General features: G+C 33.2%; 4 protein-coding genes across 4 annotated transcripts; 2 read left to right on the forward strand and 2 right to left on the reverse strand.

Annotated features, from left to right (window-relative positions):
* Positions 1 to 32,114: 32,114 nt before the first annotated feature.
* On the reverse strand, positions 32,115 to 33,095 carry LOC141718313 (uncharacterized). The gene has a single exon (XM_074520697.1). The coding sequence runs from the start codon at positions 33,093 to 33,095 to the stop codon at positions 32,115 to 32,117; it is 981 nt and encodes a 326-aa protein (XP_074376798.1).
* Positions 33,096 to 34,148: 1,053 nt separating this feature from the next.
* LOC141718314 (uncharacterized) lies at positions 34,149 to 36,003 on the reverse strand. The gene is made up of 4 exons (XM_074520698.1): positions 35,805 to 36,003; positions 35,253 to 35,711; positions 34,907 to 35,159; positions 34,149 to 34,764 (listed from the first exon to the last, which is right to left on the reverse strand). Exons 1-4 carry the CDS (start codon positions 36,001 to 36,003, stop codon positions 34,149 to 34,151), a joined length of 1,527 nt encoding a protein of 508 aa, XP_074376799.1.
* A 5,508-nt stretch (positions 36,004 to 41,511) lies between these two features.
* On the forward strand, positions 41,512 to 42,938 carry LOC141717729 (putative F-box protein At1g33530). The gene has a single exon (XM_074519917.1). The coding sequence runs from the start codon at positions 41,621 to 41,623 to the stop codon at positions 42,734 to 42,736; it is 1,116 nt and encodes a 371-aa protein (XP_074376018.1). The 5' UTR covers positions 41,512 to 41,620; the 3' UTR covers positions 42,737 to 42,938.
* An 11,224-nt stretch (positions 42,939 to 54,162) lies between these two features.
* Positions 54,163 to 55,257, forward strand: LOC141718315 (putative F-box protein At5g52610). The gene has a single exon (XM_074520699.1). The coding sequence runs from the start codon at positions 54,163 to 54,165 to the stop codon at positions 55,255 to 55,257; it is 1,095 nt and encodes a 364-aa protein (XP_074376800.1).
* Positions 55,258 to 72,089: the final 16,832 nt, after the last annotated feature.

Below are 72,089 nucleotides of genomic sequence, written 5' to 3' on the forward strand. Positions count from 1 at the left end.
AGCAAGTTAGTGATGGAATATTCATTAGTCAAACTAAAAAAAAAATTATCTTTTAAAGAAGTTTGATCTAATGGATTGCACATCTGCAAAAACTCCCATGGCTACTGCAACTAAGCTTGAATTAAACACTACTGAAAAGTCTGTGGATATTTCAAGTTATAGGGGCATGGTTGGCTCACTTCTGTACTTAACAGCTAGTAGGCCAGATATAATGTTTGCTACATGTTTATGTGCTAGATTTCAGGCTGATCCTAGAGAATCTCACTTAATAGCTATTAAGAGAATTTTCAGATATCTCAAGGGAACACCAAAACTTGGCATTTGGTACCCTAGAGATTCTGGTTTTGATCTAACTGGTTATTCAGATGCAGATTATGCAGGTTGTAGAATTGATAGAAAAAGTACAACAGGAACCTGTCAATTTCTAGGAAACAAGCTTGTGTCCTGGTTCAGTAAAAAGCAAAATTCAGTTTCTCTACAGCTGAAGCTGAATATATTGCTGCTGGTAGTTGCTGTGCACAGATTTATGGATGAAAAATCAATTGCTAGACTATGGTTTGCAAGTTGAGAGGATTCCTATTTTCTGTGATAACACAAGTGCAATTGCCATCACTGAAAATCCAGTACAACATTCAAGGACAAAGCACATAGATATCAAGTACCACTTCATAAGGGAACATGTAATGAATGGTACTGTGGAACTACATTTTGTTCCAAGTGAGAAGCATTGCAGATATCTTTACCAAGCCACTGGATGAATCCACCTTTTCAAGGTTGGTAAGTGAGTTAGGTATGCTTAATTATTCTTAAATCTATATGAGATAATTTGCAAGTTGAATGCAGCCAGAAATTTAATTGATTTTTCAGTCTTGGATGAAATTTTGGCTAAGTCAAAATTTACATCTCGACGGATGATCTTATCCATCGAGTTTGATCATCCGTCGGTATACTATTTGCTAATAAAAATCAATTATTTTTCTGGAATATTTTATGACTCGACGGATAACAGTATCCTCATCCGTCGAATTGTCTTAATCTCAGCCGTTAATTCCTGAACATTATCCATCGAGTATACTTACAGTTTGTAAGCATAACACGACGGATAATGGGTGGAATTTTTACAGTTTATTTTTAAACGGCTATTTTAGGCAATTTTATTGGTTACTTTATTTTACTTTATTATTTTTAGCAGTTATTTTTTAGTATAAAAGCTTATTTCATTTCAATTGCTTTTCTTTTATCATTCTCAAATCAACTGCTCAAATTTCTTTCTCTTTCAAAGCACTTACTCTTTCTCTTCAAGCTCTCATTCTCTAACAATGGCGCCCGTTGTCAAGATTATGTCTCAAACTGGGAGAAGAACAATTTCACTGCATTAGTAAACAAGGGTATTCAGCAATCTGGTGACTATCACAAGATGATGGACTTTGTGAAGAATTGCAAGCTTAGCTATGCCATGCTGGAATCACCCACAATCTTTTGTGAAGTTGTTGAAGAGATGTGGACCACTGCTACATACAACTCAACAGATAAGACATCACACTCACCATTAAAGGTAAAGAATTTGTATCAATAGTGATGTTATAAAAGCATGTTTCAAGATTCCTGATAACACTGTGACCTCACCACACACTGACACTGATATAATCAATATGCTTAATTCCATGAACTATGCTCTTTCTACTTCTAAGTTAAGTGACATTAGGAGATGGGCCTTAGGAAAGAATGGAGTTTTATGTGTGATGTAGTGACAAAGGTCTTTTCAGGTAAAGTCAGTAATTTTGATTCAGTCAATATCTCCATGCTTAACATGCTCTACATGCTAGTTACAGATAAATTCTATAATTTCAGTGAGCTTGTTTTGTTTGAGTTAGGTTTTAAACTAGGAGAGTTAAATAAGAGAGGTAAGAATGTGTATTATGCTAGATTCTTTATGATGTTAGATAACCATCTCTCTGAGGGTATTGTGCTTGAGAACCCTAACAACAAATTAGATTGTTGGGTTCAAGAGAGAAGGCTCATTGCAGATTTGAACAGGGCCAATCATCACAAGGAGGTGCCACTGTGTCTATTTCCCTGTAATGGAAGCACCTCAGGTAAGTGAGGTAAGTTCATCTATCCCTACCACTATTTCCACCTCACTAATTTCTTTGAGTTCTAGTATGGCTATGGCAACTGTGTCAATGACCACAACAGTTGCCTACCCAAGCCACCAAACCTACAAATATTTCAACATCCAAATCAAAGAAAGCCCCCTCTGGTATCTCTCAAAAGATGCCAGTTACAAAATCCACCAAAACCAAAGAAGGGAGTGTGAAGGTGGGTAATACAGGTGAGGGAAGGGGTTAACATAAAAGAAACCCTAAGGATAAGGATGGAAAGTTGAGTGGTTCCCAGCCTAGCCACACTGCAGTTTCCCAACAAACTGCAGTGCTTAAAAGGATAAAAGCCATTTCCAGCTGCATCCTCCCAAAAGGATGTAGTTATTGACATAGCTCTCAACCAAGAACACAGGCCAAAGGGTTAGGGACACAAGCTCACCCCAAACTTATTGCCAGAAAGAAGAAATCTAAAACCCTTGGGGATGCACATGGTACACACACTGTGCAAACTGGTGCTAAAGACACAGTCACTGCACCTTCACAATTCAGTTTGATGTGACTCCAATAAATGTGGAGTCACAGCCAAAATCTCTAGTAATAGAAACACTTCAAACACCAAACTCACCCACAAACTCACTGGATGTGGATATGATAAACACATCAATTCCTGATTCCCTTCTTTAACTTTGTTGGGGAAGCCAAAATCTAGTGCAAGTGAGCATCATCTTTAGATGATTTGTTGGCTCACTTGCCCATTCTTTCAGGAACTGTTGAATCATCTGTGTCCAAAATATCTTCAATCATCACAGAGTCCACAATAGTTTCCATTCCTAGTTCATTCATTTATACTCTCTCGATGGATATTGCTTATCCGTCGAGCAGTGATTGTATCCCGACGGATAAGCTTAACAGCAGTTATCCGTCGGATAGCAAAAACCCACTCACCCGACGGATATCACTCATCCATCGAGTATCTCTGCATAGCTTCAAACTTCATTTATTTCAAGTGCAGAAGAATTAGTGGTTGTACAGTCACTATTAGGATGGAGAGAGAAGAGTGTTTGAGTGAGAGTCTGGGTTGTTCCCAGGAAAAAGGACAGGAAATGAATGAAATTATGCAATCCATTTCTTCAGGATTGGCAAAAGAAAGTGAGAGGAGTCCACTTAGAAGGTGAAGGTGAGGGTGGGGAGCCAGGGTGAGACTCTGATGCAACAAAAGAGAGAAAACGAGAGAAATGCAGGTACTTGAGCTATAAGGATGGATGTCATTGCTAGTGAGTTAATGAATGTCCAAGATGCAGACAAGGAGGGACTATCTCAGCAACCTAAAGCTGTTATAGATTCCACCTCCCTTGATGCTGAGGCATTTACTAACCCTGTTCCAGCTTATCAACTTCTAGCTGAATAGGGCAATGACAATACAAAAAAGATGCTCAATCTGGTGCATACCACACAGTCTATGATAAGAGCTAAGGATGCCATCACAGCTTTGCCCTCTACAGCTGGTGATGTGGATTATGAGACTGGTGGCTCAGCTGATTTCTTTGGTGATGAAAGTGGGGATAGTGAAGATGAAGCAATGGACATAGGGGGAGAAGTAGGTTCCAGTTCAAGATCAGGTATGCCCTCATGGGAATTTTTAAAGCATTGTGATGAGCACTACTTCAAGACAACCTTGATCCAACTAATCAATCAGACAAATACTGCTCTTCAAACCACTTCAAATGCCAGCACCAAGAAGCCCCTTCAAGCACATCTATCCTCTCTGCAACTTCAACAAATTCAAGGTTTCCAACATGCTAGGGATGTAAACACCATCAAGGGTGATATTGAGGAGATGAAGAAGGCCATTTCAGATAAAATGGACTCTAAGCTTCCGGAAGCTACAATGTTTGACATTAAGAGGTAATTAAGGAAAAATTCCGATCTTGCAACCAAGATAGATGCATTGGATACAAGAATGTCAGCCATGGAAGCATCTTAACAACCATTCATCTTCATCAAGCCCAACAGACAGATTTACTTCAAAAACTGGTGGCTGCTCAAACCCCCTCCTCTGCTCAACTTGATGATAACAAAAAGGGGGAGAAAGGACCAATTGAGGGGGAGAAGCTTTAAATTCAAATCAGTAAAGTAATTGTGCGTTCAATTACTATCTCAAAGCCACCAGTTACAAACAGTATAGATCTGATAAATGAAGTAGCAGCCAACATTAGAGCAGCTGAAATGAAGCAGTTGAAGCCAACCAACTGGGAGAAGATTGATGAGGATATACAAAAGAAGTTTGGACTAGTCAAGGGCCCAGTAAAGTCAGCCATCCATCACTCTCAAGTCAAGCAAATTTCTGCGAATGAGATGAGCATGGACTATCTGGAAAGGGGACAGTCATCCTGCATCAAATCTCCAAAGGCTGAAATAATTCTGAAACCAAGGGTGAATTATTCAAAATTATCGTTGAAGAACCCTTTGGATACTGTGTATGAGACACCTAAGCCTGATGAAAAGAAGCTTCTGTCAAGGTCAATTATTTTCTACAAATATATGTTGGATTTTAATCACAGCGGAAGCATGGTAAAACACTTTTACACATATAAAATCCAAATAAAAGCATATAAATCGTGATTAAAACATATGAATCGATTACTAACCTTTAATAGCGATCCAAAAGCAACGATCGGAGATCCTTAGCAGCTGCTCCTCAAACGTGAAGCACTCCACCGGTATCCACCAAGAAAACGATGCTAAGGAGGAGGAGGAGGTGTAAGGAGGAGGAGGAGGTGGAGAGAATTAGGTTTTTCTAAAATTTTGGGTTAGAATAAAAATAGGATTTATAATAGTATATTTATAGGCAAAATTTTCAGCTGAAATTTTCCCATAATATATTATTATTATTAACCCTTTATTATTCACATTAATAATTAAAACACCTTTTAATTATTAATCCTTTTTCTAAACACTTTAGAAATAATTCTCTCTCTTGATTTAATTTCCAAAAATTAAATTCTTAATTAATAATATTAAGAACTTTTCTTAATTAATTTATAATCAATTAAATCTCATTTAATCAATTATTAAATTTGCCAATTAATTATTTATTTCATAAATAAATAATTATCAGCCATTATTAATTAATTCCTCCACCATTAAATCATTCTCTTTGATGGTGTGACCCTGGAGGTTCAATATTAAGCCGGTAGTAGAAATAAATAATAATAAAACTATTTTATCATTATTTATATAATTCTCTAATTTATTAAATATGATTAATTAATTAATCATATTTATTCTACATCGTGAGGGATACTTCTCAGCATATCGTGACTATCCGGATAATACGAATTCACTGCTTAGAATACCAAGAACCTATTCAGTGAATAGTTACCGTACAATTAACTCCTTCTACCCTCCTATGTCCTGATTAAATACAAGGCATGGATCTTGTGTTAAGCCTATCTAATTTAATCATTTGCTTTCCCATTTACTATGCTTAGTTCTATGTAAATTAGAAACTACTTTCTAATTTCATTCACTCTGGCCAGAGATTCCTGAACTAGCATAAGTGGATCAGCCTTGAACATTCTCTTCCTTCACTGGAAGGGGTAGATCCTTTATTGATCATTTACTATCTTCGTGTACAAATTCCTATACCCAGTAGAGCCCTAATAATTGTCCCTGGAGACTAAGAACTAAACCAAAGCATAGTTCAGTGTACACAAGATGACTATGATGACCTCAAGTCTAAGGATACTTGTACAACTATCACTATATGAACAACTGCTGACACGTGAGTGAACTCCATCAGTTGTTCAGCTGTGCGAGTCATGTTCAATGAACTTATTCTATAATAAGCACCTACATACTAGCTATAGTGTCACCACACAAATATCTATGAGAACAGACATCCTTCATAATGAAGCAAGCATAGTATGTACCGATCTTTGCGGATTATTAATTACCAGTTAGTAATCCTATGACCAGGAACTATTTAAGTTTAGAGTTATCATCTTTTAGGTTCACTATTATGATCTCATCATAATCCATAAAAAGCTTTACTCTAAACTATGGTATATCTTATTTAAACACTTAAATAGATAGAGCCCGTAATAAAAACAAAACAAGTCTTTTATTAATATCAATGAAATCAAAACAGGTTACATAAAAGTTATTCCTAAATCCTCATACATGATTGGACTTAGGACATATCTCTTTTAAGATACAGCTGATTCAGCTTCCAAAAAGAGAATTGCTAAAATTTTCAGGAATGGGAAAGAAATTTGTGTGGTGGCTGGACATCCTCAATTTGCTCAAGCAAAGAGAGAAGAAAAGGCTAGATTGAAGCAGGAAAAGAAGCAAGCTGCTCTAGATGCTAAAAAGGCTAAACAAAAGAAAGAGCAAATTGCTATCTTGGCCAAGCTACATGCTGTAAATTCATCACAACAAATTCCTGTTCAGCCATATGAAAACATTGAATCTCAAGATCCAAAAAAGCAAGTTGATCAACAGAAGAAGTCTCCAAGAATCAAGGAATTGGCTAAAAGAACTAAAAGGAAACTGAACATTATTGATAAGGAATTGGAGAATCAGTTTCCCAAGGAATCCACTCTAACTACAACTCAAGCATCAAAACCCTCTGTGGTATTTGAAGATATCAAGGTGGTGGATCCTTACAGGAACATTCATGGTGAACCTATTGTGCCTAAGGATGAGCCAATAGAATGGGAGAACATACCAATTCCTAACTTTAATTTACCAATCCTCAGCAAGCCAAAAAGAACAAAGTCAAGAGCAGTCAAGAAAGTGAAGTTGTCACCTCTCAAATCCAAATCTCTAGTTAAAGCACAATCTAAAGTCAACAAAGGAGATCATATGTACTTGTGTGACATCAAGGAGTTTTCTGATCTAAATTTCTATCTAGATGAACTAGAAGAAGTGAGAGGATACAGAAACCTACCTGAAAGGTCAGTGTTCAAGTACAAGGGAGGAAAAGTGATTTAGTGGCCACTTCACAGGATCCTTCAAGAAAGCCAAGCTGTACTGATTAAAGTTTATTAATCTTTCAAGAAGAACTTTGGGTTCAATGTTACTGTAAGAAGATTGGTTCTAAAGAAGATTGAAGAACTAAGGAGTGTTAGAGCTAGAGATGCACTCCCAAAGACTCTAATCATCCCTTACACAGGGAGAATAGTGCATCTAAGGCCCTACTGGCTAATGGAGTTCATGGATGACAAAGGAGTGAGAAAATTTTTTAGATTAGAAGACCAATTGAGCATTTCTAGCAATGAGACTCTCTTGGAAATACAAGAAAATCTAAATCTCTCAGAATCTGATGAACTGGAATTCCACAGGCAGCTCCAAAATCAGATTGAAGAAAATAACAGGAAGCTTGGAAAAAGATCCAGACCTTCAAGGAACTAGATAAATCTGCTCAGGCTAGAAGAGCACCTTGAAAATGACTGTGAGCAAAACTTTGTACATTTTGTTAATTGAAGCACTTTTCAGTATTATCTACTGTCTTTTAAAGTTGTATTTTTAGGGTGTTTTGTTATCATCAAGTATCTCTTAATTTATGGCTACAATTCCAGTAGACATAAATTGGGGTAGATTGTTGTGTATATGTTGTGTACTTGATGATTTCATGAACAAAACACCTTGATAGATTTTACTTAGTGAAAATGTAGCACTCGACGGATAAGAATTGTAGTCCCGATGGATAACTCATTTTAGTCCCGACGGATGATGACTTATTATCCATCGAGTGAGTAGCTTATGTAAAAATAAATCTGTTGCACATTTCTGCATACACATTGTTTAGAATCTGTAGTAGTACTTAAGTCATGTTGACTTTAACTAGATATGCAGAATAGGTTGATTAATTGTACATAAATGATGTCTTGTAATTCTGCATAAATGAAATGGAGTCAAGTGCCTGATTGCTACCCGACGGATAAACAACAATGAATTCGACGGATGATCAACAACCCGACGGATGATCAATAACTCGACGGATGATTATAAACCCGACGGATAAAGAATTCAAATATTCGTTGACAGTGATAACACAGTCACATGCGTCGAGTGTATGTAAATGGAATGTGGTAGCCTATTCAACTGGGTTTTCGAGAACAAAGAAGCATTGCCATTTCCATGCTATTATGAAGATATTGAAATATGCTGGAATAGAGTAATGAAGTAGCATTGTATTAGACTTGATAGTTTTTGTTTTATTATCCCGTCTTATTACTTTGTAATCTTGGTGATATATAAACCAAGAAGCAGCAATAGAATTGTAACTAAGAAACTAAGCAACCAAGAGAGAAACATTTGTAAGCTGTATTCTTAGCATTTCTCTCGTTCTTAGTTGCTATCATTTTATAAGCAGCTGTGAGCTTTTTGCACACAGAGTTCTCTCGATATATATTATATATCTCTGGTGGAATCATTCAAATCCACCAGAAAGTTTTTAAAGACTCTTGTTTTTAATTACTTGTATTTTGATTCATTTCAAGTAACTATTCCGCATTCTGCTAAGCAAATCACACTTATATATATATATTTGATTTATAACATTTTTACTCAAGAAAAAGTTTCAAGAATTCCATTCAACCCCCCTTCTGTAATTCTTGTTACATTGTTAAGGGACTAACACAGGTACGTGACCAATGGCCTTTCATTTCACATCTATAGCATTCACTTTCAACAATCCATTTTCTTTTATCAATATTTTTCTCCAACTTTTGGTTGAGATTAGATTTATCATGCTTGAAAGAAGGATAATTTTGGATTTAAAGTCCTTGACCACGCTTTTCACGTCCACGACCACGTCCACGGCTACTGATACGACCATGTCCACGGCTACTGATACGACCACGCCCACCACCTCGTCCACGTCCATATTTATATGTTGCCGCATTCACTTAAGGGAATGGGCTAGATATAGTTGGACGAGACTCATGATTCTTCATCAAAAGCTTATTATTTTATTTAGCAACAAGGAGGCATGAAATCAATTCAGAACATTTGTTAAAACCTTTTTCGCGATACTGTTGCTGGAGAAGTACATTCGAGGCATGAAAAGTTGAGTAAGTTCTTTCTAACATGTCCGCGTCACTGATATTTTTTCCGCATAATTTTAGTTGAGAACTTATTTTAAAAAGTGCGTAGTTATATTCATTGGCGATTTTAAAATCTTGAAGTCTCAAATGCATCCAATCATATCGAGCTTTTGGAAGAATCGGAGTCTTTTGATGTTCATATCTATCTTTTAAATTTTTTCACAATTCAAGTGCATTTTTCACCGTAAGATATTCACTTTTAAGTCCTTCGTGGAGATGAGGGTGAAGAAAAATCATAGCATTTGCGCGGTTTGATTCAGATTCTTGATTTCCATCTTTTATGATATCTCCGAGGTCTTGTGCAACTAGATGGATTTCGATATCTAAAATCCATGATAAATAATTCTTTATGTTGATATCAAGAGCCTCAAATTCAAGTTTCGTGAAATTTGACATATTTGAAGCTATAAAATCATGTTTACATTATTTGAGTAAACTTATAAAATAATAATAATAATAATAATAATAATAATAATAATAATAATAATAATAATAATAATAATAATAATAATAATAATAAGATCCCATCTAATGCAAAGCAGATTCAATTATTATAAAGCAAAGATAAAACAATTAACATATTATTTACATAGGAATATATTATAAAGTTTAGGCAAACTAGATTAATGCTAGATTAATAAATGTCCAGGGAACACAAATGATTAATATTATAACGACACATACGAGCACGTTTATAAGAAATTTTGTCACATTAAATAAACACTTAACTTGAGCTCATTTATCATATCTATATAACCAGTGCAAATACTAAACTCTTCACTAAAACAAAGTAAAATAATATCAGCACGTGAAAGGAAGAAGTGTAAAAAATAAATAGTTATAAGGACTCCTCAGTGGTATGCTATCAAATGGAATGCATGATTTTTCTCTCCCTCGTGCAAACTCACACCATAGTGGAATAAAGGTATGCAAAGTAAAAAAAATGAGTTTATTAACTTTGAATTTAAAATACTACTTACCAGTGATAAAATATGGATCTTGTAATATTCAGAAACTTGCACACTTCAAGAATAGGAAAACCCCAACTGGAGAAACTTGTAATATTCAGAAACTTGCACACTTCAAGAATAGGAAAACCCCAACTTAAGAAACTTGATCGTGCTGATAATGTGCTAGAGTAGATTATAATCTTTATGATATATTAGAGAGATAAATATATATTAGAGAGACATTAAAATAGAGAAAGAAGGGAAATTGTATTGGATTCAAGTGTCTATAAGCTCAAATTAGCCACCTATTTATAGGTAATGTAAAAGGCATTTGAAAGACCAAAAGTATATGATTACAACAATATGAAAGATTAAGAGAGAAGGATATTAAAGATCAAGAATGTCTATAAGCATCTAGGACATCCATTCATAATAAATTTAACTATTTTAAATAAATTAATTAACAGGAAATATTCTATTCTAACACATGTCAACCTTAATTAATAAAAACACATGTCAACCCCTCGAATTGAAAAAATTACTCAAAATAGCTTTTAAGAATTAATGGACTTAGAGCATCTCCAACAGGCTCTTATCTTAATTCACTCTTTATAAATAATATAAATAATCAGCTCTTAATGATTCAGTGTGTGTTCATCTCCAACAATACTCTTTATATTGACTCCTAAATTCATTTTTTATTATTAAAAATATTTTGAAACCATAAGAATGTAAGGGAAGTGGAGAGAGAAAGAGAATGTATTTATGAATATATATATATTATAATATTAGTTAAAAGTGAAACTTGGGTCTTAAAATTGAGCAGAGAGGAGAGACTCTTAGTGATTTGAAGGGCCACTAAGAGCCTGTTGGAGCAACATTTTTCTTCTCCCTCTTCAAATTTTGAGTTAAGAGCTAGAATAGAGAGTTTGTTGGAGATACTCTTAGATCCCAACCTCTAAGAACCACATTAAATTTCACCCCACATGTCTATTTGTTTCTTATCTAAATAAATTTATGATTAGAAAAACAAATTTTAAATTTTTAAGAGAGTAATCTTTTTGGGATATTATCGTAGGGTTTGTTTAGTGTGTGCTGATGGGAACATGCTAAAAAGTGTGATTGATGAATTGTAAATATTTTATTGGTGGGGATTTTTGTACATGCAGGGGGTCCATTATTATTAATAAGCTCTTCACCTATATTTTGTGGACACCTCATCAAACACTAACTCTTAGCATATGCTCATGACCACATACTAGAAAAATCTTTATCGTAATGCTAATCGCTTAGAGTAGAAATGATTTTTACAAATTTCGGATCTACAATCTTGTCACCTGTTCAATTTGAACTTAAAGCATTCCCAATGTATAAGAATCATTAGCTAAAAAAGTATCAAACATATCAAAATTAATTACTATAAATATTAAGTAAAAAATTGTCCTCTCTAATATTATTTTCCCATTAGCTATAATTTTAGGCAATCTATCTATGTTGGCAATATTTGTCGAACCCATATAGACCTGCAGTGAAATTACACATCATCTCTTACCATAACTAAGGATTTTTTCCCGCGCTACGCGTTCTAAATATATTTAATTTTTTAAAAAATATTAAATAATATAGAGAGAAATATTTACGTAACTTTTCGGTTAATGAAAAAAATATGCGCGGATATACTTTTTCACGTATGTTAGAAAAATATATGTCGTGTTGTCATATTTTTTGTTTTAAAACATAATTAACTAATTTTAATTTTTGTTTGTAATAAAATCAGCGCATGTTTCACATTTTTTCATATGATATAGATTAATTTTAAGGTATATTACAATTTTAATAAGGAAATGATTTAAGAATAATTTATTTAATTAATAATAAAATAAAATAATTTCAACTTGTGTTTTTTAATTTGTGTTGATTAATTTATAAAATGTGATAATTATTAATTTATACTCATATAAAGATTCAAATTAAAATATAATTTGTTCTTATATTATTTTAATGATAAAACGTAAGATTTAATTTAATAATCTTTATAAAGTTTCGATAGCATGTATATTTTAATATTTTATTTAAAAGAATTTAGATTTATATTTTAAGATTAGGTAATTCATACCCAACATATCTTTAACAAAGTGTTGAATTTAGGCACAATACTGTTAACGGCAAACAAACATAGAACGTGATAATTATAAATTTATAAAATGTGATAATTATTAATTTATAAGCATATAAGGATTAAAATTAAAATATATTTTGTTCTGATATGATTTTAATGATAAAACGTAAAATTTAATTTAATAATCTTTGGATCGTTGGGGGTTCATATTGATGTTGATTGCATATTTTAGTTCGGAGTCATATAGACAATGATTTGAATTCAAATTGATATAATTAGTTCACCGCTGGATGCCTATACTTCCGTATAGCAGATTGATAAGATTTCCAAAAGTAGATTATTCACGAATTTTTGAACAATTCTTCATGAACTGTTTTGGATTGAGTTTTAAATTTCAATGTTCAGGAACTTAAGAGAAAGCACGACTCGTGGAATGTTGACTGGGATATGGGTAAATATGTCAGACAATGTTTTTAATTGCTTGTTGGATGCTTATTTAAAAACTTAGGTATACATGATTGATAAATGTTAAATGTAGGTAGAGGACGAAAACCGTTATACAGTTTTGTTTCTGCAAATGTGGAGAAAGATGAGGATGGAACATTTGTAATTTTTTAACTGATTGTATTTGAATGTTATTAAGAAGTTGAATTTATATTGTACCTCACTGCATTATCTATCAAAAATTGCAGAGGGTTCTGTCTAGTTTTATTGATAAATTGAGGAGTAAACTTCATTCCCAATTACACATAAAGTGCAAGACAATTGTTTGGAATGCGGAATATGATAAGTATCGAAAAAAATCTGCGGCCTTCAAGAATTTAAGAGATTTTATGATTTAAAGATGTATTATGTTGTTGTTTTTGATTATTATGGGTATGACAACTTTACTATCCAGTGTTTCAACCATATGGCTGTTTCGATTACACATCCATCAGTTGAGCCAATGTTTTTCTTCAACAAAGAGAACTATAACAATTGGATTATGGATGAGTTTATATATTGTCGTAATCATGATGTTACTGAGAGGTACCTTGCTTGTATTCACTACAATGCTGTAAGACTTGATTGTGAACAATCCTTGATGGTGATCAGACAATACTCAAGTATGGAGGACTTGGATAATATGGTAACAACTCTCTCTATCTATAAATTTATTATTTACCTCATATGTATAAACATTTGGTTTACTTATCTTAAATCTAATATTCAATGTGCTCAATTGAACAGGAACTGCCTACTCATTTGGAAAATTTGTATAAGCGATGGAAAGGAATGTCCAAGATCTGTTTGAAGCATGGCTGCAGAAAATGGGATGTACTCATCCATTGGGTTGGAGAAAAGTGCTGGTTTGGGAAAGGATGGTCTGGAGTTCTGAAGGAGTTGGATATCTGTGTAGGTGATGTAATAGCTATGAATATGGCTCATGAGCTACCAGAGATTGTTCTACTTTTTATTTTTAATGAGAAAGATGTGGAAGCTGAGAAAAAAGAAGGTATCTCACAATTCTTTTGATTTTGCTATGAGGGTGCAACAATTTATTTGAAAGATCAGTCTTTTAATATCTGGAAGATTCAAATATATTTAGTAATAAATTTAAATTTGATAATTAATGAACAGGGGATAGAAATGGAAGAAGATCATTTTATAAGATTTTTTTCGAGGGTCCTTTGAAGCTTGGATATATTGTGAGTAACCTATTATTTTTTACCCATATTCTTGTATGTTATTAGTAAATGCTCAATAATTCTTTTATGTTTTAACATTGTAACAGACAATCCCAAGGTTTTTAGGCCAGGAGACTGAAAAGCATCTCCTTGGTGTTGAACATATTATAATTAATGGGATTCTGTGGGATGTGAGATACGATGCTAAATTAAGAATACTTTATGAGCTAGAACAACTGATTAAGTATTTTGGTCTGGTGGGGAATGATATGATATTATTCAGTTTCGGTGGGAATGGTGAGTTTTGTGGAAGGATTTTTATGTGTGAAGGAACGGAAATTACACGTTCCACAGCAGAAAGTAATCGGAGGAGAAAGCCTAGTGCCAATTTTTTTCTTTTTGAAGATAATGTTACAGATTCACCTCCTGGAATTGGTAAGCCATATGTTTTGTTTCCTTATTTACTTTGCAGGGTCCTTTTACATAAGCAGTGGTCTTGAAATTAACATTGTCTTATATCCGTACTTAGAACAAAATGTTAAAATTGTGGATCTGTCAATTGAGATGGAGGTGGAAGGATATGATAACCTTGCACAGGACAATGCTGGAATACAGAATATGCAGTTGATGGAAAACAACAATCCACATGATGCGCAAGTTGGAATGAATCTCCAGTTTTCTAAATTATTGGCTGGAAGTCTCTTGAACTCTAAATTTCATGGAGCGGTAAATAATAATATATAGGAGTATAATATAACTATTTCGAATACCTTGTTGTATTATGTTCAGGAACAGACTTATCAAATTATGCTAATATATTCAACTATTGTACAGCACATTCCTAGAACTATAAGATTCCGAGATCAAATGTGGAAAAGCGGAGACATGGTGAAGTTCAGAACTGGCCAAGGAGTTTGGGACATAAAAATAGTGCTAAACGGGACAGTTGCCAGATTTTCGCGTGGATGGAGCAAATTTGTCAAAGATCTTGACTTAAAGGAGATGACAATCTGCGCTTCACATTACAGCAAGATAGTGTTGTTCCAAATTTTAACATTGAAGTCAATCCTCCCAATTAGTAATTATCCTCCATATATTTCTTAGAATCTGAACCTGCTACTTAACAGTATCAATGTAGTTTGGAGATTGAATTTTGTTATTGTGATGCTGTTGGAATACTCCTTATATCAATTTGAACGTGTTCCATGTGCTTATGCTTTAAATTATATTGAATTATATTGTAATTTTGTATTTTCATATGCAACTTAAGTTTTGAGGCTGGTGATGAAACCTTGAACCAAAATCCTTAATATTAAAATGGGAGTGTCGTTTTATTGTCAATAGCATACTAATATATTGTTTTTACATATTTTCAAGTTGATGACTAATACGCACATGGTAAACTCTACCTTTTTCATTTTCATACTTATCTATAAATTTGGTTTGCTCTCATAAACCTCTGTATGTTTGTAATGATTTGCATATTGTAATGTACAAACTTTTTTTTTGAAAATCATAATCTCTTGAAATTTGATCTCAAGAGATTGCTACATCTTTTTTAAAATTTTCTTTAGTTGGCACATATATTTTTTAGGTAAATCATAGTAGCTATAAAGTTAGAAATATGAATTTAACGTTAAGTACATCACGGACATTGTCAAACTACAACATATGGATATTCTTTTTGCAAATGCATCAAATTTGTCTGTGAGAATATATGATTACTACATATAAAGTGAAAATTCATCCCTCTTAATGTTCTATCTAATTTGAAAAATATATTGGCAGACATGTTCAAGAAGTACAAAAATGTGATTAATGTTAAAACATCCACTCCAATTCATGATGTCATGCTACTAAAGATTAAAATGGATAGTATTTAAATTTAATTTCCATGATAAAATTAATCCAACCATAATAGATAATTGTCAAAAATAGTAGGATGTATATAATAGGTTGCATATTCACATGTTAATTACATTCCTAACTCTGAAAAACTTTGATGCATACACTTAGCCGCATTTATAGGCTGATGCACGAGTAAGCAAGATAAATATCTTCTTTTGTTTAATGGATATAAGTCATTTAGTTGTCCAACTCTCCAAGCATATCATCTTTTGTTTATTCCAGATCCTCTCTTGTAAATCAGCCATTTTTCATCCCTGAAGTGTATCCGCACTTAAGTTATGATATTAGTTCTGACTCCTTAAGTTCTGATAACTTCCTGTCTTCAGTAAATTCTGATTTCCAGTTAAGTTCTGATATTCTGATAATAAGTTCTGAAACTAAACAAATCAGATTAGACATGACATCACAAATCAGAACTTAACTGGAAATCAAAACTTACAGAAGACAGGAAGTTATCAGAACTTAAGGCATCAGAACTTATATCAGAACTTAAGTGCGGATAGACTTCAGGGATATCAGAACGTTGCACTCATAGGCTGATATATAATTAATCCAAAACAATGTAATGATCTTGATTCTCTTCCTCTTGCAGTAGAAGTGACGATCTCCAAACATGAGGAAAAGAATGAGTATGTGAATATACACAGTATGCACCAACACATGTAAAATGGTTTTATGTAAACCTTTTTAAAAGTATCTTCTCAAAATGAGGACCTAATCAGCACATTCCTTAAGGACACATCAAAAATTAAGAGTAACATGACAGTTGAAAACAGGAAAAAAATTCAAATTGTTAACTACCATTCGATTGTTACAGATCATGGTAACTGTTAAATTTATCAGAAAATAACTGCCAAAAACTACCAGCAATACTCATATGTATATATACCTTTGGGTGTTTTTAAAATTTAGATGTATATTACAGATTACAAAATGGCTTCAAGAAGTGAGAAGAGGAAGAGATGGTCAGGCATAAAGAATGTCGCGGAGCAAGAGTTGCAAAATTTGGCTATAGCGTGCGCAAAATTCAATAATGACATGGAAGAAACAAAGATTTTCTACTCAGAGATGTATGCTACAATGGAAAATAGGCAATCTGAATTGTTTGCTCGTTCTATTGGCCTTAAAGAACAATTCAAGTAATATTCAAATGTTTATCTGTTTTTATGATTTATATTGCTTTATATTACAAATTTAATGGACTCAGTTTCGATCTTTCACAGCGAAATAGAGAGTACTCTGAAAAATGGATCAAGGAAAAAATGTGGAGAATCATCACAAAGTAGTACTGAAATTCCACATTCTTATACAGTGGATTCACGCAGATTCCTAGGTGATACGTCCACATCTCTACATGGTCATGAGAACAAATTCAAACAGAACACTGAAGAAATGGTAAGTGCATTTAAAAAGTTTGGTGATGGATGGAAAGAACATCTTAATACTTTGAATGCTCGTGCTGATATGTTGAGTGAAGAAAGTGGAAAGCTTCGCATATTATTAGATGATTATGCTCGAAATATATAAATTATGTTGTAGTCGATATGCTGTGATGATGTATTCTACTTCCTCTACTTGGAGGATAGTAATAAACGTTTTTATGCAATAATTACAACTATGATTGATTGCTTATGTTGGATTACTGTCATGTTGTGTTTACTGTAGATGTTTAAAAATATATATATACATTGAACAACAATTAAAAATGCAGTTTATTCTATATACAAATATGTCTTCCTTACATGATAGACATATATCACATTCACATACATTGAAAGAATTTCAAACTTGCACAACATGACCATCAATTGGTGGTTCGGGATCATTAACTTCAAAGTCCTGAAATCTTGTTTGCTCTGGCCCAATACCTAAATCCATGTTTAGGAAATTCTGTATATCTGCAACAGGCCTATCAAATGTTCGAAGGTCATGAGATTCCCGTCTTCCAAGTGTTGCCAAACGACGTGTAACTGCATTCCTATTAGGATGAACCAAATTAAGTTCATAACGGATGTTCTTATCACTAAGCCTTGAAAGAATAAGTCTAAAAGTCTGTCTGGAATGTGGTGTAATCCCTTCTTCTTTGTAATATTTGCATTCTCGGTATGCTTGTATATTGTCGGTTTCAATGATAACCCGTTTGTAAGAATCCTGGAATGCACGACGCATACCTAATAAAATAGCCCATAATGCACTATTCAAATTTGTGAGTCCTGGAATTATGCCATAAGTAAGTCTGAGAAGATGACCTCCTGCATCTCTTACAATAACACCAATACCATTTCTATTATCGCCTTCAGGAGCATTCTGGATATACTCACTATGGACATTGATCTTCACCCAACCATTAGGAGGAAATTGCCATACACGCTCAACATGTTCCATTCTACCTAAATGTATAAAACAAAAGTTAACTATTTATGGGTTTAATTTGATTATATGAGATATTATTAAATGATTGTTTGTAGTATATAAAGAAAAGAATTCAATAGATGTGTCTGCTCCAAATAGTTGAAGAGTTTTAGTTATCTAAAAAAAAGAATAGAAGAGTTGAGGAGATTTGTCTATTCCAAAAAGTTGTGGGATTTAGATCGCAATAGTCATCATAATTATGTGCCCTAAAGATAATTATTATGTTGAAAAAATTATAGAAATAATAGTATTTTCTTCACACATGATCTAATCAATTCAACGTTTAATATTCCATTAGAAAAACAATTCTAAAATACATTGTTCATAGGAAATTCAACTACATATGATGAAAGCTAAGGTAAATTCAGATACATATACAGTTACATTGAAACTTTTCTATTAAAAGCTTAATAGAATAATATCTATTATTAGTACTAATAAAAGTTTATCAATTAGCTGTTTTTATTAGAAATAAAACAAAACATGTTTTAATAGTTTATGAATTAGTAATTATGATTGAATTTCTTTTTCAGGAATTAAATAACTTTCTTCAATATAAAGTAAATAATTAGTTTAGCACAAACTTTATTTATCAAAATTTCAAACATGCAGTTGTTTATGTGATTGTAAATTGTGATCAGAAAATATGTAAATTGAAACAACTATATATAATTATCAAAGTAATGAATTCAAGCAAAATAATGGCAATGTTCAAAAAAAACTTACATTATAACTGATGTCGCGGCTCATAGTTCAGATCTCTGGTTTCAAAATCTATGTAACATATTACAACAACACAGCATTGCTGTTAGTTTACCATGTGCACCATCGGTTTAAGTTCTAACCACGCCTTGAACTCGGAAGTAACTTTCTTACCAACACTATACTGCTTCACTATGTCAATTGAGGCAAGTTATTTAGAATTAGTTAGTAAACTTCTTCATGAGTCGAACACATTCACCTGCAAGACACGGAAACAAATTAAAACAGTCATGCGACTGAAAAACATTATTGGGAAAAATTAAAACCAAATGAAACTCTTATATTTGGTTCATCTGAAAATGTGTTAGACAGAGGGTAAGGCATAGGTCTAATTCCATTGAAAATGACTACAAATCTGAATTATTTTCTTCACCTTTTACAACCTAAATTAAGAGAGCTTCTTTATTGAAAGCACCTTCTAAAGTTAGTTTTGAGGATAGCTGTCAATTAAGTACCCTTTTAAGACACCTTTCAGGAAGAACCAAATCAACCTTTGTAACCTATAATTTTAAACAATGCATACATTGATAATATTGTCATTATTTGACAAATTTATGAAAGATGTATTAACTCCAAAACCAACTATAAGCTATGAATGCACAACACATCAAGAATCTTGTAAACAAAATAAGGTTATAAAAGATGGCACATGTAGAATCATGGATTCAAATTCCAGTTACATAAGAACAATTGAAGTTTACACAAATACATTACTTAAATTTAATAATTCATAGCATAAAGTAAAATCTTGAAAAGCATCAGTTGAAGAGTGCATTTGTGACATTTTGAGTTCCAAATATGAGCCATCTTCAAACCCTCTGGCCATAAGTCGCCTTCTTCCTGATAGTTTCCTTGGACAGCTCTAGTGCAAAGTGAATTCCACAAGTCTATCTCAAACGGAGGTCCATCTTCCAGGTGGAACGGTTTAACACACCTTGCATTTGGACATAATTTGTTTGCTGGTAGCAGAACATCATTTCCAGTAATGTTACCGTGCATGTCAGAGAGCAAAGTAATAATCTCTTTCACTCTTCCTCTCATGTCAGTATTGGTGACTATCATATACATTTCAGCAACAGTACCATCTAATTCAGCTGGTCTAAATAATGCCTTAGAGAAAATGTAAGCAAATCTGGATGGGAAATATTTAGAAGATAGTACTGATAAAACCTCAAGATTAAAATCAACATTATTCCTCTGCAACAGTCTGAGAGATGAGTTAAAAAAGCTTGCCTGATGAACATCGTGTCTAACACAATAAGAAACGAAGCCGTAGAACTGGTCACGTGTAACTTCCATCTGATGCTGATGAAAGTCATATAACTTATCCCAGTCAAGAGCTTCAAGGACATACTTGATATGTTTCTTTGGTTGTTTACGCTCCCATACCAACAAAAGCTTCACGAACAAACTGAAGCTTTCTGTCTTAAAAATGAGGTGAGAAAAAATAAGTATGATCAACTCTAGTGAAACATTAAAAATAGTTGGATCAGCCATTTGAGAAAGCTTTGATGGAAAATGTAGTTAACTGTTACTTTTGAGTTTAAGAGAAAGGGAATGCGTATGGACTTAATTAACAATGATGATCTGCAGTTGTTTTGGACAAAATATTGTTATCTTTTCATCTTCCTTTTATGTTCAATAAGATTTATTTATCCCGAGGAATAAAATATAAATATATTGATTTTATGTAATTATTCCTAAAAACATATTTTGCTTATAAAAGATCGTATAAATCATTGAAGAATATAAACTAAAAATAATCATATAATAAATTAATCTAAAGATGGAAGAAAGTAATTACATACAATATTTGTCTTTCAATATTTATTCTACAAATTACTTATTCCCGTAATATTAATATTTATCAATATTTTCGTAACAAAAATAAAATAAAATAATATTAAATCTTGGCGTCATCATAATTCAATTTCCAAATTTAAATTTCACTAAACAAAAAATCTTAACTTATTTTTTTGAACGGTCAACTAATTACATGACATAGTAATATAAATTTATTTGTAAAAAATCATCTTGAAGATACTAATTATTTGTATCTTCTCTGGGAATTACGTTTTTTTCAACATATATTTTGATTTAATCTAACTTTATTAAAAATTGTATTTTAAATATTTGTGAAAAAAGATAAAATCAATGTTTATCATGATAATATCTCCAAAAGCAGTTCTCCTTACACCTATTGCTAAAACTGTATTCGAAGACTCGTTATAGTTTGTAGAGCATTAATTACATCCATCATGCTGTTTTATTGTATCTAGACATATAATCAATAACAAAAAGTGCTACAACCAAGATATAGCTCATTGTCTTTGTACTACCCTAGGTAGTTAGAAAACTTTTATCTTTTAAGTTTACTGAATTTTTTTAGATTTCGTTAATGTATGAAATTCAAAATATACATTATATTTAATCATCAATTACTGACATTTAATTTTAATTTTTTAGTTCTCAAGATTTAACCAATCTGGAAAGAGTATCCTACTTCTTGTGTCGTAACATATTATTTTCTCAAGTTTTGAGAAGACAATGTGAATAAAGTTAGCGCAGTAAACCCGACTTATAGTATAATTTAATTGATAATTTGAAAAGACATAAAGTAAAGTCTATATATAGTTCAATATTTTGCATGAATTGTTTTTAAAATAAAAAAAAATACAAAATCATCCTTATATAGAAATATAATATATTAATGTAATTTACAGAATGGGCCTTTTAATATAAGGAGAAAGAGAGAAGAAAAACAAAACAAACAAAAAAGCCCAAAAATAAAGCCGACTTTGAGATTTTATTATCCCAAAAAAATACAACATACCTGTCTTAAAAAAAACCCAGATAACGCAAATTGACGTTAATTTGGGATTCTCAACTTCCGTTAAGCAAGAAGTCTAACTTCCTTTCACAGAGAAGGCAATAGCATTCTCGGTACAATCAACTCATTGTCTACAATGGAGGTATGAATCAATTTTGATTTTATAGTTATATTGCTTACATACAGTTTATATATATATATATATACATGGAATGGAGCTATGAATCAGTTGTTGGTATACGGTTATATTGCTTGATTCATAGAGTTTTATGTATATATATCTTAAATTAATATATTAATGCTGCATAGAATTTAAGAACATGTTTTGTTTGGATTCATGTAATATAATATTTTTGTATCTTATGCATGTAGTGTTCTTGTGAAATTTCTGCTCTGTATCTCATCCATCTTGGTTTTAAGTAAATTTCATGATTTATATTTATTGGAATAAATTTATTATGTAATTACAGATTAAGAGAGCATCAGATTCTACAACGAAGAATGTAGCAGATTTAGGTAAGAATTTGACCTTTAGTCATTATCCTGTTTTATTTAGGTACATTAACATAATACTAATTGTACAGACAATGAAGATAGTATATGTAGCTTTCTGGAAGCAAATGTGGAAGTTTCTGAATTCGGGCAAATTGTAAGTGTAGATTTTACAGCGTTCATTTATATAGTTTTAATCTCTTTATAATCTTTTGAAATTTTGATTTAATGGTACTTCATCAGAGAGTGCCACCGAATTTTAAAGGTTTTTGTGGTAGAAGAATTCCAGATCACTTGAAGATATACTGTAAAACACATATATGGCATGCTCGATATGATTCAGAAGTCGGTAAAATATGCGGTCTTGCTCGTTTCATGGAGTACTATGGCATTAAGATATATAACTTTGTTCTATTTGATTATTATGGGGACAGAGTTTTTAATGTGAAGATATATAAGGAAGCCACAGTTGAAATAAACTACCAGACAATACATCCAAATGAGTGGAAGAAGAATAAACCTGAATGGAAACATGATGAATTCGTTGTCCTATATGGAAACATTGAGTTTCTAAAATCTATTGCTCGGTTAGTTTACGATGCAATTCTAAACAAAAGTGAATCTTACCGTATCTGCATAAATAACACAGACTTGCAAGAACATGCGCTAGATCTGGTATGATAGATTTTGGAATTATTTTCATATCAACTAAAATTCATACTTTCATATCAGTTGGTATAAGGTGTATAATTGTCCAATTATTTGTATATATATCAGACACTGAGCCAGGAACGGAGAATTTTTACAAAAACTTGAAAAATGGGAACTCGGTCAGTCTGAGGTTTACTACTAAGGAATGGAAATGCGAGGTAGAGAGGATTGGAGGACATTGCAAATTTGGGAAAGGATGGGCTGATTTTGTATCAGACACATGACTTGGAGTTGGAGATTATATTGTCTTGTATAGAATGCATAATGATATTTATAATGTGAACAACGTGAATGTTTGCATCTATAAACATGAAGTTTATGGTAAAGATCTTGATAGAGGTACTGTCATAAGTTAAATTTTTTGATTTCTACATATAAATTATTTATGAATTAAGGAAATTGTACATCTGTGGAAAGTCATTAAATATTTTTTTGGGGGCAGGAAACTTGTTGGCGGAAACATCATTCTTGAAAATTGTGTCTAAAGATACTCTGGCATGTGGAGGATTTGTGATTAATTTCCGTTGTGATCAAATTGAAGAGCATATATAATTATATGTTTGTGCATCCGTACATGTTTGTGCTTTTATGTGTAATTCGTAAAAATAACATTATTTATTGTTTCTTTCCAAGATTGTACCAAGTTTGGTGCGGTACAAATACAGTCAAAAGCTCCAGACGATAGAGAAAATCCGGGTTGGAGGGCATGAATCTTTCGTTTCATACAACTCGTCAAGTGGATATTTTTACTGCCTTGGATATGTGCTAGTGATATTTTATTTGCGTGAAAGAGATACACTTGTATTTACTATGGATGATAGCAATATCATTTCATCTAGGATTTTTCAGGAAGATGGATTTGAGGTTGATTACTTAAAAAGGCGTATTAGAGGAAAAGAGATGATAGGAAGAGATTGGTTTCTACAGATTCATTTAGATTCTGATGAAGGTTTGATACATATCAATGTGGCAAAATCTGATGAAGGTTAAAGTTATAATTATTGTACTGATGTTTCTATATTACAATTTTATAGATATGGAGGTGGAACATGAATTTGTTGGTTGCGAAAGAGGAGAAAGTATGTTAATGGAAGAAGACAATGTCATCGATCAATTGCAGGAATTTTGTAATTCATTGCTAGTAAGAAAGGATGGAAATATTACAAAAAAAATCAGAGATTGAAGAAGAGACATAAGATGGTATGTGATAATATGTTTAATAGAATAGAGTTATTTGTTCTTTTAAAAAATATATGTAAAAGTATTATGCTCCTATAATTATTAGGTGGATAATAATCAAACCAAGCTTCCAGGATTTATCGTTATTCTTAAATCAGATAACTATGCACAAAATGTAGTGGTACATTTTTCATTTAATGTTGTACACATTTCATATCTTAAATTTGGGTGGAATTTTAAGGTTGCTGCGAATATGGATCAAATTAATTGGTGTTTAAAATTTAATTGATTTATACAGAAACTACTAGAGAAGTTGGCCACAACATTTGCAAGTGTGTTACCAAAAAATGTCTGGCTTCGGTTCCCAAGTGGTCGTGAAATTCATGTCAAGTATTCAGTGGAGGAAAACAGTTTTTTAACCTTACATGGTTCCTGAAAGAAGTTAGACGGTATTCGGCTACAATTCTGATTTTCATGCATGAGGGCCTCGGACAATTTATGGTATGTGCACTAAATCCTGATGTAATTGAAGTGGATTTATAATTCTGCAAGAGTTGTTTCCCAATCGCATTTAACTTGTAGAGGTAATTGCACATTTTTACAAAGCTTTTACGTATTTGTTTTAGGATACATAAATTTAAATTTCATTATTCATTATGACTGAACTTGGATACCAACAATTAATTTACAGATATAATAACTGGGATTGGTTGCAAATTCATGATATTCGGTATTGGTGGTGCAATAGACTCTGGAGTAATAGTAAGCTTTTAATTAAGCAATTCTCACTTTCCCACACTATGATCTGTATCTCTTTCTCTATTAATAGTAATTTTGTCATTTATCGATACTTATTATGCTTGTGACAGGCCATACCAGAAATATTTCACAACTCTTTGAAAGTTATTCCTGCAAAAGTACAATTGATCTTGCAGAATGGAAAGATATACAATTGTCATTACTCTGAATCCATAGGGAAGATTTCTGATATACTGGCGCTAGTAAATGATAAAATGTTTGAGAGGAAGGATTTCATGTTGCTTACCTACAGAGGATCTGGGAAGTTTGAAACTATCATTTTTGATAGTTCAAAAAATGAAAAACCTATGGTCAGCTGTTCTTCAAGAAATGGTACTACTTTAAATACTACATACCATTTTATTGGTCTGGTGATTAATGAAGCTATGCAGTCAAACGGTAATAATGGAAACACGGGTGACCACGATAATAATATTAATACCTTTTGCTACTTCTCTGTAGATATTCATGAACAGCTTCCAGGTGGATTTGAGGAATTAGAAGAAATTATTCATATAAATATTACAGTTGACACTGATCATGCTGCAGAGTTCCTGAAGAAGGAATTCAGCAAGTAGAAGACAACTTGGATATGGATGTTGAAGACGTAACTGATAATGTTGCAGACAATAATATAAGTGATCAGGAAAATGATCAACTCCTGGGAATGGAGTTCACCGCCACCATGACTGCTTCAAATGTGAATAACACATGTCACGGAGCGGTATTGTTACATTACTCGATCAATTTACATAGACTTTTTTTGCAAATACAATATAAATTTTACTCATTTTGTGGTTAATTGATATAACAAAGACATATCATCTTTCAGTATATCCCAGCAGCTGTACAGCCGAATGGTAGGACATGGATAAGTGGCGAAATTGTAACTTTTAGGATGGGGCTTTTAACCTGGAATGTTAAGATAGTGTTTTCTACTGGATTACCTCGATTCTCTGCTGGATGGAACCAATTTGCGACTGATAATGAGCTACAAATAGACGATAACTTGGTATTTACTTTTCAGCAAGAAGATTTAATATTCGATATAGTTATCGAATAGTTTGTTTAATCTACACTACATTTCATATTGGATCAATGTGATCAATATATTTATGCTCTGGTACATGATGTATAATATTATGGTTTGTTATCCTTGAAATTTAGGTTTTGTAGCTATTTAGATTATTGGATGTGATCTGATTTTAAAACACTTTCCAAATTTAATATGATGTATTTATATTATGGATCTTATTGGCTGAACAATGGAAAAGCTCTCTTGTTGCAATGACATTATTCTTAAGGTTGATTGAGGACTTAGTAATTATGTATTTGCAATCAATATTGTATATTTTTAATATAGATAACTTGTACAATTTCTACGCCTACAGAAAAGTAAAAATAGTAATCTTAGTACTGGATTACTTAGATAAATGTGTGACAGTATTTAGAATATGGTAAATATTTCGTGCTTGTATTAAATATCATAATATCTTAGTCCGAACAGAGAAGTATTACAGTTAAATATTGCATAAGATAACTGCGGCGTAATTCAACCAAAAGATTTAAATAGATAATTTAAAAATCCAAAAATATGAGAAACATACACGTTGAATAACAAATTATAATATTTGTGGTAGAACAATTTACACGCTTATTCCGAATATCGATAAAAACTTTATTTAGTTAAATATCATAAACTAATAAATATAATAAAATGCTCCAGCTGCAATATCTCTGTAACGCATTAGTTGTCGACATTCACTAACCTACATGACAAAAGGAAAGCAAAGTTAGAGCATGAATAGTAAATTATATACTAATTTATAGGTGAGTTCATTTGATGTGCATACCTCTGTCTCAAAGTGACGACATCCGGATAGTCAATATTAATGAAGATATTTGTTGAGGGCAAATTACCTATGCGAATTATACCTTTTTCAAATAGAAAAAATAGAATACTTTAGGAATGTCTCAAATGGAATTTGAGAGTCAGACTGTTGATTTTTTCAAAAACAATTAGTACATGCAGGAAAGCAAGAATTTAACCTTGGTAAACATTGATGCGGACAGATGCAAGGATGACAATTTTCCTTTCTGTTCCTATATCCTGGTATAAAGAATCTATATTTGGTGGGAAATTACCCACAAAATAAATACGGTGCGATGTCCTGAAATCAAAGTAAAGACGTGGTAATCTAAACAGTTATGATTGTACAAATCTGCATTATAAGGGCCAGAATACGGAATATCTTACTCTCCATCACTTAGTCTGAAGCGGATCATATCCCTTGAACCAAATCTGCTCAGGATTGTTCGCTTTGGTTCCAAGTCTTCGACAACACCGATAACATCTATTTTGACATTGTAAATTACTAACGTTTATAACTTTAGACACATTGGTTGTCGACGTTTAAATTTCAATACATGTGGAGTAAACAGGCATCTCATCATAATTTGAATTCAAAAGAGCGTCGGAAATAGCAGGCAGGGGAGTAAATTCAAACTTGTGCCGCGGAATCATTAGAGTATCCACTGGAACTACATCCACAATAGTGATGGGTAGGAACCGTATGCAGTTTGTGTTACGCACAGGCCTGTACAAACCAGTTGCAGGCATGATACCTATGTTCCTTATACGGTATAAGGTTCCTGGAATCAAAAGTCCGACAAATTGATTCCAAATAGCAGGTGAAACAACTGCAACCATGTGCGTATTCTGTAATATAAAGAGAGTATATGCATGAATAATGAATATAAAAAATAGAAACGTGGTGAACTCAATTACTTGCAATAGATTAAAAGCAATCACACCTCACAGTCGAGTAAAATAAGATTGTGCCTCGAGACCTCTCCATGACCATTCAGGGACCTCCACATTCTTGTCACCCTAACTTTCAACATCCATGCAATTTGAGTGGCATTCAAATCGGACAAATGTTGATGGTCATCCATACCTGGCTGAAAGATGATAAATATTTATTGGATTAATGTATTATGTATAGTATTTTTTGTTGAAATTGAAGAGAAATATGTGTACAAACCTGTATGTTCTTCAACAATTTTAGTGTAGAACAACTATAAAAGTTACTGAATATATAGTACCGTCTAAGTAGAATAGGATCGATTTTGAATATGGGAAAGATACTCAATAACACCAATTTTAAAGGAAGATATTGTCATCTTGATTGTAGGCAGTTAGGATAATTTTTATAGGTTGTGGTATACTGTGCAAATCACAAACAATACGCATATTATATAATAATCCTAAACAAAGCAATGTGTGAATCAGGATTGCCGTAATTAAGGTATTGATTTATGTCAAAATTACGGAGCATATTTTGAGGATATTAACAGGAAATATCGTGGAAACTTGTATGATGAGATGGAAAGTAGTTATATTTGGTAAATTTCAATATTTAGTATTGCGGGGAATTTAAAACATATAGTCTGACACTTTATTTTGAATTTAAGGCTGCTCATCATGAATGTTTCGAGTCAAATTTAAGAAATTGTCTTCTCTTGAAAAAATGATATTTTCGCTATACAATTTGAAATTAAACATTTCTTTCCATTATAAAATCTTATGTCCATAAAGGACATTAATTGTCAAATTAAATGGTGTACGACAGGGTCCGTGATAAATAAGCACTAATTTTTAGTAAAAGTTGTGCTTCAACCATGCTTCATTAAACGTAGATGATCAAGGTAATATTTAAATATTGTAAACCAAACTTTTATTTATGTGTGATGACGTTGATCACAGTTATGAAAACAGGGTAAAAACATTGTTAAGCAGTCAAAATTGCAAATAATGTCATGTGGACAAAATGTAAAAAATCATTCAGCCATAAGCAAGATGAAAGCTCTGGAAAGCACTCAAAGTTGAAGCATGCTATCAACCTTCCTGCAACCAAAATTGACGTATTCATTAATTAAATTAGGTGGACATAGTTTTAGAGTGATGAATAAGGACAATTCCTAGTCAGCGAAAAGTACTTTGGTATATAAGTAAATAGGATGTCTAACATAGGATGCTATCATATTGTCAGTACCTTCTTAATTTTTTTGGTAACAGATTTAGCAGAGCCTGGAGTACCATTACCGTCATCACCTTCAGAGTACTATACATGCAAAGACGTTTTAATAAGAAAGTCTGCAAATATTAGTATTCAGCATGGAATAATAAAAAGAACTCAAATGTAACATAACCGCATTATAATCTCACTTCAAAACCCATGTTGATGGAATAATCTTCGGACAAAATTGGAGATTCAGAAGGAGTTGGAGTGTTCATCATTGGTTCATATAAATCATCAGCATAAAAGATGTTGTTATCCTCAACAACGTTTGATTTTATCAGACCAAGCTCAACTGAAATTAGTCTTTTGACTAATGATTTAATCACTTCTGGAAAGGCTTTGGAGGAATCCTGAACACCGTTGTAGAAAATAAGAATGCATATGTGGTATAACATGGTGACGCTGGAGCTGTTTTATTTCAACAGTTATTTACCTTATCGTAATCAGAAACCACCTTTGCAGCACTTGTTCCAAGAACTCTTCTAGAAACTCGATCATTCAAAACAATATTACAGGCAAATGTCTCATCCTCGGCAAGTACCATGATACGGAACCTTGAGAAAATAGTTAGCTATTTTTTAAAGGCTTTAATTAACAGTATCTAGCCTACAAATATTTCCAATAAAGTAAAATAGTTAGGTTACCTCTTCGGAGACACGGGAATGTTTCGAGGACATTGGGTACATTTGAATACTGTTCCAATGCGCTCAACCTCGTGGAGACATTTGTTACAGCTATAAACCCACCAATTTGTTTCCTCATCAACCTTAATGATCTTAAAGGTGCAACAAATTCTTTTCTGGGGTACGATGAAAATGTAATATTTAACAACAAAAGCAACAATATAAAAAATACCATTTCTGAATATAATATAAATGTAATACCTTGAGATGATCGTATGTCAGATTCTCATTAAGGTCTTTGAGTGACAACTTTTCAAATAATGTGGGAACCACTTCAATTTGTTTGGCCTGGAACAATTTGTCTCTTTTCATTATATATCCTTCCTCAAGCAACCTAACCATATTGAAGAAATTAATAAACAGAGCAAAACATTGATAAGTTAATTTTAACTCTATATTTACTTGTTACCTCTGCCTCATATCATTCACAGATTCATCATCTAGATTTTTATATATAGATGAGTAGATGGTAATGTACCAATCTGAACGAAACCTGTATATGGGAATAAAGTTAATTGTTTAATCAGCAAGAATATAACTGTGTAATAGATTTGTTTACATAAGTATTTACTCATAAATGTAGTCACTTTTGTACTTGTTATAATAGCAATGATCGTTTTTTGGGATTTCCAGCCATATCGTTGTTGAAAGACACAGCAAGATCACCCCAAATAGTAACTTTGTGGGCATTACTACAAAAAAGTTTTAAATATCATATATGTTAATAATCTATTAGCAATATGCGGTGTATATGCGTAATTACACTACTGATCAAATATATATGAACATTACTTTGAATCGCATATTCTAAACTTCACAATGTCCCTATCTCGGTATCGGGTATGAAGCTTGTTCAAACCTTCATACTCCTCCACAACTCCAATAATATCTGTTTAACATAAAATTTATTTACACAATATTAAAGTAGGCTGTCTTATAATTGTAGGAGAATTGTTCCATATGAGTTAATTACGATAATATCGAGTTAAAAGAGCGCGTTACCAGACCTATTGCAAATTCAGGCTGCTGTTGAGGAAGACATTTATTTGCTTCTGCGAACAAATCTCCCAGGTCTAAAAACTCAAACTTTTGTGAAGGGATCATGCCATCATCATCAGCAGTCCTCACAGTAGTGGAGCCTGTAAATCTGATGCAGAGGGTTGACTGAACAGGCTTCAAGTTTCCAACAGGATCTTTAACTGCAAACTGGTCAAAAACATAGACACCGCCTTTCACAATTTTCGTGCTGAATCCATTCCAAATGTAATGATAGGCAAAGGCATGAACGTGGTTATCCTACATTTAGATAATTTAAATGACATAAATATATAATACTGGAAAAAAGGATTGACAGCAAATAATGCAAAGATGAATAAATTTAAAACATACATCATCATCAAGGAGAATAAGATTGTAGCCTTTCAATGAGTTAGTCTCTAAAGTCATGTTAGCCCACATCCTGGTAACCCTGGCCTTAATTTTCCAGTTAGTGTTTGCCTTGTCGAGATTGGATAGACGATCAAATGATTCCATTGAAAAATATCACTATCAGAATAGCACGGAAAAAGTTCATTAAAATATTTAATAACAAATCAGCAGGTAAGATATTTATAGATGTTAATATTCTAAGAACTGTATAAATCGCTTAAAGAATTGAAGATCTTACAAAATGGTTGAACTCTTGAGAGAAAAAAGGATGATGCTTTGCAAATGACAAAACTCCTGTAAAAATGTTGAAAATATATTTAAACAGCAAGGCATTAGGGAGATGCCAACAATTTAGCTCGAAATTGATAGTGCAAATCTATTCCTTTAATTGAGAATTAGAGTAATATCCCGGTTTAATTTGCTGATAATTCTTAAGGTAAGTGTTTGATGTGATTATGACAACTAACCAACCTTATCATTTGGGTTTTTGCCAACAGAAAAAGGGAAAACTGAAATCCAATTCCTAATAAAATATGTACAGTATATAAACAATTAAGAAAATCTTCCTAATCAAACAGATTATACATATTTTTAATAGACAAAATAATTGGAGATTTAATGTATATATTAAGTTCATAGAAGGATGCAGTAAAAAAAAGTGTAACATTTTGGATGTTGAACTCACACCATTGATATATCAAAAAAAATAAATCCAGAGTTCATAAAGAAATATAGAAAGATGTTACAGGAAGTTCTTAATATATCATGTCAATTGTCTACACTTGGAAGATTGTAAAACACATCCTCAAAAACTACATTATTTGTGATATATGTGCTAATACCATCACAACTATCTATGAGAATATGGAGGCCTTCAGGTCAGGTCACTCTGGATATAGCAACATAGATGTGTCCATGCGAGAAAGCTGCTTTAGGAAGGTAAAGCCCAACCGTATCAAGTGATTGTCCCTGACTTTTGTTAATCGTCATGGCATAACATATTTGAATCGGAAACTGAACGCGTTTAAATTCAAACGGCCAGTTCCTGTCACTTGGAATCATCTCAATTCTAGGTATTAGATGTTTCGTTCCAACATGAGAGCCACACAAAATCTCACATTCAATACTTTTCTTCCTACAGGATTTCACAATCATTCTTGTACCATTGCATAATCCCATGATCTGGTTTAAGTTTCTCATAAGCATGACGGCAACTCCTACCTTTAATTTTAACTCATGCTTAGGAATGCAAGGCATATTGATAGAGTTTAGATACTCAACTGGAAAAGCGGATCTGAAATCATTATCATCATCACCTGCATCATCAATTGAATCCTGACTCAGATAAGTATAAACCATGCCAGGATTTTTTTCAAGTATCATTGTATTAATCTCATCCACCACAATATTGGTAGGTGTGAGTATGGCCCTTGATCTGAGGTATTCATGTGAAGAGATATTTTGTATAAAATCTGGGTACGTCACTTCAAAAAGCTTATGGATTGGATTTCCGGACGTATGAACGATATATTGATCAGGAATCTTTATTAACATTTCACCAGTGTCTGGACTTGGAGAAATATTGGTTTCTTTGCCATCGCCGACAGCAAGCTGCCACTTGCTAAAGTCCGCAATGGTTTTGTTCTCCAAATCACTATTTCCTGCATTAAGCCACATGTTTTGCTTCAATAAAAATACTTCACAGGATTCCCAAAGCTTGGATTTATTGAAGGTAGAGCAGACAACTTCAGCCCTTGACGCTTTTGGAATGACAGGAAGTATCTGCCTAAAATCTCCACCAAAAACATTGGTTATACCACCAAATGGCTTTTTAGCTCTGCTTTTATCAATAGCAGACATAATATCTCTCAAGGATCGATCAACGCATTTAAAAGCATGATGATGTTGCATAGGAGCCTCGTCCCAAATTATTTAATCAGTTCGCTGAAGTAGCTCAGAAATATCTGTCCCGTGTCTTAAACCGGCAGAACAATTTTTACCAAGCTTGAGTGGAATGTGAAAGTTGGAGTGTGCGGTTCTTCCACCAGGAAGCAATACAACAGCTATACCACATGAGGCAACAGGAAGCACAATCTTATTCTCTGATCGTAATCGACAACACAGTGTCTGCCACAAGAAAGTTTTTCAACATCCTCCACTTCCGTAAACAAAGAAAACACCACCTTTTTTCTGTATGATATTGTCAAGAATGGAATCATAGACTATCTTTTGTTCATCATTGAGAAGACTATGATTTATTGTGTGGATTCTCTTCATTTCTTCTATATCATAGGATGTTTCCTCAAGAATTAGTCTATTCTCAGAGTTGGAAAAAAAAGCATCCCCAGGATATGGCATATCTGGGAAGTTTCTAAGGCTTTTACGAATATCATTCAACAATTTCTCTATCTCTGCAATAAAATTAATAAAACTTGATAACATTAATCCAAACATGGAACATGTAATGTGTACAAAGCATTATTAACAGCTCATACCTGCAAGAGCGTAATTCTGGATCTCAATATCTGATAGACAAAGGTTTGGATTCCCAGTTAGATGTCGCCTCACAAGAAGAATATCATTCGACATGCATACCCAATGAGCTTCCCAAAGGCTACGCGGATGAGAGACTGGACTGTATACTAACATGTTGACAAACATGGCACGTAATTGTGGAGGCATGGATGTATGCGCATTTTCACCTATAGCTTCGTGTCATTGCTGGTCGTTCTGGAGAATACCTAGCGCGGCACAGGCTTCGTGAAAGGAGTTATAAACATGGTCGTTGACTGTCTTCAAATCATCAAAACATACAGCACCTTTAATCCTGAGCAGGAGCATGCGAAGATATAATAGTTCACCGCTAGATGAATGTACTTCAGCAAGCCTACCGATGACATCACCTCTTTTCCTCTATTTCCGGATACCAGGTTGTGGATGCCATGTAAACTTGCTTGGAAATTCTGAATAGGTTAAATTTGGGGCCTCTGCATATGTTTTATTTGCATCAAACCATGCTTCTAATTTGCTTTTCTTTGTTCCAGCATTGTCGAAAACTTCCTGTAGATTTTCTGAGCCTTTAAACGACACATGCTTGTCATTAGGTAGATGTACTGGCAATCGTTCAACGGAAGGCCACCGGGAATGGATGTCAAAACCAAATATCCTCCATGATGCTTCAGATGCACAAACATATCTTCCATCTAAGTATTGCTTGACTTCATCAAGCGGTCGTTTCTCAGGAGTGATTGTGGTTATGCACCTTTTTTTGTTGTTTGTTTTTTTCCTCAGACACATGGTGGCGGTATCATGTCCTTTTAAACAATATTTGAACAGATATTTCAATGATCTGGAGCTGTTACAAATCTCCAAATTTGTGTGACATTGAAATCTTATTAGAAGATCTCGATTGTGGGGGACAACATAACGATTATCCAGGTCAATTCCCTTTTTCTTCACAGCAATTCCAGTTTTCCTCCTCTTATAGATGGGAAAGCCACAGTCATCAAAGTATGTGTGAGAATTATATCTGTTAAAAAGGAAAGAACGATTTTTCAATTTAATTAAAATAAATCTAAAAGGAATGTTTTACTAAAAGGTGAAATATTAAATGTTGCATTCTTCCAGCAGTCTTTGGAAAATTAAATTAATGTAAAAGATCTCAGAATTACCTTTTAGTAAAATGTTTAATACAACGACCTTTAACCATACACGGAGAATTGACACAGTCAGTGCCACATGGTCCGTGGATCATGTAATTATTGACAGCTTCGTAAACAACTGGATCAATACTTGGGTCAGGAATTTCTGCATAAACCATTTTCTCTATTTGTTCAGTTGTTTTGGGACGATCGTTTGGATGCAACCATATTAGCATGTGAGCATGTGGCAATCCACGCTTTTGAAACTCTATGACGTGCATTACTGTAATATGAAATTGATGAAAATAATTAAATGTCATATTAAATTTAAATCATAAGCAATTTGTTAGAGGAAGAAATCCTGAAAATAGCATACCTCCAATACAACGTCCAAAGCAGTTCTTATTTTTGATTTGATTAAGAAGTTGGTCAACTTTCATTTTAAATACCCTTGCAACGACGTCGGGTGCGTCAACAACATCAACACCAGGTAGAAATTTTAACATCCTCTGAATTTCAGGCCATTTTGTGTTAGTGGTCATCGTAAGGAACACTGATGGGTGTCCAAGTGTTTGACAAATTGCCATTGCGTCCTTGAAATACTGGTTCATGTATCTTTTACTACCAGTGAAGGAGGCTGGTAAAATTGTTGCCTTGCCGACATTTTCAGGATTTCTGTCACCCTTGTTTAGTGCATCTCGTATGTTGTGGTACATATCAGAACGAATTATGGTCTGGTGACCTCTGATCCAGTCAAGTATGTATTGCTCAATCGCAGTAAATGCGTCAACAACATATTGCTGCCATAAACGTCCTCCGAGATGTGGAGTCAAACCTGAATATACATAAGACAATTACGGAGAAATTTAGAACAATATAATTAATTCATATAAAAGTGTTCAGATTTAGGAGTTGATTTTGAACATACCTTCCGAAGGCCATATCATGAGTTTATAATTGTAATATTCTTTCATCGTGATGAACTCTCTCTCCCCCTTTTCATCCGGATATTCATCTTCGGTATTTTGACGTTGTTTCTGATTTTTTTGATTTGGTCTGTTTAAAGGGATTTGACGGTAATATCCGATGTCTCCATGAGGAAAAAGAATAGGATACTGAAGCTGCATAAACCGTGGATCTGTTTCAAAAATTCTCTCCAATCCATTGGTTCTCGAATGAATTATCGTATCCCTACATCATTTAGCATACTCGTCAGTGACAATCAACCCGGCAACTTCATTCGATGGACCAATATGGTTAGGTCGACCAGATGCGGAAGACGAAAATATTAGAACCAATCTAAATTCATCATCTGGATTCTGACTAATTCTTTCACGTGCCATACGAAAACCTTTGACCAAACGATTTTGTTTATCCAACATTTCTAACAATGACTCAACGATTTCTTCATCCACGACATCGCGTCCTCCCTTAACGGTGTTTATTCTGTTATGTACTTCATCTTCAGTTTCATATATGTAGAGTTGGCAGAATTTGGGGTTCTCACCATCAAGTGGTACAAAGCTTCCAATACTGTGGTAATTTACACCTTTTACCTTGAAACAGTAAGGAGCACCGCCACGATTGATACTACGATCAACTTGACCTCCGGTGGAAGACATGGCAAACATACAGTTGTACATTCTAATATTCTCCTTGAAATGCCTAAAACGGGATCCACCAGAAAGGAGTGAAGAGAGAGGCTCGGGAGGTTGCTTTTCTTTCTCAAGAATTATCTGACCATTTTTACAACAAAGAGAGAAAGTTGGAGGCTTTTTGGTCACTTTTTTATTGTTTCTTTCATGATTCCACATGATGGACTGACACTTTGAACAAATTCTATCAGGATCACCGACATCGAGGTACTCACTCCACTTAGTAACTGTATTGTCAAAATCATGTACATCAACATCGTCACAATCACCTACAAAATTTGAAATATTATGACTGTGGAACATCAAAGTAATTAAGAATGAAACTGAATATCAGTTCATACCGGTAGATATACAATCACTATCACTGTTGTCACAATCTTCAACATTGTTAAATTCTCCTAATAAGTTCTTAGAACCTGAACTTTCTCCTCGCTCATAATAACTTTTTACGGAAGATGTATCATACGTTGAAGAACCTGGACTAATTTTTCCACAGGTTTTTTTGGATTGTTGTTTTACAGCGATATTACTGCTGGAATATAAAGTTACTTGTGGTCGTTTAAATATAGTGGATGCGGGCAGTGCAAAAGTGACAGTACTATCTGCACTTTGAGAATTTTTTGGAGCTGCAATATTCCGTTGTTCTCCTGCTACAACAACAACATTGTTAATAAGATCAACTACTACTATCTTTATTTGCATAAATAGTAAGCATCTCTAATATACAATTTTGATTTTGAAATGCACCTTCAAATCCCATGGGTCGTAATTTCTGAATGCATGGAGTATGAGTAGTTGCGTATGTTTCTCCATTTATCTGTACACCTACATGGTTGAACCAGAATTTATCAAATTGTGCGATGAATTTAACAATTTGAAAATTGTATTCTATCAATATAGCAATAAGACAACCATAGACAACTGTAATAAAAAATAACGTTGGCTAACTTTTGACCTGATATTTGAGAACAGTATGAACGTGAAGTGTTTCCAGGTCGGGTGTATGGAGAATTATCGAGTAATTCTCTGTCATGCAGACTCTTTCCGCACAGCCTATTTTTTCTTTTACCTGGAGAAGAACATAACCAATTCAGCCAATATAATATAAAATTAAACACAAATTTTTCCAGCTATAAGTGAGGTAAAATGTGCCTGATGTTTGAGAAGCATGTGAAGGTGACGCAATTCCCACAGGCTTGTGCACAATGCTTTCGCTAAAAGTTGGATCATCCGTCAGTGTACTCAGGAATATTTTGTGTTCCTTAAAACTGCAGTTCTTTCGACGCACCCTCATTTGGTTTTTTTTCCTGCAATTTCCAGTAAAGACATTTATATTATCAAACAGGATTCTTTAGTACAAAAAAAAACTGACCACACTTATTATTGCTTACCAGGTTGTTTCAGGTTTGGTTTTGCATTTGGTTTAGTATTGAGGCAATATCCGTCAGTACCTAATTTCTCAAAACTGGGTTGGAAATTAATGTCAACCTGAACTTCATGGAGAGTTGACATTAACATCTGTCCGGTGGCTAATCTATCCTTATCACTGGATTGGTAATTACCGACTCTTGAAACTGCATATCCAAAAGGTATATTAAAATTTAAAATATTGTAGCTATAAATTTAAACTTGGGAAATTACCAGCCTTTGTCGTGTCAAGAGTGCGCAAAGACTGTTTGCCTAAATCTTCCAAACACAATGGAAAATCTCCGGAGATTTGTTGCTTACATAGTTCGACGTTAATATCTTGCAGCTCTGTGTGTTTAAGATACCTATTTTCAATTCCACTGAATGCTGAACATGGTATTGTATAAACACAACATTAGTATTACATTAAGAAGCAAATAAAAATATGTCAAAGTGGATCGCAGTATACGACAGACATTGACTATGTTCACTACTTGATCGGCTGAGAGATGATATACTTGACGGAATTATTGGACTCTGATTATCCTTGCGACTATCTGACAATGTATGTCCAATCAAAATTATTGGATAAGATCCGGGTTTAACTAAAGCAAATAATAGAGAAGAACTTATTTTCAATTCCACTGAATGTTGATCATGGTATTGTGTAAATACAACATTAGTATTACATTAAGAAGCAAACAAAAACCATCCAAAGTGGCCGAACCTGCAGAATGTGAATTCTGAGTAAATTCGATATTCTTTGATAATTCAGTCAAAGGAGACAGCTTTGCAGAATTACCTGCATCAATGAAAGGGGAATACAAAGTTAATTTAAAATACCAGGCCTATCTGCATACATGACTGTCCTGCAATTCAAGTTACCGTTAATTGTTTTTAGAGGATTACGGTTAAGATATTCTCTATTATTAGTCCTCAAAGACTGATTGAACGGCTGCGGTTTGGTACCTGTAACAATCACAAATAAACAACATTAACTATACATCAAAATTGTTAGAATGTCCGGCTTTGGCCATGATTATCCTTGCGACTATCTGACAATGCATGTCCAATCAAAATTATTGGATAAGATCCGGGTTTAACTAAAGCAAATAATAGAGAATAACTTATTTTCAATTCTACTGAATGTTGATCATGATATTGTGTAAACACAACATTAGTATTACATTAAGAAGCAAACAAAAACCATTCAAAGTGGCCGAACCTGCAGACTGTAAATTCTGACTAAATTCGATATTCTTTGATAATTCAGTCAAAGGAGACAGCTTTGCAGAATTACCTGCATCCATGAAAGGGGAATACAAAGTTAACTTAAAATATCAGGCCTATCTACATACATGACTGTCCTGCAATTCAAGTTACCGTTAATTGTTTTTAGAGGATTACGGTTAAGATATTCTGCATTATTATTACTCAAAGACTGATTGAACGGATGCGGTTTGGTACCTGTAACAATCACAAATAAACAACATTAACTATACATTAAAATTGTTAGAATGTCCTGCTTTGGCCATGTTCAATAGTTGATCAGCTGAGAGAGGCTTAACCTGAAAAAATTAGTGGATTCTGATTCTCTTTGCTACTATCTGAATTTGCATTTCCACGCATATTTATTGGATCAGATCCGGGTTTAACTGAAGCAAAGAATAAAGATAGCCTTATTAACGTCTGCATAATAACTTTTAGATTCAAACTACGTCAGTAAAATGAAGAAACTTTACATGAATCATTGCAGGAGGAAATCATCTGGTAATTATCTGCACTCTGAGAATTAGTCATGTCTGTAAGAATGGAATCTACATTCCGGCCACGGACGCGACGTTTTTTTTCTGATTGGACAAAAACTGAAAAATCATTACCAAATACAAAACAAAAAGTGTAACAATGAGACATGTTCATCAGATTTCATACCTTGATTACCTGAGGTGTGCGATGCATTCAAAATATTTTCAGTATTACGACCACGAACACGTTTGGATCCTACCATTAGTGATTAACGTACATAAGGTATAATCATGTGAATCAAATGACAAAATAACAGATGATAATCAAACAGCTATTTAGAAACTGGTGATAAGCAATACCTTGAAATTCCATGATTATGATATCGTTTCAGCGCCAAGATTCAGTTTTCAGATCCAATGGTCATCCATTGCAGCGTCTAATTCGCGAGAGAAAGAGAGGCCGAGCGAGAGAGAGAGGGAGAGAGAGAGAGAGTGTGAGAGAGAAAGAGAGAGTATGGAGGAAGAGTGAAAGAGTGATGTAACAGAATGAGCAAATCATGCATGATTTGTTTTTTTTGAAATTATTTTCCATAGATAGGCTGATTTTGAAATTCAAAAATAGGTAATTAGTTATTAAGATGGGTCAATTGAAACTAATTGGATAGTCCATGGATATGGCAAAATATATAGGATTTTGGTCATGGGTAAATTAGGGAATAGTCATTAAGATATATAGATAGACGAGTAAGAAAAATATAATATAATAATAGTTGAAGATAGGGTATTCACTTCTAAAAGTGATGAAGTATTCGAAGCTTCTAGTGTTATAGAGGGGGACATAGAGTTTGTTGGAGAGAAATTTTATTTCCGTTTCTTCAGAATTTGACTTAAGAGCATATATAAGTATAGTATTATAGTTACTCTAAAAATATTATAATTGCATGATATATAAACAAATTCTAGAAAAGCTCGCACGGGTTATTACGCTAGTATATAATAGATGTGCAGCCTCACTTTTCGCACACCATTTTAGGAGGCATCGGTTAACAAAGTATTTTTTTCGATGTACAATTAAGTCTAAAAATATAAATAAAATTCAAATTTTATTTATCTAAACTCGCCAATAATAAATTAATAAATTAATATTTTGTATGGTAGAAATGAATAAAAATGAAATTTGAAATATAATATATATCGATTATTCATCTTTCCAATTTCCGTCCATTTCATTATTAACAACATTAACCAGAGGTAAACAAAAAATGGATTCATGTAACATTTTTTTCACTATTTTCATTCTAACAATTTTGCACTCACTTAAAAATTTTCTCCAAACTACATTATTACACACTAATTTTAATCATTCACGAGACTTAGTATTCAGTTGTGTTATGTACCGACCCGAACCAAAATAATTTAGTTCGGTCATATTTTAAGCGAGGAAACCGTTTTTTTAACAAAAAATTGTGTTAAAATAAAGTAACAATTTATCAATTTATCTCTACTACTCTACCAACATAAACAATTAGAGAGTTTTAATATATATTCAAATTAAAAACAAATTTTCAGACGACAATCAATGTCATACCAATATAAAATTTAAAATATCACTGATACAGGAATTTCTGATAGAATATATAATTGAAAATTATAATTATAATTATAATTATTAAAAATATATGTAAAATATATATAATATAAAAATATAATTTTTATAACTCGGTCTGTTCAGATGAAATATTTTTATTTTGCTCTAATTAATCCCGATTACTAAACAAAACCCGAATTAGAATGTTCGATTTTAGTTTAATTTTGCTCAAACGCTGCTCGTCTCATTTCATTTCATTTCTTTTCTCTCTACCTGACCAAATATAACATAACCAAACACGAAGATAAACACTATAACAGAGATCCCGCAAACCCTAACACCCATTACGATGAGTTCCGATTGTACTACTCCTTTCTTTGATATGTTAACACAAGATCTCATTTCTGAAATTCTTGTTAGACTTCCAGTTAAGCAATTACTCCGTTGCAAATCAGTGTCCAAGCCCTGGTTATCCCTAATTTCAAACCCTAATTTCATCAAATCGCACCTCAACCACACTTCACATGGACATGGAGCTAATCAAATTCTGTTCCTCGACAGAAGGGGAACTTCGATGTATCTGCTCCATCTGGATTCGTGTGAAATTGATTTCTCACTAGGTGATTTCTCCTTTTCGCGACCCCTTTTTAGGACTGCTGGTTGTTGTAATGGCATTGTTTGTTTTTATCATGCCCGTACTGTTAGTAGACTTAAAACAAATCCTTATATCCATCTTTGGAATCCCGCGACTAGACAGGCTAAGCTAATTCCTCCGTATAACATACATTTCGATGATTCCTTTAGCCTTTCTATAGGCTTTGGTTTTGATTCCATCGGTAATGATTATAAGGTTGTTGCTTTGCTAGCTACTTTCAATAAGCCTTGTACTGCTGAGGTCTATTCTGCCAATACTAATGTTTGGCGAAGGGTAGAGCCTAATCCAGAAGATCTACCTGCTAATGGCAGGATTGATGTTTCCGTTAATGGTTATTTGTGTTGTCAAGGAACGAATGGCTGTATGATGGCTTTTGATTTAAATAAGGAAGTGTTTAAGTGTCGTATTAAGTTACCTGAAGGCTCTTTTCTTATTCGCATTAAGGACTTTGATGATTGTATTGCTGTCACCCACTCCAAGGAAAACGATTTGACTAATTTATTTAATTTGTGGAAGTTGGATGATGAGGCATGCCTCCGTGATAGTAGAGTCGAGGCTTCGTGGACTCTTATGCTTAGTATTGATGTTGGTCGTCCAGTTGAATTTGTTTTTGGCTATTTCAAAAGTGGCGATTTGCTGCTATATATTCAAGAAGAGGACACCTTGCTTTTGTATAATTCTGACAATAAAGAGCCCAGAAATGTCCCAGTTTCACTTGAATACATTCGAACTTTTAAGTATAATGAGAGCTTGGTTTCAATCACCGGATTCAAGCAAGTCAATTGGCAGGCTTGGGAAGATGATAGTTAGGAAAGTAACATTGCTTCTTGTTTCCTGGTGATGTTCAATGTTGACACTATGTCTATTATTATATTTCCTTTTGTAAGATAGCTATGGTCTTATGGATAGTTATGATCACATCTCTCAACTGTCCTGACCTGCATAGGTGCTTGCAAAGAGTCACCGCTATGATCTATGATCTGGTTCCAATTCAAACAAATGCATTATTATCTCTCCTTGTTCAACGTTCCATTCTTAGGACAATTTACTAGATTTTTATTGTTTATGTGTGCCTATATAAAGCATTTTTAATGTTATTGTTTTAGTATGCCTATATAAGCATCTTTAATATTGTATGGTAACATGATGTTTATAATAAAATCCTACTCGTACTCTTTTCTCTATTTTATCGTGATATCGAGAGTTAGAATTAGGTCAATTCAATCTAGTTAGGTTAATAAAAATTTGCATGTTTTCACATGTTAGATTGAAGCATGAATTCCAAATTATATTTTCCTTGTATACCTCTTTAAATTGGATAGAACTTTTCTTCTTTTTTCCGAACCAGTTACGATGATTTTTCATTTTTTTTAGTTTAGATTTTGATTTTCATTGTAGTTTCGGTCCTGTATTGTTTTAGTATGACTGTTTCCTTCTCTATTTCTCTTCTGCCTTTCAAAGGGATTGGTCCTTCGCTCTATTATAGAAATCGGTCGATTTTTCAAAAATCACCGATAAATCACTAATAATTCGATAAATCGTCAATAAATCATCAAATTTGTCAAATTTACCAGATAAATCAGTAATCAATACTAGTTTCGATTTCTGAAATTTATAATCATGATCCTTGATAGCATTATTTTCTTTACTCAATTTAACGCTCACGACATTGTTACTGCTTTCTCTCTTCTTCGCCATTCAAGTTTTGGTGTAGTGGTTGTGCTCTTATAGGCCCTTACGCGAGGTCAAGAGTTCGATGTTATCGATTAGAAAAAAAAGGATTGGTCGGGAAATTGTTTTCTTTCATTTACTTTTTTTTTGTTTCATGAGTAACCTGCAGCCGCTACCCTTCGGGTACGTACCCGCATTTAAACGACAGACTCTGACTCATGAGTCATAATCATAAATTCTCCTCCCGTGGAATTTGAACATGTGATCAAGAGTATAGTTATTCCTTCTTTTAACCAATTGAGCCAACTCTTGCGGACTGTTTTCTTTCCTTTACTCTTTATTAGTTTAAAATAATATAGCTTAGAGCACCTTTAAGGGAGCTATATATATATCAGTAAAAAATAGATATTATAAAATTTGTTGAACAAATAATATTTTAATAGTAATAGTTATAATGATTAGTTATATTTCAAAAATAGATTTTTTTATTATTTTCAAAATTCAAAGAATATTATTTTAAGAGTTGTTAACGAGTTTATTAATAAAAAAATTATTTTTTATTTAATATAATGAAAATAAAAAATATCTTTAATAAAAACATATTTAATAATATTATTACAATATTTTAAATATGATAAAAATTAGGTAACAAATATTAAATTTTATTTATTATAAAACATTTAATTAATTTTCATTCATCATATCATTTTATAGTAGGCTTTCATATATGAAATGTATATAAAATTAATCATATAAGTAATTAATAAAATTAGGTTCACAATAAAATATTTTTATAGTTTTTTTGATAAAATATTTTCACACTTAACATTACAAAAATTAAAATATAAAACAAATGTAATTATATATTAATAATATATATTAATCGTTCTCTAGGATTTTTACATTTTTTGGTAAAACTTTAAATAATTCTAAATAGGGCTTTAAATTGATTCGGCCTATACAGTATCTCGGCTTATATCCGGTTCGAAAATACGATACATGTCTCATATCCACTTTAAATATGATCCAAATATGGCATAAAAAATATACCCGAACAAAATACGATCCCGGATACGAGCACTTATGTACCCGCTCATATTATGTCTCATATTTTTTTATAAAATGATCATACCCGGATATGCGGATATGATCCTTGGTTCGTATTTGGTTAAAATCTGAATATGATTATAATTTTAATTCATTCCATTTCTACGTAAATATCAATTTATAATTTATTAATATCTTATGTAAATGTAGTTTATTACTCCCTCCATCCTTTTCATTTCTTTATAGTTGCTTTTTTGGAATGTCTCATTCATTTCTTTAAATTTCAAAATTTACCAAAAATAGTTAACGGGTTCCCCCTTTTTTCACTTTTCCTCCATTTTCACACTACTTTTACCTCACTATCTCCCTTTTATACATTAACAATTATTGGGTCTCACCACTTCATCCACTTTTATTTCTCTTTTTCATTACTTTATATATATATATATATATTTTAATTTTCGTGCCCAATCCTTTTGATAACAAATCAAAAGGACGGAGGGAGTACTAAATAGTAAATATGAGTTACCCACCTTAAAATGGAAAAATTGTTATAGTATGTACTTAATAGATCATATATATAAGTTTTTAATTTGTGATTATTTAGTATTTTTACAATATTACATCTATTTTAGAAAAAATGATCATTACATAACATAAATTAAAATTATTTTATAATATTGGTGGATCATATTTGACTCGGATCCGAAGGATCACAAATTACCCGGTTAGAAAAAGGAAAATACGATACTAGCTCATATCCGGTTTGGATCCGGACTTTCAATATTCGGGATCGATTTGTATCCGAATAAAACGATACTAGATCCAAATATGGACACTACAAAAATAAAATGATTCGAGACTTGAACAAAGGGGTACCGGTATCGCCCGAATCATTTTACACCCCTAATTTTAAACACCAAAACCCTAATTATATCTAGCGGAAAAGTATACAACAACTAGGAAATTAAATAGATTAATAGTTAATTTTAGAGGAAAATGACGTGTCTTGACTCCCATTCAATATACCTGTTGTGCTTGTTTCATTAGGTCTGTTCGCTTTTTTTATATTTTTAAGAAAACTTGATAATTAGTGGTTTTGTTTTTTACTTTTTTGCAGTTTGTTGGCTTGTACTATAATTATTTTGCACGGAGATGGCTAAATCAATAATTGTGCCATTTTGATGGCTAAATGCACAATTATTGAGCATTTTGGGGGCTCTGCATCCCTTCCGTTAGTCTGTAATTAACTCCATTAGTCAATTATCATTTTAATATTAAAAGTACAAGGATATTCTGGTAAATACAATGTAAAAATAACATATACCCCCATTCCCTCCATTTTCCCACACCGGTTGGACTTCATCCTCACCAGAAAATGGGATTAAACCCTAATCCATTGCTGCTGTCCGAAATCGACGAAGATGGGTTGGTACAGACGGAGCCCTGAAGAACATGACTTATACAAGCCTCGTGAATGTCCTCAATACACAGGTATTACTTCGTTACCTATGTATATTATTTATATGTATGTCTATGTAATGTATCGAGATCATGGTTTGTTCGTATTAGAGTGTATATAGTTTTAATAATGTTAGAGAATCATGTTTATATGAGTTTTATAATATTTAGAGTTTGTTTTAGTTGTTTCAGTGTTTATATACTTCAATTTTAGGGTTTTCGATTCCACTTTAGGTATAATGTTGTTATTTGTCTTCGATATTTAATTAATATCTGGATATAGTGAAAGCCCCAATTTTGATGTTCAATTTAAGTATTATTCTGCATGATGTAATGTTAGTTATATTGTGGCAGCCCCTGAGTATTTTACCATTAAACTTAACTATGGAGGTGAAATGAAGAGTGGTCCAAACAGTTATGTTGGTGATAGTATTGCGTATTTTGATGACTGTAGTGTAGATGAAATCAGTATGTTAGATCTTGAACAAATGTTGAATGAGTTAGGGGAATGTGGAGGTTATCATAAATATTGGTATAGGTTTCCAGGGACTGATATGGAGAGGGGTGTGTTTATGTTGGATAATGATGAAGTGATGATGTTAATGTGTACAATGAATACCCACCAATATGTTCAAATGTTTGATGTTGTCATCCCACCATTAACTAGTTCCCAACCTGAACTAAACACACCAAATGTAAATTTTGAGTATATTGTGGAACCACAAAGAGAGGGAACCCCTATAGTTGAGAATGAAAATCTGTTTAGCCAAGAGGAGATAAATTTTAGGGAGTTTGAATTTGCTTGTAGTACACAAGCAGAAATTAGACAGGAGGAGGAAGCTAGAGAATTATTTGGAGATGAATTTGGTGATGAATTTGCTGATGAATCAGATGGTGAGAGTGATGAAATGTAATATCCTGAATCAGAGGATAGTGATGAAGGAAGTTTTCACTCTGACAACTCCAACAAAGATGACAGTGATGATGAACTGGTTTTTGATGAAAATGTTGATGATTTAGGTGCTAGTGACAAGAAATTCCATGCTGAAAAAGGTCATCAAGGAGATCAGTTTGACAATGACCTAGATGGGGTTGATAGTGAGCATTCCAGTGTTTATGCATGTAGTGATGATGAAAGAATGGCTGGGAATACAACTGATGAAGATGAGTCTAAAGGGTACCCTGTGTACAATGATGAGGCAGATGTTAGTCCAGTTTTTGAGTTGTCCATGTGTTTCAGATATGCAAAAACTTTCAGAGAGGCAGTTAAAAGACATGCAATCATGGAAAGGAGGCCTATAGTGGCATCAAGGAACTTTGGAAGGAAAGTACAATATACTTGTGAACTTCCATGCCCCTGAAAGATTTATGCTTCACCAGCTGGAAAGACTTCAACTTACTAGATAAAGACATTCAATCCAAAACATACATGTATGCCTACTTTTCACCAGAAGCAAATTAACAGTGCTTGGATTGCAAAATACTATGAGAAGGAGATCAGAATGAATCCCTCCTGGCCAGTCAATGTCTTCCATCAAAAAATTGTCAATGATCTAAAATTTCATATTAGCAAGCATGTTGTATATAGGGCAAAGGCAAGGGCCCTCATGAAGATAAATGGAACACATTCTGAGCAATACAATCAGGTCTGGAAATATGGTCATGAATTGAAGAGAGTGCTTCCTGAGACAACAATGAAAATATTAACTGAGAATCCAGAACCAGGTGTTGAAAGGGGCAGGTTTATGAGAATGTATGTGTGTTTAGGTCCACTTAAAATGGCATTTTCTGAAAGTTGCAGGAAGATAGTGGGCCTTGATGGATGCCACCTCAAGGGACCCTATGGTGGTCAACTCTTGGCAGCTGTTGGCATTGATGCAAATGAGGGAATGTATCCAGTGGCATGGGCTGTGGTGGAGGCTGAGAATACAGACTCATTGACTTGGTTTTTGTAGTTTCTTTGCCAAGACATTAAGATCCTAATTGATAGGGAATGGACATTTATTTCTGAGAGGCAGAAGGTACAACATTTTTTTTTATTTTTTTGTTATTTATCTTTGGCACTATAATTTTGTTATTTATTTTGCTTTCTCCAAATATTGTAGGGTTTGATCAATGCTTTGGAGACCGTGGTTCTCCAAGCTGAACACAGATTTTGTGTTATGCACCTATTCCAAAATATGCACAAGAAACACAAGGGCATAACACTCAGACATTTGTTATGGAAAGCAACTATGGCTTCCATAATTTGGGAGTTTATTTTGTACATGAATGAGATGAAGGAGGTAATATTTTAACTTGTTTGTCATCTTTATTTTAACATATTCCATATCTAAATGTGTTGTTATTTTTGTTAGATTTCACCTAAGTGTTATGACTGGATAATGCAAAAGCCAAGAGAATAGTGGTCAAGGTCAGCTTTTAGAACAACTTCTTCTAGTGATATGTTTGTAAACAATCACTGTGAGGTGTTCAACTCAAGCATTAGTAAATTTAGGGATCTCCCCATATTAACCATATTCAGACAAATACATATTGCAATCATGAGAAGGATTCAGATCAGAAGAGATAAAATGAAGGATAGGGAACTTGTTATATGCCCTAGTGCACAGAAAAAGTTGAACAAGTAAGTCCTCAACTAACATAAATTGTTGAATTTCTGCGCTAGTCCTCAACTAACATCAATTGTTGGATTTCTACAGGGCTGTACAGTGGGCTGGAAACTGTGTGGTGAACTGGTCAGGTGGGAGTACTTACAGTGTAACCACTACTGATGGAGGCCATGAACTAGTAGTTGACTTGGTGAAGAAGACATGCACATGCAGGAAATGGGAATTAACTGAAATTCCTTGTTATCATGCATGTGCATGTATAGCACTAAGGAATGAAACATGGGACCACTACATTAGTGAGTGGTACAAAAAAGAAATGTATATTAAGGTACATTTTTTATTCTTGTATGGTAAATGTACATGTATGCCCTCTATATGGACTAATTAATTTGTTTGTGTGTGCAGCTATACAATACAACTCTTGACCCAATTGTTGGTCCAGACTTTTGGGAGGACACACCTGAGCCCAAGCCTTTACCACCGAATGTGAAAATTCTAACTGGTAGGCCCAAGAAAAAAAGGAACACCACTAATGATGTTCCAAATGACCCAACAAAAATGAGCAGGAAGAATACAGTTGTGCACTGCACTTATTGTAAAGCCCAATGACATAACTGGAGGAGTTGTGCAGCTAGGGTAAGGGCCACAACTACTTCTATTTATTGCTTCTAGTGATGACATTGTATTTATTATGGACAATTTTGCAGAAAAATGATGACAAGAATAAGGCTGAAGCAGAGGGTAAAGAATTCACTGAGGGAAAGACAAAAGTCAAGTGTAAGAATTGTGGTAAAGAGGGACACAATTCCAGGACTTGTAAAGTGCCAGTAAGTATTTTACTACCTTCTTTGCACTTCTTAAACATCATGCCTGTATATTTAGTTTTTCTGTTTTGTCCAGAAACAAGTGCCAAATTGGCATAGGGTTGAAACTGAGCAGCCTCATGAAGTTTTCCATGATGAAAGCACTGAGGCCCAATAGGCCCAGGGGGGAGGTCCTTCTAATTCCAGGCCAAATAGAGCTAAAAGGTCTGCACAAGGTCAGGAAAGAAGTCCTATGGGACATACAAAGGGCAGGGGTTTTACTACTTTGAAAGGTTTGAAGGCTTCAAAGAGAGTTAAAAAAACACAAGTTCGGGCAGAACAAAGTGCCAAGAAGAAGCCCTGGAAGCCTTGAATTACAACTACTATTTATTTTGCTACTACTTTAGGCCAACTACTTTTGAAGTCTCATTAAACTAGTTCAAATGGTTGTAACCATATTTATTTTGGAACTATTCAGTTGGTTGTAACCAAAGCAAGTTGTGATGAACTACAATTATTATGTTAATTGGATGTTGGCAAGTATTGCCCTAGTATTTTGGTATTTTGCTGATGCATCAAATGTAATGACAGTGTTACTTTAACTTGCTTGCAATGAATGATTTTGGCAAATATTTGATACTTTTATTCATTCCACTGCATAATTGGCATCAAATGTAATTACATTTTGCAAAACACTACTTCATAAAATACAATACATAATCATAAAAACCAACTTCATAAAATACAATACAACTGAATTTAAAATTGCAAATTTTATTCTAGCATGCCCAGGTCCACATGACCATTCTAGTTCAACCACAATAAAACAATACAGAATAGTAGAAACCAACAAAAATATTTCCATTTCTTTGCTTCTTTCTTCCATTTTGCTGCATCATCAACAAGTTTAGCCCTCTCCAAATCAAAGCTTCCTTCTTCTTCTTCATTGTTACGAACTCTTCTTAATAAACCATTAATCATAACTTGGCTTCGATTACAAAAGGGGGCATCAATCCACATGAAGTACCCGCATCCATTACACCCATCAACACAACCCAAAAATCTTCTTCCTGCATTCAATTGAGTCCAAGCACACCTCTCTACCACCCATTTTCCACAAGAACACATCGGAGCCATGTTTTGATGTTCAAAAGTTAGGTTGTTTATGCTCAGATGTAAGCAGGAGGAGATTATATACACAAATCATACACAATTAGCCGTTATAAATATTATCTGCCAAAAATACCCTTGCAGCCGTTACACTTAAACTGTGAAACTGCCAAAAATACCCTTGCAGTCGTTACACTTTAACTGTGAAACTAACGGAAGGGACACGGAGCCCCCAAAACGCTCAATAATTGTGCATTTAGCCATCAAAATGGCACAATTATTGATTTAGCCATCTCCGGGCAAAATAATTATAGTACAAGCCAACAAACTGCAAAAAGTCTTTGTTTTTTTTATTTTACAAACTCTTTTTATTTTTTGTTTTGAATGTCACACAATGGGGTTGTTTGGCAAATCTGATAAGTCAGCTTAATCACTTATAAGCCCGCAACAACTTATCGACGAGTGTTTGTCGATCCTACTTATAAGTTGAATTTAAACTTATAAGCTGATAAGTTGAATGTTAGTAACAACGTAATTTTTCTAAACTTATTTTTGATTTGTTTTTTATTAATTTTAGTTTTAAAAAATATTTTTTAAATGTTATTCTAACTTAAAATATAAGAATTAAGATAATTATATTTAAAAATTATTGATTTTAGTCCATATAAGTAAAAAGAATTCTAAATTATATGTAAAATTATTCAAACACTTATATAACTTATAAACATTCATCAACTTATCACTTATAAGTCAATTATTCAATTTAAGTCATAAGTTACTTATTTTAAGATTTCTCAAATACGCACAATAATTGAGATGTGTCAAATCAAATTGATTAGAACAAATAAATAAAATCTTAAAAATTATTATTTGTTGGATATGAGGTTTGAATCATACCAATATATTAAAATTATAATTTGTTGTTAAAATATTAGGACTAACAACAACATATCTATCTATACTATATTATTATAAGTAAAGTAGGGGATAACTTGGTTGGTTGGTTCAGACCTTCCTAAGTTAAGTAACATAATTATTAACCCTTTCCAAAATATGAAAACAAACTAAACTTCTCAATCCCAGACTCTCCATCCAACTCAAACTCTCCATACGCACCTCCGCGCAAAGTAGATTCCTCGTAATACTAGCATATAACCCGTGACATTTATAATTTTATTATTTTAATATTAAAAAAAATAAAATACGAAAAAGATAGTTATATATTATTGAGATTAATGAAGTTAAAATATTTACGTATTATTTTGTATGTATTTTATTATCAAAGGATTTAAAATTTATATAGTTAAATTTTTAAAAAGTCCTCCCAGTCCAGCTTATAGGTCGCTTCACGGACTGATTATAATATTTGTGATTTTATTATTTTAATATTTTATAAAAGTTAATTATAAAAAATAACAATGATATATTATTGAGATTAATATAGTAAATTTTAATCGGATCATCAATATTTGCGTATTATTTTGTATGAATTATATTATTGAAAAATTTAAGATTTAGATATATAGTTAAAATCTTAATAAGTTCTAGTATACTATTACGCGAAGTTGCAGGGTTTATCTGATAAGCAGGTTAAAAAAAGGACTAACAACAAATCAAAATAGAATAAAGGCCCAAATTGTCACTATTTGAGTTAATAATGCCAAAATTGTCACTTTTGGGGAAAAAGACCCAAAATATCATCTCATAACGTCATATAATGTTCCGTTTTTTTAATACATGCAAAACGGAACATCGTCTTCCGTTTTTAGTTTTTTATTTTTTTTAAAAAAATATAGACGCTATATCGTGTAACGTTTTGCCTCTTATTTTTTTATAATGTAGCAACGTGACTTCAAGTCACGTTTTGTGTTTTCTGTTTTTTCTGTTTTGTTTTCTTATTTTAAACTTGTTTTGATGTATTATTTAGGGGTTCGCATTTAATATTACGTTTTTCAATATTTATTTTTATTTAATATTTTTAGAATTTATAAATGATAACATAATTTAACAATTTTTAACATTTAGGGTTCACCAATCCCCTTTTGGGTTTTAAACATTTAAAAAGAAATTAATAAATGTTATACTGATTTAGGGTTTAGAAATGCCATAAACCCTAGGAACTAGAAATATTAATTTTAAATTCAATAATTTTAAAATTTAAGGATGTAACTTAATTTAATAATTTTTAACATTTTAGGGTTTAACAATCCCCTTTTGGGATTTAGAAAATAATTTAAAATATTTTTTTATTAATTTATGATTTAATAATTTACAAGATATAGTGTTTTATTTTTTTTAAATAAAGGTAAAAATGTTATTTTATACGACGTTTTGCTACATTTGTACCAAAACGCTGTTTTATCTAACGTTTTCTCCATATAAAAAAAATCAAAGTGCTAAAACGGTACATGAAGTTCCGTTTGACCATATAAAAAAAATCAAAGTGCTGAAACGGTGCACGAAATTCCGTTTTGAGTATTTTGCATAAACGTTACATTATATACCGTTTTGAGGTGATATTTAAGGCTATTATTTTCATAAATGATATTTGGGACCATTTTTAATCTCAAAATGACATTTACGGCCAAGTGTTACAGAGATCGGTAATCGGGGAAGATCGGTCACGTGACCTTATAAGGATTAATCGGTGAATCGGGGATTAATCGGAAGATTAATCGGAGCGGAAATCGGATATGCTTTATTAAATTTAATATAAAAATTATTTATAAATTAATAAATATAAAAACTTATATCTGGATTTTATAAATTTTATAATATAATATAAAATATAAATTTAGAGAAGCTACCGGATCATAATATTGGAAATCGGCTTGTACTATACGGCCCATGGACTTGAACAAACATAACCCATGTAACTTTGCATTTTCTATCTTCACATAATCACAACAATAATTTAGTTTATTATTAGTTGTTGATGCAGGCACCCTGTACATAATACATCTTCCCCGGTTCATCACTCAATTTTTTCACCTCTTCCCCAGTTCATCACTCATTTTTCTTGACCAATTCATCGCTATATCTCATCGTCTTTTTACTCTTAACCATTCTAAATTATCGTATTAATCATATAAAGTCAACTCAACAAGATCTCATGATCTATTCGCATATTCATAGTAAACTCTTATTCTGATACTTTCAAGAAATACAAAATATATACACACATATATGTATATCTAGGGTTTTATTAGTGGAGATTCATCGGAAAGCTTTGAATAACAGTTGAATGACATCCAATTTTTCGGAGTTCGACCCGATTTTGACCCGTTTTGTGAAAAACGATTTTCTGCCCGTTTTTGCATTATCAGATCGGTAGCTCCCCGCGTACCGATTTCTCGGCCGATTAATCGGCGATTTTACCGATTCTTAGAACCATGCACCACCTGTCAAATTAGCACGGCGTGGATTCGAATTCGAATTGATTTTTACAATTTTGATTTGGTTTGTCCCTTTCTTTCTCCCATACAAACACAACGTAACAATAAGTCTCCCGTAAACCCTATCCCCCATTACAATGAGTTCCGATTGTACTACTCTCTTCTTCGATATGCTAACAGAAGATCTCATTTCTGAGATTCTTGTTAAACTACCAGTTAAGCAATTACTCCGTTGCAAATCAGTGTGTAAACCCTGGTTATCCCTAATTTCAAGCCCTAATTTCATCAAATCGCACCTCAACCACACTATCACAGCACCTCAAATTCTAACATCCAACAGCGGAAGAAAGTCAATGTCTCTGCTCCATCTCGATTCGTGTGAAATTGATGCCTCGCTAGGTGAAATCTTCTTTCCCTTTCCTAGGACTGCTGATTGTTGTAATGGCATTGTTTGTTTTTGGCACGTTCCTGATTTTAATAGAGTTCAAAATCCTTATATCCATCTTTGGAATCCCGCCACTAGACAGGCTAAGCTAATTCCCCAACATAACATACATTTCGATAAAATTACGATGCTTTCTATTGGCTTTGGTTTTGATCCTATTGGTAATGATTATAAGGTTGTTGTGTTGCTGACTAGTTTTGGTAAGCCTTGGACTGCTGAGGTCTATTCTGCCAATACTAATGTTTGGCGAAGGATAAAGCCTAATCCGACTGATCTTCCTTCTTATGACGAGTTTGATGTTTGTGTCAATGGTTTTTTGTGTTGCGTGGGAACGTTTGGTATGATGGCTTTTGATTTAAATAAGGAAGTGTTTATTTGTCGTATTAAGTTACCTGAAGGACATTGGCCTGTTCGCATTATAGAGTTTGATGATTGTGTTGCTGTCACTGCCTCTAAGGAATACGATTTGTTTGATGTGTTTAATTTGTGGAAGTTGGATGATGAGGCATGCCTACGTGATAGTGGGATCGAGGCATCGTGGACACTTATGCTCAGTGTTGATATTGGTCATCCAGTTGGGTTTGTTTTTGGCTACTTCAACAGTGGCGATTTCCTGCTATGTACTGAAGATGATTACACCTGGATTTTGTATAATTCTGACAAAAAAGAGGCCAGATATGTCCCAGTTTCACTTGAAAACTATCCAACTTTAAAGTATAATGAGAGCCTTGTCTCAATCACCGGATTCGAGCAAGTCAATTGGCATGCTTGGGAAGATGATTATTAGTTAAGTAATGTTGGTTCTTGTTTCCTGGCGATGTTCGGTGTTGACACTATATGTCTGTTATTGTGTTTCCTTTTGTCAGATAGCTATGGTCTTCTGTAAAATTATGATTTATGAGTATGAACTGATATATTTGCAGAAAGACACGATGGAATGCCCCTTTTATTCAATTTAACTACATGTTAGTTGAATTTTTTTTAATTAATGAAAGATGTTTCAAGCTCTAAATTACACACAGGCCCTTCTCAGACCTTTTTCTGATGCAGGACAGGCAATGAAAGAACCCAAAGAGAACTTGTTTGATCATAGAAATTTTAATGCTTCTATTGTTATTGTAGTTCTGATACAAATAGTGCATCTTTATTACCTTTCCTATTTTTTCATATTTGTTTACGTTTATCGTTGATACCTACTTCTTTTACATTTTTCTCATTGTTGTTTTCCTTCAATTGAACAGCTACTTATGTGAAGCCTGGCCATTCATCGAGAAACTTCAGTTTTGAGCTCTAGGAAATAATATTGTAGTTTTTATGCCATACTTTTATCTGCTTCTGTTTCCTACAAATGTGTGTTAATAATGTTATGCCTTGAAGTAGTATTACCTATAAACATATAGTAGTAATTATTTGTGGAATATAAAATTGTGTATGAGCAAAGTGACATATTTGGATAACTTTCTATGCTATATTTTTTATTCTATGTTTCCCAGCACTGTTTTAATGGAGATTGTTGGCCGTGGTTTGAGGGTGCTTTTAGTGAGTGACCAGGACTTTTTCCCCTTGTGTATATCAGCCCAGGAATTAATTATTATAATAAATAAGCTACGGATGCTGACATGCTGTACAGCATGTTGGTTCAAAAATTCCTCGTTCAGTTTTTAATAATGTTTACGGGTTCCCACTTCCCAGTGACTTGCACGTAGCTCGAGCTTTTACTAACATTTTGTTCGGCTGGGTCTGCAAGGTTGATTTTAAGCTTTGTGTTGAATCTGGCGTAAAACCTTCATCTTCTGTACTTCTTCTCTTTTTTTCCTTCTGCCTACAATCTGTTTAACCAAATTTTAATAATTGTACCAATAAGTAAATGCTATGAAGCTAGTACTGCCCAATAATCAGTCCAGATGCACACGCGCGAGTGTGTGTGTTTTACATGCCTTTTGACAACCTTTGCTAAATCCAGAGCTTGAGTAGTACTGCAGATAATTGTATTTAACAAGCTAGTACAATGCTGGGGTGTCAAAAGGGGATAGGACCTGTTTATCAACCATCGATCTTCTTAAATCTGTAAGTTTTTAACTACTTCCGCAGTTCCGCCATCTATTCATCTGTTTATGTGAATTGTAGATTCATGGATGTGATCAGCTTAATTTCACTGCATTTGTCTGTTTATCCCAACGGTTTATTATCATACTATTCTTTTTCTCTCGATTTTCAATCATCTTTTTATTTCGCAGCTTGAAAATATTTTCCTCTAAAAAATGGGTGAAGCACCTATTTACATTTTACAGAGATAGGGTGTTTCACGAAAAAGTACTCTAGCTCTATTAACTTTTAGGAGGGGTTTACTAAATGAGACAACTCTCTCGTGTCCTACTTCCGAGTGGGACATAGATAATACGTTTAATTTGGTTTGGTGGTGCCTACGTAAGTGGCGGATCTCGAAGATACCATATATATAAATTAGATGTGTGTAAATTGCAGTAGTTTAAGCAAGTGTACAACATGGACAGTGGATTTCTTTCCTGGGGTTGACAAGAACTTAGCTGTGAAGATACCAGAACCTGAACCTCATCTGTCATGTTACAGGAACAGCTAAAGCTGATTTACTCCTAATTTTTTGCATTATTTATTCTACATTTTCCACATATTTAGCAACAAAAAATTAATAATTCCGCATAACAGAAACAACATCCATTTTTAAAATACTACAAGGCATTCATATAAACTAATATTGTATTGATCAAAAGAATCTGAATCCTGATATTAATGATAGCTTTATTTATGATAATATGAAGGATATATCTTCCTCCTATTTCATATATCTATTAGAATTCGCAAGTATTGAAGAACTAGGTGAAATAACCGCGCTTCGCGCTGTTTATTAACGTATTTATATAAAAAGATGTTGGAATCAAATCATGATTTTTCTATGGAACTTAGTATTGATCAAGTTTTATTATATTCAGATTTTATTGGATTCAAAATTTGAAGATATTTCACATATATGATTAGACATTGATAATTTTTGCATGACGAATGACGAACTTGTATAGAGAAAGCGAGCACCCGATTGAAATTTTGGCATGGATGAAAATTTGAGACTAAAAATGATGAGGTTTTAATACAATGTCAAAATTTAACCTTTAAATGTAGGAATTTGAGAATAAAAGCATTAAAAATTCAATATAATGTCAAATTCTAACTTTAAACATAGTGTGCATTATATTTACGAATTTCTTTCCTAATTTGTATACAATTGCCTCATGTATGCAATTTTTACGGCCTACCTCACCTCAACCGCATTCCAATCATTATCAACCTTGGTACTTAATCTGAAAATAAAAAAGTTAAAGTTTCAATATAATGTCAAAATCTAACTTTAAACATAATGTGTATTATATTTACATATTTGCTCCCTATTTTGTATACAATTGCCTCTGGTATACAATTTTTACTTGTAGAGCCTATCTCAACTCAACCGCATTCTAATCATACCACATTCCAATCATTATCAACCTTGGCACTCAATCCGTTGCATCTTGACATGAGCAATTCAATAATTCTCATCATATTCCCAGAATACACATATAAAAACCAAAAAAAGGAGAAAAAGGAGAATTATCACCACCACTGAATTTGAAAAAAATATATAACATATTTTACTAAAGAAAATACCATATCTACACATTTAAAGAAAAACTTCATTCTTAGTTAATATACGCGGTGGTGGAAACCAACCTGGAAGATAATGCTAATTACCAATTAACAACTATAAGTAAAAGGGAAAATAGAGATGTAAGGCATAGTTAACCCATTATATATATATATATATATATATATATATATATATATATATATGCACTTGACCAAACTTTGTACCTTTTTGTCTTACCTGTATTGGTTGATTCAATATTGACCCGCATGATCCTCGGCTTCTCGTGACTTTGAAGTAGACACATCACAAATAGAAACAATTTTTTTTCTATGCATGTAAATTAGTTAACAAATTAAAAATGTTAGCAAAATGACTATACCATGCACATGCTAATTTGGGCATGAATATAAAATTGAAATACCCATGTGTTTGTGCAGATAGATAAACTTCTGGACAATAGGAAGACAACTGAAACCCAAATGAGAATTCTGTTCACCCAGCAAATGTAATATTTTTGCCCGCAAATATATAGAGATGTGTATTGAGTAAGGGACTTTTCGCCTTCTCTTTCACATTATAACCGAATCTTAATGCAATATAAAATGAAAGTGTATGCAGTTACAATATAAATCAATAAATGAAGAAGGTTAAGAGTTGCTGATAATGTTTTCATTAATAATTTTAAATTGATTTTAAATTGATAATGTTTTCATTAATAATTTTAAATTGATTTTAAATTGATAAATAGTGAAAATCACATAAAATTAAAGATTAGAGAATAGAAGATTGAGAAAGCGCCACGTCAGTCACGTGAGATTCTACTTTATATAAGTATATAGATAAGGATATAACTTAGGTATATTATTGTAATAAACCATTTATGTATGTTTAGTTGAGAAATTGTTGTATATATTTGAGATGTCATGTCTAATATGTTTCATGTTTAGTTTTCAGATCTTAAATAACAGGAAATATCAGTTCTTACTGAAATCAGGACTTACTGTAAGTCAGGACTTAAGGATATCAGGACTTAAATTATCAGAAGATAATATCAGAAGATGGATATCAGAACTTAAGTACTGGAGGACTAACGGTTAAGAAAGGAAGCTGATTTACAGGAAAGAAGATCGAAACTAATACGGAATAAGATATGCATGGAAAGAGTTCGAGGACTAGAAGAATTATATAAGATATCTGGTTGATATATTTTAGGAGACAGAATTATATTCCATATCAACTAGAAGTTATCTTGTAACTGTGTGTCTATATAAACACATACATGGGTTTACTCTATAAGAGTTACGATCATCGAGAAGATCATATATTATAACCTAGCAGCTCTCGTGATATTTGTTCATCACTGAGAGAGGACAGTTCCATTGTAATAGAGTTTGTTATATCGAATACATCTGTTTTCGGTTACTTGTGCTTTAAATCGATTTGATTTTATTCTACACTGTATTCAACCCCCTTCTACAGTGTTGTGTAACCTAACAAGTGGTATCAGAGCTTATCTGTTAACACACATACAGCAAAGATCCAAATCAATCATGTCTGATCAATCAAAAACACAAGACTCCGAAAAGAAGCTTTACAGGAAAAGTGGAAGTCCTAAAAAGAAAGGGCTCAAAAAAATTGAAGTCAAAGGAGGAAAGTTTGACAAAGGCAATATCTCTCCTGATTGCAAGAAAAACCATGCAGACACTTCAGATTCTGAAAAAGAGGTAAACTATGCCTTAATGGCAAATTCTGATAGCAGTCCCGAAACTGCTGAATTAAAGGTACCTCAATCAACTCTTGCTTTTGATACTGATGATATTACTGAGTTGAGATCTTATCTTAAAACCATATTCATTAGTTATAGAGATCAGACTTTAACATGTGATAGGTTAACTTCTGAAAATCTGGCTTTTAAGAAAATGAATGACTATTTAGAAAATGAGTTAGTTATGTTCCATCAAACTCAGAAAGAACGAGATGATGCTTTTTATGTTAGAGATGAATTGTTAAAATTGAATAAATCTCTAAAAACTGAGTTAGAAAAAGAAAAATAGATCATCAGGACTTGGACTAACTCTGGCAGAACAACTCAGAATTTATTAAGTAGTTGAAACTGGAAAGAGGGCTTAGGTTATGGAGATGATAAAAGTGAAAAAGGAACTGAACAAATTGAGCATATTGTTGTTAAACAGACTACTAAGCCAAAGGTAAATCTTGTTAAATTTGTAACTGAAACTGTAAAGTCTGATTCTGAAAAGATGAAAGATGTTGAGACAGAAGTGATAGCAGAGTCAACTTCTGACAAATTAAAACAGGATAAACCAACTGAAGTTAACATAGACTTAATGACAAAGAAGCAGCTTAAACATAAGCTGAAAGAGATTACCAGTGTAAATAAGGTAAAGGAAGCTAGGAAAAATAGGAATGAAAAGGAAGGTGTGAATAAAAGTAACAATTATATGCGTGTTCCTAATGCTCCTAGAAAGAAATGCTATAACTGTGAAAATTCTAACCATCTGGCTTCTTTTTGCAGGAAGAATAAGAATATAAACTTCTTACCTTCCAAGTCAGGAGTTAAGAGTCAGTCTGTTAGGTTTAAGCCACAAAATCCTTGTTTTCATTGTGGTAGTGTGTGGCATTCCATTTATACTTGTAAGGAATATCATAGTTTGTACTATGATTATTATCAGATAAAACCTTCTTTGAAGAAAGTTACTTTAATTCCTTCTAGTGTAAAATATGATGCAAAGTCTGATAATGTTAATACTGATAAAAAAATTGTTAGCATAAACTCTGATGTTAAATCCGCTGCAAATGATAACAAATTTAAAAAGGCCAAAGGATCCAAGCAAGTCTGGGTCCTTAAAACTAACCTTTAGTGGTCTTTATGATTGCAGGGCAACAGGAAGAACATCCTAGTCCTGGACAGTGGTTGTTCAGGATATATGACTGGAAATAAAGTCCTGCTATCAGACTTTGTGGAGAAAGCTGACCCAGGAGTTTCTTATGGAGATGACAATATTGGGAAAACTCTGGGATATGACAAGATCAATCTTAGGAATGTCATCATTGAATCAGTAGCTCTAGTCTCAGGACTTAAACACAATCTGTTGAGTATAAGTCAAATATGTGACAGAGGTTATCATATGGATTTCTTTGAAGAACACTGTGAAGTTATAAGTAATTTAACAGGCAAAGTGGTTCTGAAAGGATATAGGCATGGTAACATTTATGAAGCCAGACTTTCAACAAGTACTGATGGTTCTGCAATCTGTCTGTTGAGTAGAGCATCAATTGAAGAAAGCTGGAATTGGCACAAGAAACTCTCTCATTTAAATTTCAACAATATAAATGAGCTTGTAAATAAAAATCTTGTGAGAGGACTGCCAAAAACAGTATTTGCTCATGATGACCTTTGTGATTTATGTCAGAAGTCAAAACAAAGAAAATCTTCTTTCAAGAGCAAAACTGTGTCATCAATTCTTGAGCTTTATCACCTACTGCATGTTGATCTATTTGGTCCAGTCAATGTCATGTCTATTATAAAGAAGAAATATGTTATAGTTATAGTGGATGAGTTCACAAGGTACACATGGGTGTACTTCTTGCACAAGAAAACTGAAACTGCATCTACCATAACTGATCATGTCAGACAGCTGGATAAATTGATCAAAGATTCTGTTAAAATCATAAGGAGTGATAATGGCACTGAGTTCAAGAATTCAATCATGGAAGAGTTCTGTAAAGATCATGAAATCAAACAGGAATTTTATGCACCTGGAACTCCACAACAAAATGGAGTTGTAGAAAGAAAGAACAGGACTCTCATTGAAGCTGCACGAAAAATGCTTGATGAAGCAAAGCTACCAACCTATTTTTGGGCTGAAACTATGCAGACTGCTTGTTTTACACAAAATGCAACACTCATAAACAAGCATGGAAAAATACCATATGAAATGGTGATGAAGAAGAAGCCAAATCTGAAATATTTTTATGTATTTGGTTGCAAGTGTTTTGTTCTTAAGACTCATACTGAGCAGCTGTCAAAATTTGATTTAAAAGCTGATGAAGAAATTTTTGTTGGATATCCACTTTCCACAAAAGCCTTCAGAGTCTACAATTTAAGAACAAAAGTTGTCCTGGAATCTATCAATGTCTCTTTTGATGATAAGAAGATTACTGGACTTGAAGATTTTGATGATCATGATCAGCTGAGATTTGAGAATGAAGATTTAAATTCTGATTCTGAAAATTCTGATCCTGTAAGTTCTGATGGATTAAGTTCTGATGTCATTGAAACCGTGGTAACAACTCCAAAGGAAAATGCACCTGTCCAGGGGGAGCAAGCTGAAGATCCTACCACATCTCAAGACTCTCGAGAAGCATCAGAACCTGTAACTGGATCTTCAAGTTTTGATTCATCTAGTTCTGATGAGCCAAATTCTGATAATTTTGGAAGCTCTGATTCTTCAACTCTTGAAAAATCAAACTCAAATTATGAAGTCTCAGAGAGCATAACTACAGGGGGAGCATCAGAAAATGCTGATGGAGACAGCATGGATCATGGGGGAGGATCCAGTTCTAGAGATCAACTTCCATCTGCAAGGAAGTGGACTAAAACACATACATCTGATTTAATCATTGGAGATCCCGAAGCAGGTGTCAAAACTAGAACTGCAACTTCAAATGAATGTCTCTATCATTTTTTTCTATCTCATACTGAACCAAAGAAAGTGGAAGAAGCTCTTCAAGATGCTAATTTGGTGTAAGCAATGCAGGAAAAGTTAAATGAATTTGAAAGAAATAAAGTCTGGACCCTAGTGCCAAGATCAAAGAACAGATCAGTTGTTGGTACAAAATGGGTGTTCAGAAACAAAACTGACAGTGATGGCATAATTACAAGGAATAAAGCAAGACTGGTTACTAAAGGTTACTCTCAACAGGAGGGTATTGATTATGATGAAACATTTGCACCAGTTGCTAGATTAGAATCCATAAGGATCTTTTTAGCTTATGCTGCTCACAAAAAGTTTAAAGTCTTTCAAATGGATGTGAAAAGTGCTTTTCTCAATGGAGAATTGGAAAAAGAGGTATATGTTGAACAACCTCCAGGCTTTGTAGATCCTAAATTTCCCAATCATGTCTACATGCTTGACAAAACACTTTATGGCCTTAAGCAAGCTCCAAGAGTATGGTATGAGAGTTTAGCTCAATTTCTTCTGGAAAGTGAATTTCACAGAGGCACAATTGACAATACCTTATTCTACCTCAACCAGGGAAAGGACTTACTTGTGGTACAGATATAGGTTGATGGTATCATATTTGGCTCTACTAATTCCAAAAGAATGAACTTCAGAAAAGAAGACCCGAAAGATATTTGCCACTTATGTCGTAAGCAATAAAAGATTTTAATAATTATTCTAGAAATACTAACCAACTTGCAAACTAGCAACAATTTTCTTTGCCATGCAAAAATTGACTTAGATCTCAGATCAAAATAAAGCGGGTTACTCAAGTATGTCAACATTTAAAAAAAACATAAAACAGATACCTCTCTCGGGTAAACCTGCAAGGGTCAGATTCACATTTTGCTGTTGGGCTTCAGCTTGTGCATGCATTGATCGATCAATAGGATGATGATATTTACATGTTTCCCCAAACATGCACACTCCACTTTTCATATAAAACTGCAAAAGATTTTGACATAACACATAAGTTATAGTCATTAGAGAGCAGATTAATATTAGAAATAAAAATGTCACTTACATCGCAGGCAATCTGTCCTGGTCACTAGTGTGGAAAGCACTAGTGGAAGCTGCCAATTTCTTGGAGGCAGATTGGTTTCTTGGTTTAGCAAGAAACAAAAGTCAATTTCCACATCAACTGCAGAAGCAGAATATATTGCTGCAGGAAGCTGTTGTGCACAGATTCTTTGGATGAAGAATCAGTTACTGGATTATGGGTTAGAATTTTCTAAAATCCCTATTTACTGTGATAATCAAAGTGTTATTGCTATGACAGGTAATCCAGTTCAACACTCAATGACAAAGCACATCAACATTAGGTACCATTTCATAAGGGTACAGTGGAATTACATTTTGTTCCAACAGATCAACAGCTAGCAGATATCTTCACAAAACTACTATGTGAAGCTACTTTTATAAGATTGGTAAATGAACTTGGAATGGTTTCAGGTTCTTTCTCTAAATCTGCTTAGTTTTTGTTCTCATGCATCAGACTTTATGATCAGTATTTACAGATTGTATTATCTATATGTAATCTGTGCTTAAATTAAAAATTCATTAAATGATGATTGTTATCTGATGTGGATTTATATACTCTGATAAGTGTTTTGAATGTTCTGTGGTTATTCAATCCAATGAGGATAACTGTGCTAGATGCTGACCTAGTAGTCTTTAACATACTAGAAATTCCATGTTTGAATTAGTTGTTTATGTGAAAACTCATTAACACAAGCAGATTCTGATATTGAGCCTAGTCAAGTTTACTTTGTGTATCTTATTACTAAGTCACAAACTAGATTCTTGTTTCTTATCTGTCAAATTCTGTTGTCAGTAAATCTGAAGAATGAACTAAGTGCTGATAAGCCTCACTTATCAAAGAAAAGAAAAAAAAGGAATAAAAGTCAGGTACTCCTTTGAGATCTAGAGTAAAAATGTGGAAGGGAAGACCCAAGTGCATTGCTGTTATTAAGTAATTTGTATTAGAAAAGCAAATTTTTTTTCTTGGTGACTTTTCACACTCTATGATTACTGGAGAAATACTCTGATTACAACATAAATTCTGATAAGCAGTCGTGACTCACTTACACTGAGAAGCCACTGTAAAAAGGAATTTTAAAAGATGCATAAAATGAGCACAAACAGTTGAGGTGGACTCATGCATAAATTTGTTCTATAGTAGACATCATGACTGATGACAAATTTTAAGCATTTTTCTTAGTTATGCCTTATTTCTAAGATGTACTGAAGTTTATCAGACTTTAATCTTTATCTGATATTTTGCTGAATACACACACTTTCACTCCATATGAATGATGAAAATTATTGTGGTGATTAAGTTGTATAAATTCTGAGGACAAACAGTTAAGTGTTATTTGCATAAATTCTGAGGACAAGTTCTGATGATTAAACTCTGAAGAAAATAAGTCAGTATTTGTATGAAGAATCACAGAAAAAGATATTCATTATTTGAGTACAAAAGCCATGTTCTGATGACTGTTAAAATCTGATATGAGTTAAGTTCTGATATTAAATCCTGATGGAATTTTTGATGCTTACGTGGCATTTTTCTTTACTTGACTTATTTGTGGTAAAATCTGAAACAGTCATATTTAAATCAGAATAAATTTGGGTAAGTTAAAAACAGTCATGATCATTATGGGTTAGTGGTTAACGTGTATGTCTTGAAAAATTGCATGTGCACAGTAATTGTTAATTATTTCACGTGCCCATTAACTCCTGTTTTAACTTTTTACTAACTGTTATTATTACACATCGGTCTAGGGAGACGAGGCTTTCTTATTTTTACTCTTAATAGTTAAACAGTCCTCGCGTCCCTTGGTGTTCCATTGCCTATTTAAATGACTGATCATTCATCAGTAAAATCACATATTTTCATTTCTCTCAAATAATGACACATTTTACTTGGTTTTACTGCTTTGGCACAGACACTGTGACCATTTTTCGAAATGGAATTCCGACTTCATATCCTATCAACAACATTCCATTCGACATCTGGATTCAACTTCCAGACAACATTAAAAATGTTCTGATGTCTTTCCAAAGAGAAGTTCATCTTCGTATTCTTAAACAGCAGGAGCAAATCATTCGTCTTGCTGTTCTCTTTGTTGAAAGTAGGAAGAAGAAATAATTGTCATCCATCCGTTTCTCTTCACCGTCAGCTTTGTCAGTATTCTTAGACTATGACTAAGGCTGTTGATGTTAAGAATCTTAGAATAGGATTATCTTGTAATTTTTGCATGTAATTGATAAATTTCATGAAATGTACTCATCTGATATATTGATGAAATTTCCTTTAAATTACAAGATTTGATCTTTGTTTCTCAAATTATGTGACTGTGCATGTCTTAATTGTAATTTGTTAATATTTACTTCATCGATTTTTAACTTTATCATGTGATGAATGTTTTGATTCAATAATGGTCAATAATAAATTTTGATGATTTGAGGAAATAGTTGAAGCACGAGTTCATGCATCTGAACCTGTGATAGTTGAAGCTGAGAATGTTACTTCTCAGAAAGAGAAAGCAGCTCAAAGTTCTGATACTTTGAAAAGGAAATCTGTAAATTCTGATGCTGCTGAAGCAACTCCTTCATTGGCAAGGAGATTGAAGAAAATGAAGGCAAGGAGATATTTGACTAAGGCTATATCAGAAGATAATGAAGAAGCTGAGGAAGGGGATCAGGAATCTCTGATCTCACAAGAACTAATTATCATTGAAGTCCTTCCAGCTCAAGCCAAAGACACTGCTATTGACACAGTTGTTTTCCCTCCTGTCTCTCCTATTAAAGCTACAGATGATGCTAAAGAACAAACTGATATTTCTGAAATAGATATTCATAATTTGAATAAACCTGAAGTTCTTTATCTGGAAGCTCCATCTACATCAAAGACACCAGCTCTGGAGATAAATTCTGTTGATCAGAATTTAGTTGATGTTATTCCTGAATCTCCAGTTGCTTCACACACTGTTGAGCTATCAAAACAGAATGAGTCTTCTTCAAGTTCTGATGACAGTGTTTCTGTTGAAACTCCAGTACCTACTCTGGGCAAGGAAGAATTGGTGAAGAAATTTGTTGAAAAGGAAGCACCTATTCCTTGGGAGGATACTCACAGAGGTGTTGAGTGGACCAAGAAGTGGAATGAATCATATTTTATTCCATGTTCTAAAGTTCTGACAGAGCATATTGCAAAAGCTGATGAGTTGCTCACAAATGTTGATTTCAAGACACAACTCAAGATCACAGCTCTGTCTACAAAACATCTTCAAGGTCTACATAATTCTACTCATGAAAAGGTTGATACACTCAGAGAAAAATTTGATAAGCTAGATCTACAGATCAAGCTTGACAAGAACAGGTATATCAGACCTATTTCTGAAAAAGTTGAAGCCATTGAGAAAACTCAAGAGAAGCAACAGGTCCATATTGATGAGGTTCCGGCTAATCAGGCTTCTCAGAAAGCTCAATTGGATGAAATCCAATCTTTAGTTGAACTTCTTCTTTCTCTCTTACTTCCTGATGATGCCAAAAAGGGGGAGAAGGTAGTTAAGTCCAAATGCTCACCTACTCAAGAACTGAAGAAAAAGGATGATAAAGGTGATGACCAGGAAAACTATGAAAAGAGCAGAGGTCAAAGAAAAGTTCAAGGAAAATCTTCTATTATTCAGAACAAGTCAAGTTTTGATGCTGTGAATGCTCAAAGACTGAAGTCAAGTGGTGATAAGCAAAGTCTGATGTCAAGTTCTAATATTCTGATTCAGTCAGGATCTGAAGACTCTCAGAGGTTTTTGCAAACTCTGAAGTTAAAGGGGAAGCAGACTACTATTTTTTACAAAGATCCTAAAATCCAGAAACTTGATGAAGAGATAGCAAGAAGATTATTTCTGAAACACAATCCAGGAATGGATTTAGAAACTCTCAAGGAGGAAGAAGCTAGATTTGCTGCTGAGAAGACAAACCCTAAGTCTAAAGCTTTAGATGCAAAGAAACCTCCAAGGCCAAAGGAAAAGGGCATTGTGATCAAGGAAAAGTCAAATTCTAAAACTTCAAAGTTCAAACTAGATCACAGACTGAGTGTAATCCCAAAGACAAAGGGAAAGGAAAAATTGATGAACCAACCAAGTCACTGGACTTGAAAACTTCTCAAGATCTGATGAAACCAGTGTGTAAAATGGTTCAAGTATCTGATGATAATCTTGTTGAAGTTGAAACTGTTCAAATTCTGAAAAGAAAGATAAGTGAAGATTCTAAAACAACCTTTGACACTGCTCAAGTTGTTGTTCAGAATAAAGGACAGGATGGTACAGAAGAAACAGCAAATTCTGATCAAGCTATCAAGACATCAACTGCTGACAATGCTCAAGTTGATTTGAATAAATTGACAATTACTGATAAGAAGAAGCTGTTATGGAAGAAAGCTACTCCAGTTGAAACAAAATCCAATCTCATGATTAATCAACTTGCTACATTTGGGTTGAAAGCCAAGCAACCTAGAGATAGAGCTGGATTAGCATCTGACGAAGAGAAGATTCAAACAGGAGTAGAGGTTACTCTAGGAGATCCTTTCATATTGACAGACAAACCATATGAACAAATCAAACAAAGGCACCTTGACAAGGTGTTGTCTGCTCAAGTTGTGATAGATGCCCATAATAAGGAGAATCTGAAAGAGAAATTAATCTTATTTCTCAATGATGGAAGGACTTATAGATTAGCTGATTCTGATATATTAAAGAAGTCTATCAGAGAACTTCAACATATTTATTATCTTCTGGAAGTAAAATATGATGTTACAAGAAGATGATCAGAATATATTTTGAAGGCTATAAGAGATCTATTTAGAATCTCTGGTACAAAGACTTCTCATTACAGTCTAATGATTACTGAAGGTGATGGAAGAGAAATTCCTATGCTGAAGAATTCTGCTAAGGTGGAAGTTATTCTGAAAGGAAGATGCTTATGTTATAATGAAAACTCTTCACATCTTAAGGTTATCAGACTTGGTGATGGACTTGAAAGAACATCCATTCAAGCTCTCAGAACAGCCATTTATCAAATTGGTGACAGTAAAGAAGAAGAACTGATGCAGGTCAAAGCACAGTTAGATGAAGTTCTGAAGAAAGCTGAAGATAATCTGATAAATGATTTTGTTAAGAATCATTATGAATTCAGATTGATTTAGTAATGTTGGTAAAGCTGGATGTTTTGTAAGTTGTAATTTATAGTCTTATTAAACTCTTATTGCATTTGAACTTAAATGTTTTTGACATCATCAAATCTATTAACTTGGACATTCTTGCATAATTTACAAGTTGGGGGAGATTGTTCGATATATTTAAGATGTCATGTCTAATATATTTCATGTTTAGTTTTCAGATAGAATTAATCAAATTGATTCGAATAATTTGAGTTTATTGGATGCTGCAACTTGCTATAGCTTAGTTCATTATCAAGGTATAGTACTAATTGTGATTATTGGGAATTACTGCGGCACTGGAGAAGCTTGCAAATTTTTTAAAATTATCTCTGTGGCTGCTAATATTTCGCTGCTTCTACTTTGAAATGGAGCTCCCGACTTGTTTGCAAGTCTTATTATTTTTGTTGGGAATAATGCAGTTGCTGGTAAGGTTAGTGCTTAGGTTGTGGCATTTGTCTCCATTTATGTGTGTTTCTGGATTTGATGTTACTACAATGAGTTCTAACGAAGCAAGTATGAAGGCTGAAGCTAAATGTTATGAATCGGTTGGTTACTTGGACCCCTGTAATGCGGCTAGAGTTGATTCAAGATGAAATCTCTTAGCCCTGGATTTAATGCTTTTAGTGTAGGTGAGAAGATTTATGAGAATGAAATCTTTGGTGTTGTGACATTTTGCAGAGTAATGTATGCTTTTTCAAGATGCAAAGTAGTTTTGCCAGTTAACGCATATGTAGATTTACATGGTTGCTTGAGAATTATCAAGGGTTTGGAGATAGAAAAGATGAGTGTTGTGTTGTTGTTGAAGGGCCGGAAGATTTTTCCAAAGATGAATTTTTTAAAGTCTTAAAGTTGATTGTGAGGGTCGCCTCATTATCACTGATCATGGGCATTTTGTTTATTCTACATAATATGTGCCTCGGGATGATCTTGATGATGTTGAAAGAATCCAATTTAAGCATAATTTTTTCAAGATCTTGAAGAAAATATGGTATGCAATCCTCAGTCAAGGAAGGGCTGATTACATTGCTCACGAAAAAGGGAGCCCCATTTGCTGATGTATTTCGAGCAAAACATCACGAAAGGAAAGAAACATATACTTGCGGGTCGATAAGTTCGGGTACTGAGATTTTAATTATGGATCAAGAATTGACCATATTTTCAGTGATGCCTGCATAAGCATAGTTCAAAAGGCTGTAACCTTTTAAGTTGCCATGTCATGGAGTGTGAGATGTTGACACAGTTTAGAAGGGGGCAATCAGAAAAGATAATAAGCAGGTGAAAAAGAGGGGCATCTATAAAATTAAAGGGGTCTGACCATGCTCTTGTCTGTATTCCTCTTGTACCAGATTTTTTTTTTAATCTTATGTCTCGTATTTTTTCGTAGAAGTTCATGTTTGTGTATGTGTTTTTCAAGCTAACTAGTTCAGCTCTTGTATGTGCTGAACTATTTGCTTGAGGGGGCGTATTGGAGAATAAGGATATAGCTTAGGGATATTATTGTAATAAATTATTTATGTATGTTTAGTTTATTAGGGTTCAGTGAACTATATAAACAAAACATGTGTGCACTGCACATTATCTTGAATGAAATAAAATTAGCATGCTTTCTATTCTTTCTTCTCTTTAGACTCCATTGCTAAACATACAAAAGTTATCAGCAACCTATTCTTGCAAGCACAAAAGATTAATTACTAACATATCATGCCCACTTTGCAACATATGAAAGTTCAACTAAGTTGCATGCTTGATTTTTCAACATCAACATAGAAAGTTCAACTTATATAACTGGTCCTCGAATGATTAGCCTTGAACTGAACATAAAATTCAAACTGCTCCAAAGTTATTCGCAATTTTGTCTCCAATGGATCTTACAATCGTATCGTTTACATCTACTAATCCACCAAAGTCTAGAGAAAAGTGAAAAGTAGTGTTTTCTGGCCTCATATCGAACCATTTGAGCCTAGTCATCCAAAGCGCTTGATCTTTATTTCTGTGAAAAATTGATATTGTGCTGTCGAAAAACTCTAAAGACGATCCAGAACTATTCATGGTCATGTTGATGTTCCAATGGGCAGCAATATGATTTGAGAGGTTGAAGTTGAAAACTGTAATCCAATCGATTTCGATAGTTTGGAACATCGGCGACCCTTAGAAGTCCTTTTCAGGCACCCTATTCACAGTAAAATGCACAATAAAAACCAAATAAACACCAAAAGCTGGAATGCCTATAAGGATACGGTATATCTCAATTACATATTGGCAGGTCATCGTAACTAGGAACCGACATGGTTGAACTTTAAATTTTAGCAAAGATGTGATGAATAATAAGGTATAAGGTATACATATAAACTCCTAACAAAAATTAAAGTTAAATTGGTTTTGATTTTTTGTTCGAGTATATCTCATGCAGGTGACAACAGAGAAGGTAATTTCTCATTATTTCCTTTATTTTTATGATCTAGTTTCCTCAATTTCCTTGTATATCCTCACAGAAAAAAATCCTTATATAAATACATTTTTTTATCTAATTTGTGATACCTTTTTGTACTTATTTTCATTTTCCAAGAACTTAATATTTTGATTGAAACACACTTCAAATTCAATTCAAGTTGATTATACATTATTTTAAAAAATTTAATTTGAATTAAATTAAAATATAGCACGATATTGAAGTAAGTGTGTTACGTAATTTTTTTGATACACGAGTTTTAAATTATTTTTAATCCTAATTAATTATGAGCTGTTTATTTTAAATCAATTTTAATCCTAATTAATATAAGAATAATTAACTTTTTTAACCCTCACACATCACTTACCGAATATATTTTCAAAAGAAGGGGCATAAATAGTTATGGTAATGGTATGGGTCAAAGATCGGGCTGAAAGAAAGCGAGGGAGCCCATGTACACATTAGCAATTGGGTTCTAATTCTTCTATATATAGTTTCTCTCTCGCACTCTCGCTCGCACGCACCTTTTTCTTTTTGAATCTCTCTCTCT

The sequence above is a fragment of the Apium graveolens genome, chromosome 4 (genome assembly GCF_009905375.1).
Source record: "Apium graveolens cultivar Ventura chromosome 4, ASM990537v1, whole genome shotgun sequence".
Taxonomy (NCBI): Eukaryota; Viridiplantae; Streptophyta; class Magnoliopsida; order Apiales; family Apiaceae; genus Apium; species Apium graveolens.

Excerpts from the sequence above, each read along its gene's own strand:
- LOC141718313 (XM_074520697.1), bottom strand. The coding sequence starts at position 33,095 with ATGTCTGCTATTGATAAAAGCAGAGCTAAAAAGCCATTTGGTGGTATA.
- LOC141717729 (XM_074519917.1), top strand. The coding sequence starts at position 41,621 with ATGAGTTCCGATTGTACTACTCCTTTCTTTGATATGTTAACACAAGAT.
- LOC141718315 (XM_074520699.1), top strand. The coding sequence starts at position 54,163 with ATGAGTTCCGATTGTACTACTCTCTTCTTCGATATGCTAACAGAAGAT.
- LOC141718314 (XM_074520698.1), bottom strand. The coding sequence starts at position 36,003 with ATGCAGCTTCAGTATCCTATTCTTTTTCCTCATGGAGACATCGGATAT. Across the intron at positions 35,712-35,804 it reads CATGATATGGCCTTCGGAAG|GTTTGACTCCACATCTCGGA; the intron begins GTATGTTCAAAA and ends ATGTATATTCAG. Across the intron at positions 34,765-34,906 it reads ATTAAACATTTTACTAAAAG|ATATAATTCTCACACATACT; the intron begins GTAATTCTGAGA and ends CCTTTTTAACAG.